Source organism: Dermacentor albipictus, chromosome 6 (assembly GCF_038994185.2).
Source record: "Dermacentor albipictus isolate Rhodes 1998 colony chromosome 6, USDA_Dalb.pri_finalv2, whole genome shotgun sequence".
In the NCBI taxonomy this organism is placed as follows: Eukaryota; Metazoa; Arthropoda; class Arachnida; order Ixodida; family Ixodidae; genus Dermacentor; species Dermacentor albipictus.
Genome location: NC_091826.1, coordinates 2,323,453 through 2,391,996, shown reverse-complemented (window position 1 = coordinate 2,391,996; position 68,544 = coordinate 2,323,453). Strand labels below are relative to the sequence as shown.

At 49.8% G+C, this 68,544-nt stretch overlaps 2 protein-coding genes across 3 annotated transcripts; one reads left to right on the top strand and one right to left on the bottom strand.

Annotated features, from left to right (window-relative positions):
• Positions 1–16,082: 16,082 nt before the first annotated feature.
• Positions 16,083–19,059, top strand: LOC135917033 (putative nuclease HARBI1). Its single transcript, XM_065450519.2, has 3 exons — positions 16,083–16,618; positions 17,063–17,621; positions 17,980–19,059. The coding sequence occupies exons 1-3, from the start codon at positions 16,291–16,293 to the stop codon at positions 18,335–18,337; spliced, it is 1,245 nt and encodes a 414-aa protein (XP_065306591.1). The 5' UTR covers positions 16,083–16,290; the 3' UTR covers positions 18,338–19,059.
• Positions 19,060–22,776: 3,717 nt separating this feature from the next.
• LOC135917024 (serine/threonine-protein kinase pim-3-like) lies at positions 22,777–27,116 on the bottom strand. Of its 2 annotated transcripts, XM_065450515.2 has the most exons (5): positions 26,864–27,116; positions 26,667–26,779; positions 26,357–26,404; positions 25,363–25,726; positions 22,777–24,197 (listed from the first exon to the last, which is right to left on the bottom strand). In XM_065450515.2, the coding sequence occupies exons 1-5, from the start codon at positions 26,913–26,915 to the stop codon at positions 23,818–23,820; spliced, it is 957 nt and encodes a 318-aa protein (XP_065306587.1). In that variant the 5' UTR covers positions 26,916–27,116; the 3' UTR covers positions 22,777–23,817. The 2 variants fall into 2 exon arrangements, with proteins under 2 accessions (XP_065306587.1, XP_065306586.1); XM_065450514.2 differs by having other exon boundaries at positions 26,667–27,116.
• Positions 27,117–68,544: the final 41,428 nt, after the last annotated feature.

Sequence of the window (68,544 nt, the reverse complement as noted above, 5' to 3'; positions counted from 1 at the left end):
TTGAATCACGCTACGTTTCACCATATCGTCGAGGTGGTCGCTGATAACGTGGCGTTCGGTCGGTGATACCCGGTAGGGACGCTGGCGCAGTCGAGCATGGTCAACACGGTGAACAACCCAAGACGTGCGCCCCAATGAAGGTTGGTCGAGGTTAAAAGACACACGAAAACGTTCAAGTATAGTTGAACGACTTGGCTGCGCTGGGCTTGAGTGAGGGTTTTATCTACGCTGCGCGACGTCTTGGTCACGTTCGGCGAGTGCGATGACAGAAGTGACTGCATAAAGAGGTGCCAAATCAGAAGATGCCAGGGATGGGAAAATGGCATGAAAAGTGTCCAGATGGCCGAGGCATTCGCCATGTAATAAAGTTGAAGGGCAGCGAAAGGGATTGCACGTGTAAACTGCGCCGCAACGATCAGCAAGTTCGACGACGGCCAACGGAAGTACGAGGTTCCGGCGACGGGCACAATCTCCAGACGGCGCAAAAAAAGCACTTGAATCAGTGATAGAGCCCCAGCGGATGGACACTATAAGGCGGCCGAGAACGGATAAATGACGACGTCGGCAGTGACAACCACTTTAGGAGACGAGCACGTAAGGTCTGCAATTATCGTACTGAACGGATGTTGTGCACGAGCGCAGTCGACTACAGCATGATGTTCGAAAAGAATGACCCAGCCTGGGATAACATCACGCGACGCACGCGAGAGGACGACAAGTTCAACGACACATGGCACGTCTTCAATCAAAACACAAGCGGTGCACGCGGCCAGACGCTTAACGCGCTGCGAGTTCGCTGTCCGCAGGTCAGGAACCGGTGTCGTCCCTTTTTTTTTTCAGTTTTCGGCACAGTTGTTCACTTGTCACAGTTCCTGTGTCGACAAGAGCTTTGGTCGTGACGCCATCTATAAACGCTGCGATTTCATTAGGGGGCAAAGTATGAGGCCTTGGAAATTTCGACGACAGCACAGTTCTTGCCTCAAGAACTGCGTCTGTTAGTTTTCCCTCGGCGGAGAATTGGGCCGCCTAAGCATAGGGGAAATGGAGCGGCGGCGAGGTGAAGGCGACCGACGTGAGCTGAAGGGGGCACGACGTGAATAAGAGTACGAAGCGTCAACGTGGCGTTCTGGTCGTCGAGGTGTGTGTTGAAAGCGGGGCGCGACGAATACCGTGCACGGCGGCGACGCGCAGCATGCCCAGCGATACCGCAGCAGACGGGGCGCTGGCGAGAGCGTGCCGGGCCCACGGGACGCGAGTAGAAGCTGGTGACTGGGCTCCTTAGCTACGCTGGCGGCGGTCGAGCAGCGAGTCACGGCTTCAGCGTACGCGAGAGGCGCTGTAAGGTAGGGGGTGGCAGTGCCTCAGCGACTTGCGTCTGAATGGCACGATGGAGCGGGTTGTTCAATGTGGTATGCCTCTCGGGAACAGATGCCACAAGGGACACCTGGCCGGCCATTTCCTTTCGGGTGTAAATTTGCGGCAGCATGCAGGGCGGAATATTTAGCTCCAGTACGTGTGGTTTCCAAGGCTAACATTTCCGCGGATTGCACAGTGGTACGTCGCGTGGAAAGGCGCTCCTTATTACGCAGCTCATCAAAGCTTTGCCACAGTTCCATTACTTGGGTGATCGTCCGAGGGCTCTTGGCTATCAGCATATGGAAGGCATCGTCGTCTGTGCCTTTCAGGATGTGCCTTCTTTCCTCGGTTTCCGCCATTGAAGCATTCACCCGCCTACAGAGGTCGCTAACTTCTTCAATATAGCTCGTGAAGGTCTCGCCATCTTGTTTAGCTCGGCCACGCAGGCGGTATGCAGCCCGTAGCTTGCGCACGGGTGGCCGACCGGAGAACGAAGTGAGGGTTTCCTTGAAAACCGAGCAGGTCGCAAAATCGGCTCCGTGATTGTGAAACCGTAAGCTGGCCATATAAGCCAGGTAAAAGATGACGTGAATTAGCTTGGCAGCGTCATCCCAGTTGTTATGAGCGCTACAACGTTCATATTCGGCCAGCCAGTCTTCGACATCGCGATCGTCAGCACCGCTGAATGTCGGAGGGCGACGCTGACGAGCCACAACAGCACACATGGCAGGCGCGGCGATGGGTACGGCTTGAGAGGTAGTCAGTCATTGCATCGGGAGATGCGGCTGCGAAGCCAGGCACGTATCCAGGATTTTTCTTGCGGGATTTATCCAGGAATTTTTTCCCAAATAACAACTCGTGTTGTTATTTGGGAAGTTGCGTAATGATACGTGGCCGCCAATCCCGTACAACCGCGTAGAGCGCAGTATGCTGCGCTTCTACACGTACTGCGCCAACCGCAGAACGCTAGAAAAACACCCAATAAGCACAGCAGAGAAGTGCCCACGCCAGACAGCTCGACTAATAACTGTACAAGTGTCATTCAAAATGCACAGAATTGTTCTCCACTTCCGGCAGCGTTTTCTCTACTTTCTTTGTAATAAATAGGTGTTGATGCATAAATGTTTTCATAAACAATGGTTAAATTTGCTAATTTTTGCTTTTCCTTCCTGTTTGACTGTTGCCTTGGCTTAATTTCTCAACTCCTTGGCGACTCTTGTTTCCAGTTGCGAATTTTGCACTAAAAGTGCTGTACAATTAGGAAAAAACCAGACGATGTAACAGGTGACAGTCATATTGTTTATGGGTTTAAGGATTATTGCAGGGTTTGATGATGGACGCTGTTTCGCATTATTTTAATTTGCACCTTATTTAACCCATATCGCGGGTATATGGTTCCGACGATCTGCCAGCGTCGCGGCGAGCCGCCACTCGGGGTAATAATGAAGCAAAAAGAAAAATTAAACTCCACTGGCCTTTTCTCCGGCTGCAAGTCGTTCCTCAAGAGAAATAAAACTTTATTATGTCCTTGATGGTGTCCAGGGGTGGCGGGTGTCGGTACACTAACCCCCAGTGCCCCACCCTTCCTCATACGGCAGCCAGTCCTTGCTTTCTGTCAGCGTCTTCGGAAAGCAAGGACTGGCCGCCGTATGAGGAAGAGGGCATGCATGCAGACCTAGCATACAGACCAACTGACTACGAACCGAATTCCTTTCCTGGTCTCTGGATCAGCCTAAACAAAGAAGGTTGAACTAACGAAGCAACAGCCATGCGCGTGACCGTTCAATAGATGGCGACAACTGAATTCTCGAGTTAATTGCGCGGGCACTGAATCGATGAGAAAACTGGCCTTCACACACCAGGAGATGCCGATAAATACCGTCATCCAAAAGGCGTGAAAGAGGCATCAAGATGTTGACCACCAAATAGCTGTCAAATCTCAACATTGATTTGACGGTGCTTTAGGAATGTGTGTAAGGATTGGTGGCGTGGGCGGGGAGGTGTATGTAGCTTAATTGGGGGGGGAAGGACCCCCCCCCTCCTGGGTACGTGCCTCTGCGGAGCTCCAGCACGAGGAAAGGGACTATCCAGCACGTCCACCAAATGTAACAGGCGTGTCCGTCTCAGCAACGTGGGAACGGCGTCTGGAAAAGGGCCACTAACACAATCCAGCCACAGTGGCCACAGCCCGAAAAAGTTGGAGGACGCTTAAGCTTCGCCTTCAATAGTGTAACGTGATAGCGTTATCGCACCCCGTTCGCACCGCCTACTCAAACGCGCTACGCCAGCCAAACGTCGCGATCGGCACAGATAGCCGGGCGCCGACGCGCCATGAAGGCGGACGCGATCATGGGGCGAGTGGCGCGCCACGTGTCGGGGCAGCGCCGTACATTGCGAGGAGGGGGTCTTCTGTGTTTGCCGCAAGATGGCTCTGCGTGTGCGCAGAGAGCAGAAGAAATTTAGCGCTAACGTACTTCGCTACTCGTGAAACTGCGACTTCTGTAAGTAACATGGTCATAATTACCGATATACACCGCAGTATAACTTTCTACTGCATGGTTCTAAGGCAGCACCGCATTCACTAGAGGCGATTTTGTCCCGTTTTGAAGGAACGAACTCGTGGCTGAGTGGTAGCGTCTCCGTCTCACACTCCGGAGACCCTGGTTCGATTCCCGCCAGCCGATCTTGCAAGATGTTTTTTATTGATGAAGTGCCTTCTGGGATTTATCACTCACGGCCAACGCCGCTGACGCCGACGACACCGGCTTTCTGCGACAGGAGCTCCTTAACGCTGTCCCGTTAAAAACCGACAGAGCGAGACACACACGAATGTCAACTTCTTTCTCTGTCGTGGCACAGAAGTGGCGCCAAAGTGCACCGATGCAATATGTATATGCGGGTATTACGCACTGTGGAAATCGATGTAAGCGAAGCCATCTATGCTGTTAGGTTTGATTGACCACAGGCAGCGGTGATGTTGACAGCGAATGTGTAATTTCTTCAGCGTTTAGTCCAATGCGAGTGTGGTGAATTGGCGTTAAACGTTACCTTGCGTGCTCCAGTGCTGTTTGTCTGTGCAGTGCGCAGAACACCCAGGGAGACCTGTTCGCTTGAGGCGTTGTTGTGCGCCATTGTTCATAATTTCAGGAATGGTTGAGCATTATTATTACCTCACATGGCACATCGCATCGTGGGAACCTTAATTTAATTCATCATCATCATCAGCCTGGTTACGCCCACTGCAGGGCAAAGGCCTCTCCCATATTTCTCCAACAACCCCGGTCATGTACTAATTGTGGCCACGCCGTCCCTGCAAACTTCTTAATCTCATCCGCCCACCTAACTTTCTGCCGCCCCCTGCTACGCTTCCCTTCCCTTGGGATCCAGTCCGTAACCCTTAATGACCATCGGTTATCCTGCCTCCTCATTACATGTCCTGCCCATGCCCATTTCTTTTTCTTGATTTCAACTAAGATGTCATTAACTCGCGTTTGTTCCCTGACCCAATCTGCCCTTTTCTTATCCCTTAACGTTAGAACTATCATTCTTCTTTCCATAGCTCGTTGCGTCGTCCTCAATTTGAGTAGAACTCTTTTCGTAAGCCTCCAGGTTTCTGCCCCGTAGGTGAGTACTGGTAAGACACAGCTATTATATACTTTTCTCTTGAGGGATAATGGCAACCTGCTGTTCATGATCTGAGAATGCCTGCCAAACGCACCCCAGCCCATTCTTATTCTCCTGATTATTTCCGTCTCATGATCCGGATCCGCCGTCACTACCTGCCCCAAGTAGGTGTATTCCCTTACGACTTCCAGTGCCTCGCTGCCTATTGTAAATTGCTGTTCTCTTCCGAGACTGTTAAACATTACTTTAGTTTTCTGCAGATTCATTTTTAGACCCACTCTTCTGCTTTGCCTCTCCAGGTCAGTGAGCATGCATTGCAATTGGTCCCCTGAGTTACTAAGCAAGGCAATATCATCAGCGAATTGCAAGTTACTAAGGTACTCTCCATTAACTTTTATCCCCAATTCTTCCCAATCCAGGTCTCTGAATACCTCCTGTAAACATGCTGTGAATAACATTGGAGAGATCGTATCTCCCTGCCTGACGCCTTTCTTTATTGGGATTTTGTTGCTTGCTTTATGAAGGACTACTGTGCCTGTGGAGCCGCTATAGATATCTTTCAGTATTTTTACATACGGCTCGTCTACACCCTGATTCCGTAATGCCTCCATGACTGCTGAGGTCTCGACAGAATCAAACGCTTTCTCGTAATCAATGAGAGAGAGAGAGAGAGAAAGGCAAAGGAAAGACAGGGAGGTTAACCAGAGATTATCTCCGGTTGGCTACCCTGTTCTGGGGGAAGGGAAAGGGGATGCAATAGGTGAGAAAGAAAGAAGGATAAAAAAAGGAAAAAAAAAGAACCTAAGCACACACACGCACGTACACACGAACTATTTCTGCGGGCACTGTCACGCAACCCGCAAAGGCATTCCTAGTCTTACGCATTGTCACCGTACAGTCCTGCGCCACACAGTGTGCTGTCACAATTTGTCAGAAAGTCCCGTGTCTTTCAAGTATCGCAGCAGCGCCTTCATAGCGGATCGCGCTGATGTTCGCGTAGGCCAGGTTCCAAGGATCTTGTCTTCTGTCATAGGGCGCTTGTCCAGTTTGTCTAAGGTGGCTGAGAGGACAGTTCTTTGTGGGTTAAAACGAGAGCACTGACAAAGAAGATGCTCGATCGTTTCGTTGCACCCGCAGAAGTCACACAGTGGGCTGTTGGCCATTCCGATAAGGAAAGAGTAGGCATTTGAAAATGCTACTCCAAGCCATAGACGAATAAGAAGGGTGCAGTCACGTCGTGGAAGCGCGGACGGAATATGGAGCTGTAAATTAGGGTCTAGAGTATGGAGGCGTGCACTTGTGAAATCGGATGAATTCCACTGGGCTAATGTCAGGTCACGCGCAAATGTGGCAAGTTTTTTCGCTGCGTCGGCTCTCGAAAGAGGAATGGCAAACGCAGTTGACGCCGTCATGGGCAGATCGGGCAGCTGCGTCTGCTCGATCATTGCCATGTACGCCACAGTGACTAGGCAACCACTGATATATTATATCGTGCCCTTCGTCAACTAGTCGATGGTGGACTTCTCTGATCTCTGCGGCGAGCTGCTCATGTGAACCATGGCGCAGTGCTGAGAGTACACTCTGTAGGGCTCCCTTGGAATCACAGAAGATTGACCATGCCTGGGACGGTTCCTCCTTAATAAAATGAAGAGCCGCACGCAGGGCTACGAGTTCAGCAGCTGTCGTTGATGATACATGTGACGTCTTTAGCTGTATCTTGACGGATCTTCTTGGTATCAGCACAGCGGCAGCTGCGCTTGCAGATGTAACTGAACCGTCGATGTAAACGTGTACGCGGCCACTGTGCACCTCATGTAAATGTTCTAACGTGGCCTGCTTAAGGGCAAACGAGGACATGTTGGCTTTCTTCATGATTCCTGGGATGGTGAGGCGTATGTCAGGTCTGTGCAGGCACCATAAAGGTAAGCATGGTCTTGCTGCAGGCATGTAGTTCGATGGCAATGAGGGGCGATTGGCATCAATTAAACGACTGAAAGTTGTGTGTGGCCTTTCTGTGGGTAGAGCGGCAAGATGGTGAGAAGGTAATCGGGCAACGTGCCGAATATGCGCCCTGAGAGCGTCGGTTGCCAAGTACGTTGATATTGGGTGATCTCGAGCTATGACGATCGTTGCCGCTGTAGACGCACACCTCGGAAGACCGAGACACGTCCTTAGGGCCTGAGCTTGTAGTCCCTGGAGTACACGCAGGTTTGTTTTGCAGGTGTTGCCAATCACAGGGAGGCTGTATCTTGCGAAGCCGAGGAACAAGGCGTTATACAGCTGCAGCATTGACCGCACCGAAGTGCCCCATGACTTTCCGCCGAGAAATTTGAGGAGATGTATTATTGTCAATAATCTCTTCTTCAGGTATGAAACATGCGGGCTCCATGATAGGTCTCGGTCAATAATTACCCCTAAAAAGCGGTGTTTTCGTGCATTCGCTACTGCTTGCCCATTGACCTTTACACTGTAACGCTTCATTTCCTTCCGAGTGAATGTAACAAGGCAGCATTTCTCTGAAGACAGCTCTAAGTTCTGTTTTCGCAAGTACAGAGATGTTATCGTAGCTGCCTTTTGCAGCCGTGCTCGTACCTGCAGCCGTGTTACTGCAGACGCCCAAATGCAGATATCGTCGGCATATATTGATACCTGAACTGTGTTGGGCAAGGATCGGACTAGGCCAACGAGCACTAGGTTGAAAAGCGTCGGGCTTAACACTCCGCCTTGTGGTACCCCACGGCACGTTTGGTGTTGAGTCGTGGCGCCATCCTCGGTCATCACGAAGAAATGCCTGTCGGTCAAATAACTGCACAGCCACTGAAAAGTGCGGCCACCGATTCCGGCTTCAGTAAGAGCATTTATAATGGCATAATGTGCTATATTATCATAGGTGCCTTTTATGTCTAGGAATAATGCAGCAGTGAGTCGTTTCCGGCGTTTTTGATGCTGAACGAATGTAACCAAATCGATGACATTATCTATGGATGAGCGCCCACGCCGGAAGCCAGCCATAGCATCTGGGTACACGTTGTAACTTTCCAGGTACCATTCCAGGCGAGTCAAAATCATTCGTTCCATTATTTTCCCTATGCAGCTGGCCAGAGCGATGGGGCGGTACGATGACAAGTTTAACGGTGATTTGCCAGGTTTGAGAAGTGGAACCAAGCGGCTGCATTTCCAGTCACGTGGAACCAAACCGTTGCGCCAAGACTCGTTGTAATGGTTTAGTAGCATGAGTCGTGCTGTCTGCCCAAGATTGGCGAGCGCCGCATAGGTAACCCCGTCCGGGCCAGGTGACGAAGAGCGCCTGCAAGTCGCCAGTGCCGCTTCAAGCTCCTCCAGCGAAAAAATTACATCCATGTGGGAATCCCGTGGCACAGGAGTAGCACATGGTGTAATTGCGCGTTGGAACTGCAAGCGGGAAAGTCTTGAGCAAAATTCTTCAGCAATGTCAATTTCGCTGCGACCTTGGTGCAAAGCGAGGGCTTTGAAAGGGACACGCTGTTGTGGTGATACGCGAAGCCCACGCACGGTTCTCCATATTTGAGATAATCGCTGACGTGGATCCAAGGACTCACAGAAACGTTTCCATCTTTGACATTGTAGTGCATCGATGCGACGTTGAATCTTCTTTTGCATCCGCCTTGCCTCTCGGAGATCATGGATGGATTTAGTTCTCCTGTATCTTCGTTCAGCCCGCCGGCAAATTGCTCGTAGTCGCTGCAGTTCTGCTTCAAATTCTGCATATTTCGGGAAAGGCTGGAAACTACGCGTAGCCTCTTGCATGGCTTTTTGAATTTCGTGTTCCGGACTTGAAGGGTTCCCTTGCTGACATACTCCCTCCATGTGCGACCGAAACGCCGACCAGTCAATTCGCCGGAGCGTCATGGAGGAGTATTTCGATAGTCCCTTGATCTTCAGGTACGTCGGAATATGGTCGCTTCCATGTGTTTCAATGTCTGTAAACCATTGCACGTTTCTTTCAAGAAGCCGAGAAACCAGGGTCAAGTCTAGGCAGCTGCTGTAGGTAGGCCCGCGTAAATATGTCGGACTACCATCGCTGAGGCAGTAAAGGTCGTGCTGTGTGGCAAAGGATGCTATTCGCCTTCCCCTGGAGTCCATCTTCAGGCTCCCCCAAAGCGGATGGTGAGCATTAAAATCTCCTGTGAGAATCGTAGGGCCGGGTGTCGCTGATAGCACGTCGTGTAGTCGTTTAGAGTCGAAGCCACTTGAAGGAGCAATGTACACAGCAACGAGTGTGAACGTAAGCTTATTCGATTTCACGATTAAACAAACGTACTGGTTGTCGTCGTGAGGCGGAACTGGGTGCAACACGTAAGTCAGATCACTTCTAATATATACAATTACCTTGCTTACATCACCACAGGTAGAGGACATGAATGCCTCATAGCCAGAAATACGTATAACATTCTGCACGTTCGGTTCGCAAATTACAAGGATGGGAAAACGGTTTTCGAAGACAAAATGTCTAAAATCTGAAATTCTTGATTTGAGACCACGGACATTCCACTGCAGTAAAGATGCTTTCTTGACTTCCTTGTGGAAGGGTAGCGAGGGGCGGGCCATGGTGCTATGCGATGCTTTCAAGTACTGGAGTCAGCGCGTCCAATACTTGCAGTGCGCTACGAGCAGCTGGAGTGTCCATGTTCGTCAGTAGCAGACGCATGACATTCGTGAGCGATTTGAGCATGGCAATCACTTGTGAGTCCTTGTCTTGCATTTGGTCAACTGTAGTGACATTTGATTGTAAATGGCGAGTCATTTGCTGTGGCTCTGGCGCGTGGCATGTTCTCGGCAGTGCCGGCCACGCATCACTTGATGAAGCATGGCCACTTCTTTCGTTGACATTCGTGCTCTTACTCGAGACAGATGGAACAGGAGGTGGCGTTGCCGGACGAGACATTTCCCTTGAACCGGAAGAGGGTTTCATGGACTTTCGTTTCCGGGACCGATGTCGCCTTATCGCTTCTGAAGCATCTCTGTGTGACGATCCGTCTCTGGCCATTTTTCTCAAGATTTTCTGCTCTTTCTTTAGGCGTGGACAGTCTTTTGAGGACGCAGCGTGCGATCCTTGACAATTTGGGCACTTGAGCTCTGTTGCACGGCAAGTGTCGGTGTCGTGGTGTTCGGAACATCGTGGGCATATCGTTGTATTTCGGCAGACAGCACTCACATGTCCAATTCTTTGACACCTTCTGCACTGAAGTGGTTTTGGTACAAAAGGTCGTACCACATGACGAAAGTGGCCGACCTTTACATGTGATGGTAGGCTGTCACCTTTGAACACGAGCCTTACACAGGTCGACATGCCAAGGCGCCGAGCTTGTAGTAAGGCAACACCATCTGTCGCAGGTTTGATTAAAATTGGCAGGTCGCTGTCGTTAATGGATGTGTCAATGTCATAAACAACACCGGCCGTTGTTTCGTTGTCTTGCGGAATGAGGTAGTGGACATTAATGTTGCCCAGGAGCTTTACTACCATCAAAGCATTGATTGCGCTTCGGTTGTGGACGTCAATAGCCAGGATGTTCTTTCGAGTATTAATTCTGATATCTTTGATTTCTCCTGGGACAAGAGCCTCCAGAGAAACGGAAATCGCTTGTCGATTAAGGCGGTTGAGGTTGTCGGCAGGTGCGTCCGGCACAAAAAGAATTGTGTGCGCCGATGGCCTGCGCTGTGGAATGACGGTAGACTTACTTGACGAAGACCGTCCGCTGATGTTTCTTCTCTTGGCCTTCCGGTGTACCACTCTTTCGAAGCCTTCGTCATCTGAGGCGTCATCGCTTGAGTAGGAGTACAGCGCAGTGTCCTCGCTGTCAGCTTGACTCGGTGGGCAATTTCTCTTCCTCGGGCCGGTACCTGACGAAGCAGTCACGTCGCGTCGGCATTCTGCCGACTCCACTTCCATTGCCGTGGCAATGAGAGCGGCGTCTCCCAGTAAAACACGGGAAAAGGCCGAAAATACTGCAGCACGAAGGAATAGTGGTCTCTACAAGAATCACTTCGTCTTCCTCTCGTAATCAATGAAAGCTATATATAAGGGTTGGTTATATTCCGCACATTTCTCTATCACCTGATTGATAGTGTGAATATGATCTATTGTTGAGTAGCCTTTATGGAATCCTGCCTGGTCCTTTGCTTGACAGAAGTCTAAGGTGTTCCTGATTCTATTTGCGATTACCTTAGTAAATAGTTTGTAGGCAACGGGCAGTAAGCTGATCGGTCTATAATTTTTCAAGTCTTTGGCGTCTCCTTTGTTATGAATTAGGATTATGTTAGCGTTCTTCCAAGATTCCGGTACGCTCGAGGTCATGAGGCATTGCGTATACAGGGTGGCCAGTTTCTCTAGAACAATCTGTCCACCATCCTTCAACAAATCTGCTGTTACCTGATCCTCCCCAGCTGCCTTCCCCCTTTGCATGTCTCCCAAGGCTTTCTTTACTTCTTCCGGCGTTACCTTTGGGATTTCGAATTCCTCTAGACTATTTTCCCTTCCATTATCGTCGTGGGTGCCACTGGTACTGTATGAATCTCTATAGAACTCCTCAGCCACTTGAACTATATCATCCTTATTCATAAAGATATTGCCGGCTTTGTCTCTTAACGCATACATCTTATTCTTTCCAATTCCTAGTTTCTTATTCACTGCTTTTAGGCTTCCTCCGTTCCTGACAGCATGTTCAATTCTATCCATATTATACTTCCTTATGTCAGCTGTCTTACGCTTGTTGATTAACTTCGAAAGTTCTGCCAGTTCTATTCTAGCTGTAGGGTTAGAGGCTTTCATACATTGGCGTTTCTTGATCAGATCTTTCGTCTCCTGCGATAGTTTGCTGGTATCCTGCCTAATGGAGTTACCACCGACTTCCATTGCACACTCCTTAATGATGCCCACAAGATTGTCGTTCATTGTTTCAACACTAAGGTCCTCTTCCTGAGTTAAAGCTGAATACCTGTTCTGTAGCTTGATCTGTAATTCTTCTATTTTCCCTCTTACCGCTAACTCATTAATCGGCTTCTTATGTACTAGTGTCTTCCGTTCCATCCTCAGGTCTAGGCTAATTCGAGTTCTTACCATGCTGTGGTCACTGCAGCGCACTTTGCCGAGCACGTCCACATCTTGTATGATGCCAGGGTTAGCGCAGAGTATGAAGTCTATTTCATTTCTAGTCTCACCGTTCGGGCTCCTCCACGTCCACTTTCGGCTATCCCGCTTGCGGAAGAAGGTATTCATTATCCTCATATTATTCTGTTCCGCAAACTCTACTAATAACTCTACCCTGCTATTCCTAGCGCCTATGCCATATTCCCCCACTGCCTTGTCTCCAGCCTGCTTCTTGCCTACCTTGGCATTAAAGTCGCCCATTAGTATAGTGCATTTGGTTTTTACTCTACCCATCGCCGATTCCACGTCTTCATAGAAGCTTTCGACTTCCTGGTCATCATGACTGGATGTAGGGGCGTAGACCTGTACAATCTTCATTTTGTACCTCTTATTAAGCTTCACAACAAGACCTGCCACCCTCTCGTTAATGCTATAGAATTCCTGTATGTCACCAGCTATATTCTTATTAATCAGGAATCCGACTCCTGTAGTCCTGTAGGCATGTAGTACGTGTCAAAACCACGATCAGATTATGAGGCATGCCGCAGTGGCGGACTCAGGATTTAGATACCCTGGTGTTTTTTATTGTGCACCTAAATATGCGTGCATTAGTGTTTTTGTATTTTTTCGAAATGCGGCTGCTATGGTCGGGATCGAAGTCGCGGCCACGCCGTCAAGCGGGCGCAGAAGCATCCGTTTGACGTCCGACCACTTTCGTAGTGTGGCCGTTTTAGTGCGGCTTTCCGTCTGCACGACCTGCATCAGTCGTCCGCTTCACAGGATAGCGTGGTGTTTATTTTTCAGAAGTCAGAAACGTACTATGCCGTACCTACCTTCAGTTTTCCCGCAACCGCTTACCTTCTCACGTAATCTTTTCTATCTCCCGCCCTCTCCCCCTGCATGAGAACTGTGAGAGTGGCAAGGCTGTCTGTTCTTTACTCGTTTCGCGAGTGCCGTCGGTTCTATACCCATGCTGTACAATTCTATCTGCTTGCCCTCTTGCACTTAGTAGAAAGGCAAGCGCTGCAGTTTCTGCAATGGTTTTGGGGGAGGTCCGGGATAATTACAGCTGTGAAGAGGCTAATGTGGCGATACCCGGGGATCTCTAGAGGGTATTGCGCACGTGCGACGCGATGCAAAGGTCCAAACGAGTTTCTCGTGTCGACTTTCCTCTCTGCCACGTTCCTTCCATGTGCACACATGCTCTGAACCACCTCCCGACGTGGCCTACAGACAGCAGCAGCAGCAGCAGAAAAGTCGACTTACCCACGGCGAGTGTCTTTTTGTTTACATCGCACACCCATGACTGCTTTTCCAGAAGCGGCCCTGTGTGGCTTTGGCAGGCTTGTTTTCCGTAGTGCTGTTTTGTGTTGTTGAAACTGTCATTATGTCGTGCAATTCTGGTTATTTCAATTACTCCGCATTCTTGAAATTTTGAAAACACTTAGTCGGCTCTTTGTATGGCCTCTCTCTAGCCCATAAGAACGATACGCGCAAAGTATGAGGCTACCTTTTTCATTTGCGTCTTCAAGTCCTCTGAAATGGGAAGCGGCCAGCGTCTGCTGCTCCCGCGTGTAGAGACGCAAAATGTAACGTCTCTATGGACTACCACACAAAAGGTCGCAGTCAAGGAATTACTGAGACAGACAGTGCGACGCCTCCCTGTCGCGTTCGTGTAAACACGGCCTGATGCATTCGTTGTGTCGATTCGGCGGTGCGCTCGTGTGAACACAACTCGAGCGGCTTGCGCAGTGCTGCAAGTGGAACAACGCACGGCTTCGCGCAAAGGAAACATCGTATCTGGCCCTCGGAAACGCGACCCTCACTTTCTGCCAGTGGAGCGGTTGGCATGCCTCCACAGGTATCCACGGAAATTACTTCGATGCGCGAGACCTACAAATAAGCTAGTCGCTGAACCACGCGTGAGTGCGCCTACCATGCATTGTCGCAAAGCATCGCCCACGCACTAATCAAACGAATTATGTGCCCTACTTAATTGATCACTTTGCGTGACGTCGTCCGGCTCGTCACCGAAGCGACGGCCGCCCGCTACTTTGACTCACGACAGTGGCGCATTACTTGGCTCTCCATTCGTGCAACAAAGAACATTGCATGCCTACCTGTTGAGCTATCTGCGGAGAGGCAATTTAAAGGGACACTAAAGTGAAAAGTGATTTCTTCTGCATCAGTAAATCACCGTTCTACAACACCAAAAACACCACTCTTACAACGATAAGACGTTTGGTAAGCCAGAAAAAGCGCAAGAACGAAATACGGGTGGCGACGCCTACTTAAGTTCACACACCTGGGGGCTGTGACGTCATGGATTTTGATGGCATCTTCTAGGGCCTACTAATTATATATAGCGGTACAGATTGACTGCATTGTGTTCTAAAGGAACCAAATATTAAACATGCCAAGGTTCGGGAACCTTTATTCAGCCAACGCGGCCCAAATGCGAAAACAAACTTTGGAATCCCTGACGTCACGCTGACGTACCGGCGCTGGCGTTTCGGCGCGAAATTCAAATACTGATACTTGGACCTTCATTTTCTCGTCTAATATTCAAACTAGTTTCTTGAAATGACTGCCTGCAGGGTTCTCAAACAATGCTCCATTAGTCTAAACTGATTTATTGTTTCCCTTTAGTGTCCCTTTAAACGCACAAAACTGGCATGACGGCATGTGTCTCGGTGCTGTTCCGTCTCATCGACCCAGAATGCGGCTGCAGTTCTGCAACCGCCGTCGAAAATCTATACGGTCCCTCTAGAAACACGGCTTGGTTTAAGCCGGATGACGAAACAGGCTTAACTGATGCGTCTGTACGTGAGCAGCGCTTTCTTTGTAATCACGGTCATAAATCATGCACGGTCTACACCGAATCTATGAATCTGTGTTAAATGACTTGTCAGTCCTAGAACTTATCTGCTGACGCAATATCAATGCTGACAACTGTTCTCCAACGTTACTATAGACTAGCTTCAGTTGTAAAACTCTCCGCCTGCGCGCTTACAGCCGCTGTCGCCACTTCTGTGACAGCCGCCAGATGGCAGCGCCGTTCCATCGAGCTCCACCGCAGACGCCTCGCCGCAGCCTTGAGCTCGTGTGGACGGGCAGTTCGCGCTTGTTTCACGCTCGCTGGCACTCACTTTGTCCGAATTGGTGATACCATAAGAAAGAGGTATCCACCTATAGCAAAAAGATTTATCGGGCCAGTTGGTTCATACTGAAAGAAGGGTAAACTGCACGAAAGGAAGAAACGCTTACAGCGAAGCGCAGAAGCTGCGTCTCTAAATGTCGTTTGTTTCTTCCTGTCGTCTTAATGTTTCGCGCAGTTTAGCTCAGGAACCTCAAGATCTGGCCAAAAGGCGTGATTGTAGGATGATCTTCATCCCCACCGAAACTTCTCACCACGCCAAAGAAGCGCTACAAAAAGAAAGATGATGTCAGTCTTTGAACACACACGCCACAATATATATATATATATATATATATATATTGTCGGCTGTTTCACTCCGTGAAGATGGTTAACCGGAGTAGCTGAAACGTGCGGCCCCTGTGTTTATCACTGGGTTAATCCCGAGGGTTCATTAAAGTATTTCTCAATTATGAGGTTACACACACAATCGGCTGCGATGGAAAGAACGACGTCACTGACGGTATGCCTGCAGTCCGCCGTTGGCGCTTACGTTCGATGTTTCAAGTTTGCTCGGCGGTGTGGTTAGCAGCCTTCGCCCGTCGTTTGCCGCTTGTGATTATTCGAAATTAAATTTCTTCAAAATTAAATCTGTGCGTTACGCAAGACAATGAGTAGCTCATGGTCCTCCTACGGGACATCCGCGCCAAGGTCACGGTCCGATCTATACCCAAAAACTTACACCCCGAAAACAACAGGGGCAGACGACAAGCGAGAGGACAATTCCTCCTTAATGGTGCATCCAGACGAAGGACCGAATCCGGATTTTAAGCGGACGCGGACGACTATGCCACGGACCGTCCGGATGCAAGCGCATCCACACGGCGGACGAGGCCCTCTCAGACGACAGCGCCACAGAGCCGGATTACTCTCGACCGCAGCCTCTGCGCTGGCTAGCAGCAGTCTGGTCTGAGAGTTTCTTCCGCGTATTGTTACAGTGCTCTAGAATATTCTAGAGCACTGTAGTATTGTGAGAGTATTCGACAAAATGGAGGCCGGCAGAAAGCGACGTTTGGCCGCGATGGCTGTTGTTGTGTCAGAAATTGACGAGGACTTTGATTTGCTTCCACGAAAACGGCGTTGTTGGCGGAAAGACTGGATAGGAAGGAAAGAATTGGGGATCCAGAACCTGCTCTACGAAGAGCTCCTGAAGACTGACCTCGACGAATACCGGAGGCTACTTCGTGTTAGCAGAGAGCAGTTTCTGCAACTGCTGTCACGCGTGGGGCCCCGCATACGAAGGGGGGATACCGTTATGCGCCGTTCTATATCGGCGGAAACACGGCTGCAGGTGACACTGCGGTACCTTGCTTCAGGTAAGTGTCACACATTTCCAAGTTATTACGGAGAGCGCCGTGGTAAATGTATACCGGTTGAAAAGTGAGCTTGGTGCTGATCGAAGGCCGCTTCGCTACACAAGTGTGTTCAAGCGCGCTCATGTGGTAGCGTACGAGCTCAATCGCACCCGAAATATCCAATGCAGATCCAGAGGGTTCGCGTGGAAGGGGTATCACGAGTAAACACAAGTTTTGTACGGCCGTGCTGTCCGCACCAACTTTTTGCATAAACATGCATGAGATAATATTGATGTGTTTACACTCAACTACACCAGCGAGCGCGATTGCTTTTCGCTGATACTGTATTCATTTACTGCTCTGAAACAGCCAGATATCAGATGTATTTGTTGTACACTTCCTACTTTTTTTGTGGTGTGCTCGCGAGCAGTTCACTGAGATTTCTTTTTTTTTTTTGAATTACAGGAGAGAGTCACTATTCCCTGAGCCGACAGTTTAGGCTCGGTCATTCAAGTGTGAATGACATTATACATGAAACATGTACTGCCATTTACGAGGAACTGGGAAGCAACTTTATAAGAACACCCCGCACAGAGGAGGAATGGAAATACGTGATGGAAGGCTTTGATAACAAGTGGAACTTCCCGAACTGCATTGGGGCCATGGATGGCAAGCACGTACTCATAAAGAAGCCACCAAATTCGGGAACTATTTACAGGAACTACAAGAAAAGCTTCAGTATAATTCTCTTCGCTGTCGTCGACGCAAATTACCGGTTTTTGTACACTGATGTCGGTGCACCAGGCTCAGAAGGAGACGCTGCGGTCTGGCAAACGACACCCCTACAGAGAGACGTAGGAAACAGAAGTGCAGGCCTGCCAGAACTTGTGAAGGTGTCCAGCTCACCTGATGTGCTCTTTCCACCTGTGTTCGTTGCAGACGACGCATTTCCTATGGGACGGAATTTAATGAAACCTTTTGGGGGCACAAATCTGACAGAAGATAAGAAGATCTTTAATTACAGGTAAGATGCATATTGCACATAACGCAGCAGATATCGCATGAAAGCTTGAACTTTAACAATGCATTTTCGCATCTACTAAAGTCTCCAAAGTTGATTAGTTCATACTGCGCATGCTACATTCTGCATTGGGATGTGCCAATGTTGGCATAAAGCAACTCCACTGTTTCATTTCATTACATGCAAGCGCTTACGATGTAAGCAACTTATTATTGTCTAAATTAGTGACTACTAATAATCAGTGAAGGCTTAATTTCTGGAGTCGTTGGTTGGGCTTTGTGTTAGGCAGGTGGTGTAGCATATTTACTATTCCTCTGCCATGCAATTCATGATCTGGATTAACATCTCCTTTACTTTTCAGGCTGTCAAGGGCTCGCCGTGTCGTCGAAAACGCTTTTGGGATACTGGCAAACCGCTTCGGGTGTTTCCACACAGTCATCAATGCATCTCCAGAGAGGGTGACTGCCATCGTGAATGCGGCATGTGTGCTGCACAATTTTTTAGGCAACGATGTCATCAGCGTGCCAGACTTAAAAGTCGAACCAAACCCTGCTGGGTCACTCCTGTCCGGCCAAGCAGCGTCGCGTGGTAGAATTGGTGCTGTTGGTGCTGCAGTGCGTGATAAGCTGTGTTCGTTCTTCAATGACACGGGCGCCGTGCCATGGCAGCGGCAGTTTGCCCACTTGGATGTGAGCATCTACAGAAAACCTCGAAATTGAATACAGATGTCAACACTGAAATGGAATGAACATTTTATTTTTTCTGCGTGTTATTAAGCTTCCATGTGCCTTTGCATCACCTGCAGCATTTCCACTTGGCATGACAGCTGCCTTGTTTTCGGTATCGCCCGCATAGTCGCAGCGACAAGCTTCCCGAAATGCTCACACGCATCGTCAGTGATCGCAGGTTGTGTTGGCTGCATGTTTACGGCTATTTTTTCGAGGACCTTTTGCCGCTGCGACCACATGTCTTCGCGCGGATTACAATTCCGCCGTCTTTTTCTGGTCGGTGCTGCACTTAAGGATGTACTTGGTGCTGCGGAGAGGTCGGTGTGCGGTTCAATCTCTCTCTCCGTGGTGCAGCCTTCACCGAGGACAGCGTCATCAGCTGTGGCAGCCTCATCCACCGAGGCAGCCTCGTCCACTGCGGCCGCGTCTGGTGTCTTATCAGTGTCCTGTGACACAGGAGGCTGCAACAAAGGGGTTCTGAATCAAATAAATCGTAAAAGAACGAAATTTCTTGCCTGCAGCAGAAACAAAGTAACAACGTTTTACTTCAATTACATTAACGCTTGGGAGGACCAAATTCGCTCTGATAACGCGTTATATTGGAGGCATCCGAATACGGCTACAAAACGTGCAGAACATTATTGAACACAACTGAATGTCCCTTCTGGGTACAAGATGCATCTTGAAATAAAATTTAATATTTCAAGAGATTAGTAACCGGTTGCCTTTTCAAACATACCATTTCTGGCTCAGCCACCTCTTGCAGAGCTTGGCCCATTACTGAGCGGCGTACTTTAACTTTCACCGCATCGAGAAATTTCAATGCCTTGAAAAATTTCCATCGGCCTGCGTAGACGTCGCTGGCGGGTTGGCCGCTCTTAGTGTCCTCCATTTTTTTTCGCTCCAACCGGTATGTTCTTCTCTTATTGTCGAAGAACCTCTTCAGCGCCTCTGCGAGAAATTCGGGTAATCAGTAACACTCACGTAGCAGCATGCATAAGTCACGGAGAGCAGTATTCGAAAAGCCTGACACTAGTGAAGATACCGTTCCAGGAGAGCAGACCTGGTCTCTACCGCGACCCCTACTGCTCCCCTGGGAAAATCAATGATGTTATATTAGAGGTAGAGGGCCGAAAAGCCCGAGAAAGGTACAATCCGGCATGACTAAATACGAGCGCCACAGGCGATAACGTCTGTCCGACGTACCTCTCCCTTAGAACGGCCTATAATAGACCAATAGCACCGCTGCAAAATAAGGCACCTGCATTGTTTACAATGTCAGTCACGCAAGATGCAACCTACTGTCTGATGTAATATCGCATCGCTTTTTCAGGCGCTGGAATATGTCAAAGCACTTACCGACACTGTACGGACCGTAGGTTGGCCAATTCTCCTTCATCTGTTCCACGATATGCTCCCAGATTGATTGTTTTTTTACCGTGTCCGCATAGTCTGCACGACTGAGGTCCCACAAAATGGGAAACTCTTCCACCATGTGGATGAAATAAAAGGCGGCGTCATCGCACAAGTTCATTGTTCAACGACACCAGGAGCTGCGAACCACTCAAACCAGGCGCCAGCAAATGGACTGTTTACTGCAATGCGGCTGTCCTCGAGCAGGAGAGAAGTGTACTGGTTGCCAGACACTTTTCTCCTGGCCCGTTAAAGCTGCAGCTTTACCCCGCCAGAATCTGGATGTGAAAAACGGTTTGGCGTTATCCGTCCGCGCGGCTCACGGAAGAGGCGCGGACGAAGCACATCGCCGATGTGAGGTCACGTGACGCGCCGTCCGGCCCTGCACATCCGGATTCGGTCCTTCGTCTGGATGCACCATAACCAACCCTTGGCGAACCGCGAACGCTTAGCTTTTGTGGACGCGGCGGCAGACGCGGGAAACAAAGCTTTTGCGGTGGCGGTTGTGGACGGCCGCGGATCCACAAGACATGCAGCCACGGTTAATCGCAAGGAAGCCTGAACAGGCCGAACAGGTTGCGATCGCTGTTGCGCTCACCGTCGACAATCTTTCTCACATCTACAGCGACTCCATAGCCGCCATCAGAGCTTTCCAAACGGGAACGGTCTGCGCAAAGGCTCTCAGAATTGTCGCAAAGAAATAGATTAAGAACCACGTCATATACTGGTTCCCGGCACACTTAGGACCAAAGATCGGCGGCGTTCGCAACCTTAACGAGGCGGCACACGAGGCTGCGTGCACGCTCACAGACCGCGCGGCTTCACCCGACCACTCGGAGGACAAGGACGCCCCCACTACATACAATAGAATCACTAAACACTACTACCTACAACGTAGAGAGTATAGCACGCCACATCGCACGCTCATTCGAGCTCAAGTGGTTACACTCGGAATGCTACAAACAGACACATACCCCACACAAAACCGACTACACCATTACATGCCTGAGCCCTACGACTAGTCTTATTGCACCAATTGCAATACATCCCTTAACGTCTACCATTTACTCTGGCCGTGCTCGCAAGCTCACATAAACTCCGAACCGGACAAGCGCAAGTTTGAAGAAGCAATGCGGAGCAATCGAAGAACTCGCTGCTCCCTAACTCTGGGCCGTCCAGCAGGTACACGAGGCCGCCAGGAAACTCAACCTCCCGGTTCCGTCGTGGGAGACGCCCACTCCATGAGAACCCAAAGCTCTCGTGGTCTGCAGGACCTTGAATAAATTTGATTTCCTTCCTTCATACTCCCTTAAGCAATGGCTCATACCCCCATAAACGCGGCCTGCCCATTACGACGACAGAATTGAAATTCTACGCTGGAACGACGACGAACGCGGGAGCAGTGGCACGAGCGCGTGCCGTGGATCTCTCAAGAGTTCCCGGTCGGCACGAGGAATCGCTCTGCTCCACGCCTAGCGAAGCGTCGCATTGCTGGGAGCACTTAAATACTTGCGCGCCGAACTGTCGACATCGTTCCTATAGCCGCCTATGCAGCCAGGTACGCAGCACGTCGGCATCGTCTGCTGATATTCTTAACTCGGCGAAGGCTAATTTCGCGTATGACATGCTTGCTGAAATGCGCCGTCAAGAATACACCACCGCTGCACCGCATGCATAGTCCGGCCCACCCGCGTAGCCGGCTATTGAGGAGGTGAAGCCGGGCGCGACTGCAGCGCCACGAAGGCGCGGGCGGGTGGCGGTTACGCGTAACGGCGTAGAGTTTGAAAACTGAAGCTAGTCTAGTAACGTTGCTGTTCTCAGGGTTGTGGTCAGAAAGTAACAAAGCATGTTCAGCGAATTGCTCTCGTGGGTTGTAGTAAAAAAGCGACGAGCTTGCTTCTGCAATTGTGCCATCAGTTTATGTGCTGCGACCCGACTTGAGCGTAGTGCTACTTGAAGACTGTGCGCTTGCTCGCCGCCCTTTCTTACCATGGGCTGTAACCGACCTCTCAAGTGTCGTTAAAGCAAGTGGTGCCTTCAGCCCAGAATAGAGGCAGCCATTCTTCAAAAGTGCCAGTCCAAGGCAAATGGCCCCATTTATGCCTGCAAGAACAAGCCCTGCTTCCACGGTGTGGCCTGGATCTCTTGCTTGAGGACGCAATGTATTGCTGTGTCACTGCTGCACCAGTGCAACGTCTAGAGTGAAGGCTTTGCAAGATAAAATTAAACCAAGCTTTATTTGGCAGGTAACCTCAGGAAACGTGCACGATTTCAATGGTGGCGTGGCCATCATCAGGAGGCTCACATGGGCTCGTTACCTAGGGAAGGTTGTTTCGCCACGTACTAAGCATGAGGCAATCAATATTACGGAAAGGCAGTGGTGTCAAGTTCAACGCCCCAAGTAGGTGCATTTAACCGAGAAGCTTTCTTTCCAATGAAACCATGCAGATTTACCCGAAATTTTGTGAATGACAACTTTTCCACCGATACGATCACTATTCTAATCAAGTTATTTGTGTCAAATATATTGCTGTGGTTGCCCAGCTTCTTGGTGCACTAATTTAATCAGAGATGTTTAGAGCGAGAAAGGCTACCGGAGGATTGAAAGCTGCTCCAACCATATTATCTGCAGACAGTCATAGCCTCATTCGTGCCGACCACACATAATGGCGCTGGTGGCTTACTTGTGAGCACAACGAAAGAAGTTGCCTGCTAGCAATGACAAGCATGTTCTACAGGGGCTAATCAAGTTCTTCTCAAGTGCAAGTAAGACAGCTGCACAAAAACAAGAGCTGCATTATTCACCATTACATTAGCTGTAGACCGAATGCAGCCAAATGGTGGCCGAGGTTAACCACAGCTGCCAAGCTGCCATACATTCCCGCATTCTGCAAAGTGTTAACTCCAGTGTTCGCTACCTTCTCCATGCAATAACAGAGAAAGAAATCGCCAATGCATGCCAGAGGTGGCCGAGCTTGTGCTCTCTCGGGCTACAGTGGAAACAGAAACATTGTGTGTCCTGCAGAACGTACATACAAGTTTATTTTCAGCATTTTTTTTATAAAAATACCCGGTTCGCAACTATTCTGTACAGACTATGTACACAATGCTTTCCGAAAGGACAGGGAAGGATGACACTTAACCAAGAACACATAAATAAGAGGAACAGGAGTGGAAGCGAGAGAGCACACCCGAGCAGACATCTGCTACAATGGTGCCCCCACAACTTTCTTCCACATGAGGAAACAAATAACTTAAAAACAAAACCACTAAGCATACTCGCATGTGACAATCTTGCATTAAAAGAAAAAAAAAATGTGACACGGGTGCCTTTTACACCCGCAAATCATTTGCGAAAGTGATGCTGCATGTATGTACATTTTTTTATGCTCATGAAACGTCTGGGATGGCAGATTACAATGCTGGTGATGATGGCGAAGGGCTTTGTTTACAGGGTGCGAGGAAGGTAGGCAAGGTTCATTCTGTACATTCTCAAAATAAATACAGGTGGACTGACAGAAACAAACTCACAACTGCGTGTAGTTGGGGAATGGAACACACCAGTGTGCAACAAGACTGGTCTGCTTGCGACACACAGGGACAGCGACGTCCTGTAAGGAGGGATTTGCCCATGCTTCTTTGTTTGTCATATCACAGCTACGCAGTAAGGAGGCAGTCCCTTAGCTTCTTCGCCCCTAGACGCACGGATGGGCACCTCTTCAGACGACTTTGCACTCGAGTCTGTCGCAAAGAAAAAACGCACACAGATATAGGATCCCCAGTCCTTCACACGCTAGGCAGTCGTAGACTTGGCAGAGGAGAGATTCTTGCTACGCAAAATGCGCGTGTTTGCACTGATTAAAAAAACAAAAAAAGCTGTATCCTCGTCTCCAATCAGCGGGAAGACTCGTTTAGCGGCACATTAGGGCTTCTCTTCCGTCTCACATGTCGCCAGCAGGGGCCTGTCCACAGTTCGCAACGCAATGTCCGTGATGATGATGATGAACAGCGGCTCTCTAAAAATGAGGAATTGGTGCTCTCTAAGGAGGGCGTGATCATCAAATGCAAATGCTGTCTTGACTTCCGGTGGAGTTCTGGTCCAGCGAGGACTGCTCGCCGCGCGCACAGCGCACGGGGATGTTCTCGGAGACGGTGCTGTTGAGGTCGTCGGCCACCATCCACTCGTGCTCGAGGATCTCCTCGAGGGTGGGCCGCTCCGCCGGCACCAGCGCCAAGCAGCGGCGGATCAGGTCCTCGCACATGGGCGACAGCTTCCGCCGGAAGTGGAGCTCGGCACGAAGGATCTGCTCGTCCTGCTCGAAGGGGATGTCCCCGCACACCATGTCGTACAGCAGGATGCCCAGCGACCACACGGTCGCGGCGCGCCCGTTGTACCGGCTGCGCTGGATCCACTCGGGAGGGCTGTACACCCGGGTGCCTGCACACACGCGGAAACCACAGCGGCGGTCAACCTTCCTTTCGGGTCGCCGACTACGCGGAATGGCCGGAGCCGAAAATACAAAACGCGCGACCGTCACGGCCTCGAAAGCCACCCGCAGGACGGCAAGAACACACACACGAGGCATGCAAGCGCCTTCGGCGTGTGACCTAGCGATCTGCCCGTGGCTTGCTTGATGGAGCGGGTAAAACGGCCTTTTCATTGCACATGCGCACAAAGTACATCACCGGTGTACATTTTTTCGATGATGGGAAGGCGAGCGGTGCAGCATTTTCACCAACAGGGTCTTGAAATGACAATGACGCTTACACACACACACACACATACACACACACACGCAGACTGGTTTTGCGCTTGAACTTGCGCCGGGCCGCGTAACAGCGGCGTGAGGACTACGGGCTCAAACAGAATGTGGTTCTGGAAAACTACTTCCGGACCGGTGAAAGGGCAACACCGTGTGCATTAAAATCTGAAGCTAAATTAAGTACGAGAATACCACCGCACTATCAACTGCTCAGGTCTATTGCCGAAAAACAGCCTATGTCTGCTGCAAGGCGAAGCACAAGAGAATCGCCACAACGGACATTTGAAAATGCCCGACCAATCAACCTTAGCGGGCGGCAGACGAGAAATGGGGGGGAGAGAGAAGAGGGCCCGAAGCGAGCGGTCACGTGGCCAAAACACAGCCCCCTTCCTCGCGGCGCTTCCGGCAACAGTGGCGGCAGCGAGACGTGGCTGCAATGGACGGCTTCCTGGTAACTAAACAAAGATGGATGCCGTCGCGCGGTTAGATCCGAATCGATCGACGCCGGCACGCGCGTGCCACCTATCTGCGCGCACTCGTCACACAACCGTAAGAACGCGCTTCAGGTCTAGGCACATAATCGCTGCTTGTGCAAGCGCGGCACACACTGACAGCAACGCGTTTAAACCGTTGAATCGCAGAATGCTCGAGACAACCTTCAAAAACGACATTTATGCACCGTGGATTTCTTTTTCAAGTGTCAATTCACTAGCACGCACCCTAAGGCTACGGCAGGTTCAACAAGACAGGTATGCCCACGTTCCACAGACATCCCCCAAGGCGCATTCAGCAAGGATCGCGCCCCAACCGTGCAAAGACAATTTAGTATGACAGGCTCACCGTCGAAGTCCGTGTAGAATCCGTCTCGAAGGAAGGCTCCGGAACCGAAGTCGATGAGGTTGACAGAGAGGGTCTTGAGGTTGACCAAAATGTTCTCGTCCTTGATGTCGCGGTGGATGACGCCCGCCTTGTGGCACGCCATCACACACTGGACTATCTGCTTGAAGAAGAGCCGCGAAAGAGTCTCCTCGAGCACGCCTTTTTCGGTGATGTAGTCGAAAAGGTCCTTCACCACTTCCGGCCGCTCCATGATGAGAATAAACGAGTCGGGGTGCTCGTACCATTCCAGCAGCCGGATCACGCCCGGAACGTGGTCCACACGCCGCAGGAGCACGATTTCCAATGGCACCCTCTGAGCATTGATCTGTTCCCAGGAAAAGAGACACGTTCGTCTTAGGGCTTTTCATAACCACGCTTCTAATGAACACGGCTATCCGAGGCCTACGGTCAGGCAAGTTCGCGCAAATATAAATCGCTCTCGCGCAATCTGTGCAACACGGCCACTGAGTGCTGCGGTGAGACACACAATTATAGCGATTTGGAAATTCTGATGGCACAATTACTGCGCACGCACTGTAATGGGCGCAAATATTTTCGACATGTGGCACACTGGTGGCATCGATCGACGCGCGTACCGAGCAGGAACACTGCTGCGCCAAAACAATCGAGGCGGCGGCGGCCGACGCCGCTCTGTCGCTCGCCGAACAATGCCCCGCCGCCGCGAAACTGCTCGCGCCGCCATTCCGCCGCTGCGAGCGACGAACTGCCGGGCAAGGGGAGAAGCGGCAAACATGGCGCCGTTGCTGCTGCATCTAGGTTGCGGGAGGAGAAGAACCTCCTCACCCGGCCGAAAGAATCGGCGGCTTTAACCGATCTAGGTTGGCTGCATTCCTGACCGAGGGAAACGGACGCTCGCGAACTCTGGCGTGCCCTGGGGGGGCGCATTCTTTTCCCCTCCACATTGCGATTCCCAACAACCAAGATCAGCACTCACCGTGCCCCATTCGGTCACTTTGTCCCGGGATACGTGCTTGATGGCCACCTGGAAAATGAATTTTAAAAATCAGTCAATATCGCTGGAGCGCGCAAACGGCAACTTTCGATACTGGCTGAATGACGCCAACTGCGGTATTCGAGCGGGCGGTTTCGTTTAATCCGAAGCGCTCAAGTACAATCGACTAAACGCTTTCGCATAACTTAGCCACCCACACACTTGGACGAACACGATTCACCGCGAAGGACGCATCCTTTACTCGGAAGAAACTTGGCGCAATTTCAACGGCCGAACATGGAGGTCCCCTTACCGCCAAGTTGTCGCGGTTCCGGGTGCCAGCGTAGACCGTGCCGAAGCCTCCCTTGCCGAGAAGCGCGCCGACGCGGTAGTTCTTTTCGAACGAGTTGTTCTTCTCGACTTGCGCTGGAAGGAGCGGAGCAACGCTGTGAGTATCCGTGGGACGACGCTTCGGAATAACGCCGCCGTGCATAGTGTTGTGGTTATTACCTGGGCGATCCCATAGCATAGAGCTGAAACCGGGTATGCGCCGTCCAACCATCGTTGTGTAATCCAGGGCGGAGCACAGAAACACAACACACAGATCAAACAACGGTGGATAATCCAAATGGCCAGATGCGACGGGCACAAGCAACGAGGCTGACGGTTTGGCGGGACTTTTTTTTTTCACCACGCACAGCACCAACCACCATCACGAGCGCCGCTGCCTTCTATGAATCGCGAACGCCCGCGCTCATGTGATAAATATCAAGAGAGAGAAGGCGCCTCGCGTCTCTTGTACCACTCCGCTAACTGACGCTGGCGTGGAATTTCCGCCACCTACAATTAATTATTCGCGTGCACAGCATAATATGTACAAACTTGGAAATTTTACAAACTATGTTGAAGTTAATTCGTTGCTTTTATAATTCTTACTTGAGAAGTAACTCTACAAATACGGACACGACACTGGCACTACTTTGGCCCGACCCGGCGGAAGGAACAAACGCGCCGAGGCCCTCCAGACAAGCACAGCAGAAAAAAAAACCCCGACGTCACGGCGCCTGGTGACGTCTTGAACTGACTCGGTCCAATGGCCGCACTCTCCACGTCCACCCAATGGGAGCGCGGGAAAGGGCACATAGACGCCGTGACGTAGGAGGAAAAGGGCGCGGAATGTACGCTATGCTTGTGTGTGTGCCTGCGCGCGTGAGGACCCTCTCCTTCTCTGGAGGTCTCTGGTTTGCGTTTTTCTTTTTCGTTTATCTCGCGCTTTTTTTTTTCTTCTCCTCTCTCTCTGAATCTGTCTGTGAGAGCGGAGCCGTTTTGTGGCCGCTGCCGGTAAGTTTCGTACGTACGCATCACGCTTTCCTGCCTTGTACGCGCGCGGGCGACGCTCTCGCGCCCAAGTCCGTGAGGGTTGATGCTGGCCGCCGCTAGCAGAGGGCGCGACAGGCGCGGCGTAAACCGGCGCCAACGGCCTGAGAAGGTCACCGCGCGCCCTCGGAAATGCCGAAGTCGCCAGCGGCAGGCAGACACACTCTATTTCGCTAGCGTTTTCTCGTGTTTTTGTTTTGGCGCTTCGAGAAACAGGGCCGGTTAATTTCCCTAGAGACTTGTGCTCTAAAATCAGCCGGCCAAGCTGATGTCACCAGGGTTCCCCTCAGGGGAGGGTTCACAGGGCGGCAACCAGTATAGAGCGCGCACACTCACACATGCTCATTGTATCTACATACCAGTATATGCTAACATATAGTTACGACGCAACAAAGATTGGCGCTAAAGTCAGAAGACGGTTTGACGTGTCAAAGTAAAATCGGTCTCCACAGTCATCTTGTTTGTGTATCGCTGTCTTTCTTGTAGATATTCTAAATACATCTTTACATGTGACTTCCGAAAGGTAACAAATCGGCGAGAGGTGCGGGCTACCCACGAGAAACAACGAAGCTCCGCAGTGGTCGTCACCTCAGACGGACGGACGGACCCCACATCGACGCCTGCAACCCCGGCGGTTGCGCTCGCTCTACCGCGAGATCCAGCAACCTTCGGCGGCACGGACCACCTGGATGTGGAAAACTGGATCGCCACGCACAGCGTGTAATTATGCTAGCTAACTTGGTCTTCTACCTATAAGGCACGGCGAAGGTGTGGTAGCTTAACGACTGGGACACGTGCAAGCAGAAGCTGAGGGACCTGTTCGGCCGCGCGGAATAGCGCCGCTAAGGAAGAACTAGCGACCTGTGCCCAGACGGAATCGCATGTCTCTTACATGCAGGACGTCCTGGCTTTGTGCTGTAAGGCCGACACTGATATGGCTGAGTCACACAAGGCTGGGCATGTACTAAAGGAGATCGCTGACGATGCTTTCAACCTGCTCATGTGCAAAAATTGCGAAACAGCAGAGGACATCATAAAAGAGTGTCAACGCTTTGAGCAGGCCAAGCTCCGCCGCATTGCAACGCCGTTCGCACGTCTGCCGAACACAGCCGCGACATCCTCTTGTGACGACAGGCTATAGGAGCGCAGCGACCATCATCATCAGACGACCTGACGCGGATAGAGCGGCGAGAACTCGAAGCCCTGGCTCCTGGAGCCCATTTTTCCCGCCCCAGTGAACCGAACAACTTGCCTACAACACTGTCTGCGCGGGCAATAGTCCGCGAAGAACTCGCTAACCTTGGAGTTTGTTCTGCACGTGCCGTTGCCGCCGCACAGCTGTCTCGTGCTCCATCGAATGGTGCGCGCCATCCTGCACGCTACCGAAATCCAGCCCGAGTGGCAAACCACCGCAGGCGATCGGCCAGTCTACTTTGCCTGCCGGCGTGGCTCGCCCGTGTCTGCTCCCCTCGGCGCGCCACGCGTTATCGCCCCGAGCCGGCGTCGGTGCCCCGCTACCTCCATCGATTTGTTGCGTTGCGCAAGTCGTGTACATAGATGTACTAACAATATTTACCAGAAAGGCAACGATATATAAGGTGGCTCACGAACCGATTTCACTTCAACACGTTAAGACGTCTTCCGCAGACATTATAGTGCCATCACCGCTACGTAATGTACAAGGTGTTTCACGTAACTTCAACCAATAATTTTTTTTTTAAGGAATTGGATTGAATTATGGGGCTTTACATGCCAAAACCACTTCCTGATTGTGAGGCACGCCGCAGTGGGGGACTCCGGAAATTTAGAGCACCCGGGGTTCTTTAACGTGCACCTAAATCTAAGTACACGGGTGTTTTCGCATTTCGCCCTCATCGAAATGCGGCTGCTGTGGCCGGGATTCGATTCCGCGACCTCGTGCTCAGCAGCCCAACACCACAGTTTTTTTAAGGAAGAAGGTGGTTAACGGCAGATGGGTGAAACCAACGACATGTGGTTTGCGGACATGCGTGGCTTCTTAAAATATTTCTTTATATTCCGTTTAATTGAATACGTATCCGAGATAAATTATTCAAAAAAAAATTACTATTCACTTTAGGTGCGTTACGACGTCGATGGGGCTCAGACACGCGCGAAACCCCGTCGTCACCTTTGTCCGGGCTTGCTTGCACCGTCCACAGTGACGCCGCCGACGCGTGTACAGCCCCTCCATTCCGCGCGCACGGGTCTTTTTCGTTTCGTTACCAGCCGAACACGCAATAATTAACATCCGATATGAAAACACACATATGCAATGGACAGAGAGGTAAACAGGGAGGGATCAGGCCGGCAACTTCATGCGCAACGCCTGCTTAATCTTTAGGAAGGGGGATATAGAAAAACAAGTTCAAAATTGTGTTATTAGACTATTAGTTGCGGCTAAAAAAAACACACCTTTGATCACCATTCTCATGCTTTAACGTGTGATGTCAATGACCACACTGCACTTCCTAAATAATTGTGCGGCGATATATACAGCGAAGGCAAGGGTGAAGAGTTCTGACATGTCCATTTCATGTCACTTTCAGATCTCGTATAATCATTACGATGTACGATGATGGAACTCGAGCCAATAAGCTTGGCACAAATGTAAATTTGAATAGGCTAGTATACTGGCTTTCAGAAATACCGTAACACACAACCACTACAAATTTTTGTTTTATTAAACAGAAATTTGTGACCCGCCAGGGTAACGCCCATGTACAATCATAGGGAACATGCCATTGTTATTGTCGGCTTCATTATAATCTAGTCAATCTTCCCATCGGAAATTTACGCGTCCTTGTTTCGCAGTATGAGTACATTTGGACTGTCTACTGTTGTGTCAGTAGGACAGCGTGGGCAGCGTAGTTTTTTACCGTCCGTTTGGGATACGGTGTGCTTGTTCACGTAAACTCGCAGAAGTCCACCTAATGCAAGAAAAACGTGTCTAAGGCTGCGAACACGAGCCGCTTAAAGTGTGAAAAGAGCTTTCAAAAGAAAAAATTAACTGACATAACAAGATTTTCTGCATTCTGTTTTTTTTTATTTCGACATCTATCTTACCAACGTCGCAAAGTTTTGCAACATCTACGTAGGCTTCAAGTATTCATGCGAGAAGTATGAACACTTAAAACATTATTGTAATCATTAGGACTAATTGCGCGATAAACCACAGAAGAACATTCAACCCGCTTGAACAATGAACAAAAATAATGGCAACCAATGTCAAGTTGCACAATGCCTCAACACGAATTTGTGAATCATATTCCAGAATTTATTGGCTGTCACTGTGTTTCAATACTCCACGAACTTTTTCAAAGTTTATATAATTTTTGGTTTTGCCATGAAAACGATCACGCAAAAAAAAAAAGAAATCAGAAGAGTAAGAATGGGCTGGGGTGCGTTTGGCAGGCATTCTCAGATCATGAACAGCAGATTGCCATTATCCCTCAAGAAAAAAGTTTATAACAGCTGTGTTTTACCAGTACTCACGTACGGGGCAGAAACCTGGAGGCTTACGAAAAGGGTTCTACTTAAATTGAGGACGACACAATGAGCTATGGAAAGAAGAATGATGGGTGTAACGTTAAGAGATAAGAAAAGGGCAGATTGGGTGAGGGAACAAACGCGAGTTAATGACATCTTAGTTGAAATCAAGAAAAAGAAATGGGCATGGGTAGGACACGTAATGAGGAGGGAAGATAACGGATGGTCATTAAGGGTTACGGAATGGATTTCAAGGGAAGAGAAGCGTAGCAGAGGGCGGCAGAAAGTTAGGTGGGCGGATGAGATTAAGAAGTTTGCAGGGACAACATGGCCATAATTAGTACACGACCGGGGTAGTTGGAGAAGTATGGGAGAGGCCTTTGCCCTGCAGTGGGCGTAACCAGGCTGATGATGATGATGATGATGATGATGATGATGATGCCGAAAATATTTTTGCTAGCAGCAAAATATTGCAAACGACTCTGCCTCTAAGCACGTCTTCTGCTCTTGAAAAATGTGACCACGTGCAGTGAATCTCCTTTCATTGATTCCCCTTGTGGCTGCATGCTGCGCGACGGGCGCCTGGCACAACTCGTGACAGCTATGCTGCAGTCCTGGGAACGCCGACAAAGGTGGTGTAACGGCATCGGGCCGGCAATTCTGAAGTGACGACGATGACAGGTGGCATGATCGTGGTGGCATAACGATAGCCCGCAACGGAATGAAGAACAAATGACGTTGGTGGACGAAGGCGGTGCACGGCGACCGAACGAGCGCGACTTCACCGTGCGTCGACGACACAATGGTGGCACTGCGGCATAATCTCGATGGAGTGATGACAGCATGGTTACGATGGAACTGCGGAGGCGGTATAACAATCACCACAATTTCGTGACGTTTGTGAAACGATGACAGCGTTACGAGAATGGCTACGACGGGATGACCACGAGTGTATGACGATGATGGGACGAGATCAAGATCGTCGGCAACATGGGGCAAGCAGATCGAAGGATGCCGCACTTGCGGAATCGAAAAGCCGTGGGTGAGCGCACGTTCCCGACGCGGCGCGTCGCCTGCCTGCCGGGACTTTCCCACATTGAACTACAACTTACATACACGGCTGCAGTTTTGATAGTGGTCAGTGTTGTGGATGGCCGGACCTAATCCGGGCCTCAAGTGCCGCCAGCGAGCCGTCTGCCAGACGGATCCCTCCGAGCGCCGGCTGCTGAGTGGCTTTCTTTTGTCAACGAAAGCATATCGTCACGTCGGCTCGTCTTAATGCTGTGACATGGGGCGGAGATGGCGCATTCTGTAAAATGCTGGCCGACCTCGAAGGCCATTCACCAGAGCGTCTCAGATCGCCGGCTGACACGAGGGGAGACTGCAAGGGCGATGCGTGCACTCGCGGGCGACCTATGGCGTCACACTTGGCGACTCGCTTGGGAAGCACAGCATGTGTTTGGCGAGCGCGTCACAGTTTGCACGAAATCTCAAGTTTGTGAGCATCGTTACTTGGTTGAACAAGAGCGTGCAGGAACGCATGCTGCTGTCGACTCGCGACTATAGTTTCTTTTTTATCAAGGCGATCAATCGTTTCGAGCGCCGAGAAATGCCGAAATTTCCCAGGAATGAAACTGTCATATTAGATCCCAATTGCACGTGTAGTTAGGCGGAACGAGATTGTTTTCCATGTGAAGCTGCAGTCTGCTTTGTTTACCAGTTTGCAGGTAAAGGAAACGTAATATTTGCTTCATTTTTACATTGCTTTATTTATATGACCACAATGCCATAGAAGCCATGGCAGCACTGCTGAACCCCAAGCGATGCCGCGTGGTTCGCCAAGTAGCAGCGCTTGCGGCATTGGCCTCCACGCTTGGTTCGCGTTGGCATCGCTTCTGAGACGCGCTCGCTTCAGCTCACCGGGCTCGTCTGTGCCGGTCTGCAACTGCTCGCTACGAGCTCGGCTAGCCGTGTCCTGCGCTTTGCTGCTCGGGAGAGCGCCAAACGGCGCCGATTCAATCTCCGAGGCCATGGGTTGGCCCATAGCCTCCGAGAAGAAACAACGTCATGACAACCAAGGAGTAATAACAGAATGCAAGTGATCAAGTGTGATGGAGGTCACATCCGCTCTTACCTGCCACCTCGGTTCGCGCAACATACTACACGCTGTTCCGGTTTGCTACATATTTGCGGTGTACCAGCCAGAAGACAGCACCGTGAGTCTATCCGCACAAATGCCGAGCACCAGCCGCCACGTCACGCAACTCGGGCCGATAGGCTAAGAAGCCTTGATATAATCAAGAGCCTAAACCCACAGCAGAAAATTTATCGATGAGTAGCGTTAAATGCTAAAAACAGGTCAGGCACGCCCCTCCCCCCCCTCCCCCCCACCCGAGATTAAGCGGCATACCGTACCCCCTCCCCGCCCACGCCGCCACTCCTCACACACATTCCTAAAGCGCCGACAAATACTCTCTTCGGCGTTCAACATTTTGCTACCTTCTACAGCGAGAGCTAACTTCCTAACTAACGTTCAGATATTTCGGCGTCCGTCAACAGAAAAAAAATCATCGTGTGAGCCCATACTGTTGATATAGTGCAGAATCGGTCCGCCTCAATCGCACATATCCCTGTGGGCTCGGGAACCTGTAACGCGCCCTTAGGCATCTTTGTGATCGGCCCCCCTATGGAGAGAGCCTAACGCCTGCTTCACCTCTGCCGGGGTTCGGCCCGTGTTGAACTGTCTTCGGGATCGGTCCACGTATGGGGTGTTCTTAACGCCTGCTTTACATTTGCCGCAGTCCAGCCCGACATTGAACTACCTTCGGGCCGACCCGCGGCGCAGCACGTTACTTTTCGTTTGAAAAGTTTTGACTGTCATTAGCTATCGTTGCCATTTCATCTTCACAGAGTGGATTGGTTGCAATTTTTTCATTCCTTTTGCATGGTGTAGTGTAATAACCAGCGTCTCCTGGGGTGTGAAGGCCCGTTTTCTCATCGATTTGGTGCCCGCGCGATTAAACCGAGATGAGCTCAGTTGCCATCATCTATTCAACTATCACGCGCATCATTGCTGCTTAACCTTCTTTGTTTAGACTGATCCAGCGACCATGAAAGGTATTCGGTTTGTGGTCAGCTGCTCTGTATGCTCGTGGAACGAGTTGCGGCCGGAGAAAACGCCAGTTCTCTCCTTCTCCTTTTGCTTCATTATTTGCTCGAGTGACGGCTCGCCGCGATGCTGGCAAATCCTCGGTGCCACATACCCGCGATATGGGTTACATACGGTGGAAAATAAAATAATGCGATACAGCGTCCATCATCAGACCCTGCAATAACCGTTAAACCCACAAGCAACGTGACTGTCACCCGTCTGGCCTTTCCCTAATTGCACAGCACTTTTCGTGCAGAATTGGCAAATGGAAACAAGAGTTGCAAGGAGTTGAGAAATTAAGCGATCTACTAAGGAAGAGAGCCGAGGCAACAGCTAAACACGAAATAAAAACGTTAATCACAAATTTAACTGTTGTTTATGAAAATATTTATCGATCAACATCTTTTTATTTGAAAAGGAAGTAGAGAAAAAGTCGCCTGAAGTGGAGGAGAATTCCGTGTGTTTTGAATGGCGCTTGTACACTTATCAGTCGAGCTGCCTGGCGTAGCGACTTCTCTGCTGTGCTGTTTTTCTCGCCTTCTGCGGTGGGCGCAGTACGTTTAGCGTCCTGCGCTCTACGCGGTTGTACGGGACTCGCGGCCACGCATCGTTGCTTCCCAAACAACAAAACGAGTCAGTTTTGGCACTTAACTTGGTAAAGCAGCATTCGAGGGATAAAAAAAAATTGTTACTTCCTCAAATATACATTTCTGTATAATTTATCCAGAGCTAATTTAAAAAATGCTACTAGAAGTCTTTATTTTATACTTTCTCTTGTTTACTGTTCTTGGCAGACGTACCTCGAGATACAGCTTATTTCACTTCTATTTTGTGGGTTTATGCGTCTTTATGGCGAATGGAGGGCATTATTCACATTTGTACTAGCAAAGGTACCCCCACCCCCTCATTTGCATATAAAAATTACCTTAGGTTGTCCCCGCCCCCCTCTCCCGAAAAAGAAGAATCCTGGGCACATGCCTTCAGCAGGTGTTACATATCCATTGGCTCAGTTGGTATGCTGGAGCTACGGTCAGTCTAACAATAAATTCCCAAGGATAGCAATGACGCGCGTACTCGGGGCTGCCTTCCACAACAGTCTCGAGTGCGCGTTAGAGCTGCTTTATGCCGTTGTAATCATTCTAACCACGCAATAAAATGCGCCTATTCTCCGAGATCATGTGTTAAGTAGTATCATTAGCCATGCCCTGAAGTGAAAATTCTCCCGGGGTCAATGCGCGCATGGGCACTTTTCGAAGCCACCTGTTGTGTGTCGCTGGCACATACAGGGGCGTCAAAGCATGATGGTATGCAAACTGGCTACCCATTATCAAGCGAACAGCGCCGGAGAAGGCATTGCAATCCCTGCTGTCGCCTTTCACGCTACAATGCACGCCGTGCGGTCATGCTTGCGTTGTGAAAAAGAAAAACGTGCGCAGCTTGCACTAGTGGTGCAAGACTGGAGTCAGCAGCGGAGCTAGTGATCACCTGTCTTTTACGGGGCTTGCCTAAGTTGCGTTTTGCGAGGTTATACTAGGTTTTTGGTAGGCTTGGCTAAGTCGTTGTCTACGAGAGGTTCATTTGAGGGATCGCCAGCCGTTTGTGCGCGCGTAAAAGCGGGCGTGAGAGAAAATTTCGGGGATTTTGCCCTTTGAATTATTACTCTGCCTAGGCACTATGGCGGATGTTTCCTAGCGCGTGTTGTAGGCGGTTGTCAATAGGCGTGCCGGCGTTGGTGCTGGCAGCGTGTCCCTAGGCACGCTGGCTGCCGGCGCTGTCAAGCAGCGGGAACTGACGCTGGATGTGGCGACCGCTGTGTCGGACAGACTGTCTCGCACCTGCGGCGCTCGTGCTAAGTCAGTCGTGGCGGATCATAGCTTTCTCGCACCTTACGGCGATGTACCTCTTAAATAACATCACAGATGTTTCTGTGGGAGCCGTAGCGACCGTAGTAGAGCCCGGGCCGCATATATTGAAAAAAGTCGCGGGGCGCGGTAGTGCTGAACTTAGCGTCACAAGTTGGCGGCTGGACGTAATTATATTTATTCATTCGTGGTTTTTACTTATTGTGACAACGTGTCACCAAAGCTAGAACCCGGACTGGTCCGCGGTTTGGAGCTCGCCGAGGCCTGCGCGTGCCAGAGGTGTATAAAGATAGGCTGTCCGCGATAGCGGACAGCCAATTTTTTTTAAAATGCGAATACCTCCTGGCACGCTTCGGCCTCCGCGGCCCCAACCAACGGGGCCGCCCTGCTTCCAGCTTTGATCCCCCCCCCTACTTCTTGGGTGCCCTGGAGATCCTGCACCGCCTCCTTTATTATAACCTCAGGTGCTCTCCTGAGGCCTCCGTTTGCCGGTTACATGTGCCCTCCTGGAGCACTGCTTCTAAAATATTCCATCTATCGTCGCGACGAAAAAAGCGACCCGCGACTTATACAACGCCAGTCATAACCTTGCCTCTTCAGGCACAGCGATCATCAAATGGGCCTCACCGCGCAGGCAGCCGGCGGCTGAGCGTATACAAACTCGACCGCACTCCGCGATGCCGGCACGTCTGGGGACAAACTTATACAACGCGCGCTAAAAACCTCCTCCGTAGTGCCTATGCAGAGTCATATATTCAAGGAGCAAAAGCCCCCAAATTTTCACTCTCATGCCCGCTTTCACTCGCGCCTGCGCACAAACGGCTGGCGGTCCTTCAAATGAACGTCTGGTGTCGTTTCTAGGTTTTGCGAGGTTGTTGTAGACTTGGCTAAGTTGTTTCTAGACTTCCCGAGGTTATGGTAGGTTTTGCTAAGTTGTTGTCTCGGCGGGCTTGACCCTGGAAGTTTTCGAGCAGTCGCAGGCCGGGATCGCTTTCTCGGCGACTGAAGCTCGGGATGGTCGACGCGGCGTCGCCTCTTCTTAGCCGCAGCTTCGGCTCGGTGTTACGGATCAACTCGGCGGCGACGCATCGCTTCTCGCTTGGCAGTACGGCGACCTTTCTGGTGAGCCGCTTCTCCTTCGGGCGTCCGGACTTTCTTCGTTCTTCCCATGGCGCCGTTGTGAGATGGGAAGAGGATGTGGCATCCGGAGGTACCGCGTCCCAGAGCTTACATGTAGTCATCAACTTAAGATCATTCGGTACATTGACCCCGGCGTTCTCCCTCTACCCTGGTTGACTGGGCGGGGGGGTTTGGTTCGAGCCAATGGTCCTTCGCGGACAAGGGGGCTGCTGTGGTGCTGCACAACTGTGCTACTGCACTCAACACACAAACAGCCATGTCGGTCTTAAAGCACGCGAGCATGGCGGATCCTGGGATTGCCTTAACACAATGGTTAAGGCACACAACCATGGAAATCAGCAAAACCATCCGCGGAGCAGCGCGACCACACGAGGGTGCGCCACGACCGGTTCTGGTTTCCACCAAGCCAAACGAAACCCCGTGGATCGACTGGCTCACACGGCCAAGTCGAGGGACCTTAGGAGCATGCATCATAACTTAATGGAGAGGTTTCCACCTGACTCATCAAAAATCGGGCGACCCCACACTTCGAGAAACGTCTTGTCGCCCAAGTGATGCCGCTCTCGGGTGAGGTGGAACGAGACCTCCTTCCGGGCTTTCGCAAGCAGTTCGTGAAGGCCCGGCGTCCGTCCCCCGAAAACCACTTCACAGCGTGCCAACCAAACTTGGTACGAGCCCTCGACGAACTGCTCGATCGCTTGATTAGACAAAGGGTGCAAAAATCGAACACTCTGATATGGAACATGGCAGCAGCACGTACGCATGGAGGAGGGGAAAGGCTTGTGGCCGCACCGGCTGTTCTGAGCTTTCAGTCGACTGTGACGTCACGACTCCGCCCTACGCCAACACCCTCTAGAGAACTTGTCTAGGAGGTGTTGCCTACGCGCGTGGGTTGCGAGGAGGTTACGTGGCTCGGTGCTGTCGCAGGTGGTTGCTAGGCAACACGAGGTGGCGCACAGCTGGGCTGAGTTCTCTGGTAACGCTCCACGGCGGAACTGAAAGCTTAAACAGCCGTCAAAAGTGCAAGGGCGTATGCACCTCTCGGCGCCTGACTGGGCGACTCGTCCCCGGTCGCGAGGGTGTTTCGGCGCAGACGCGCGCCTGGTCCGAACGGCTGCCCTTTCTGGAATCTCGACCACGGCCTATCCTGTCCACTCACTGACTCATGCACGCAAGCCGAAATGTCCCGACTAAATAGCGCTGATATCACAGTATATACCAAGAAATGTACCCCAAAACATGAATGCCAGCCAACTAAGCGTTACTGTTAGAATAAGGAAGCTCAACTAATAAGGAAGCAGCATCATCATTTCGAGATTTCCGTTCTCGGTAATATGGTTTTACGGTTACTTCTTCCAGCACCTTCGTATAGTCGCCAGAGTGCTCTCAAACGACGGGCCGAATATGTAAAGAAAAATAAACTCTGTTACAGCGCTGTGAGTAGGAATTCCCTTCACGCTCAGGTCAAATCAATGGCCTACAAAACTGCGCTCTGCTGTCAGACGCTGTTTCACCACTGTAGAGGAAGAACCCAAGTTGACGCGGTCCAGAATCCATGCAAGAGAGCAGTCACTCATCGATGTTGCCGGCAGCCCTCCTCTGTTCACCGCGCTCGTCATTGCGGGGTCGGCCATCGATGGCTCTTCTCAAATCAGCGTCCCGATCGTCTACTGCGGTCACATGGGGCAAAGAGCGATTCCGATGGCACACGCTGATTATTGCACGGGACTGCTATACCACGCAGCGCCTCCAATGCGGTAGATTTTGCCAGCTTTGGATTGCAGGCAAGTTCCTTGAAGCAAACTTTTCTATGCCATCGATTTCACGGGCACTGGTTGATGCCACAAAGCGCATAAGTAATCTGGCTCGCTGCGCAATTACAAACCACAGTCCTGCTAAAATTCAGGTTCGAGTCATGCTCCCTTGTGTACGAGGGAATTTCGTGGAGACGTCTTCCTCTAGGAAGGACATTTAAAAACACCCCTGCGCAAAGGCATAGGACGGCTCACTCGTTGTCGCGAATTCTCAGTGGTTTCCCAGATGGTTTCGATGACTGCGAAGTGTCCGCGCGCGGGCGTTGGGTCGCCGGCAGCGTGGCCGCGCGCTACTTTGCGGGGTGTCGAACGATGTCCTGTCGTTTCGCGCCTGGCAACAAAGAGCCGCGCAGCCCCACCTTTCTTGGCGAGACAGGTTCGAATAGGACTAGGGCCATGTGGCGTTCGGCAGTGAACTGGAGCTGTGTCACGTCGCCGGCTTCGAATACTCTACGCAAGCTCGGAAGCGCAACGTTTAATCGTACCGACACAGTTTGCTGCTCGAGATGCACGCCCTCGCAGCAGAGTTGGGATGACGCATTGACTACTGATGATCGCGAGACGCCCGACGGTTCATCAACATCCTACACGATATCTAATGCAGTCCAAAATAGTCATGCTTTGAGATGAATCTAGAACACGGAGTGACGTGCTTTATATGTAGCAACGGAGGGCGTGTTAACCCGGTGAGTTTATAAGCACGACGCTGTGGGCTCAATTGTATTTGTCACGACCGAAATTATGGTTTTCACTGCTTAGAAGGCGTGGTACATTTTTTTATATGCGTCAAGCGCAAGTGCTGATAGCCTTGCCTCCTTATTTTATACATCGCAGATGCGCTCTCGTGGTGCAAAGAACAATGGTATGCAAAGTATTTTGCAAAGAACAATAAACTCGGCTACAGTGCGTTCAGCAGAAATTCCCTTCACGTTCAAGTCAACTCAATGACTTACAAGACTTGCTGCCGCACGTCGTTTAGCCGCCCCTGTTGAGGAGTGACCCGAGTTGGTACGGTCCTTGAAATACAGGCGCGCTGTGTGATATTTCTGAAAATATCAGCTCATCTGCACTGCTTATCTGTACAAAATTAGCTCCATTCCATGCATTTAACTTGCTGCGTGTGAGCAAAGCAAGTTGCACACACTAATATGGATTAGTTTCGTGCACAACAGAATGTCTTGGTTGCATGAGTTGTGCTGCTCATGTGACACACAGGAACGCCCTTCTTATGTTCCATCCCATCTGAAAGATCTGTTCTGTTGGCCAGCTAAGAGATTCAAGGAATTAAATTACAGTCGTCAGGATTGCTCAAGAAAATGATCATATTTGGTTACAGTTTACACACAGTAAAAGCTCAATCCGATTTCTAGAACCTGCTACCATTCTTATTAGTAGTGGTAGCAAGCGGCATGTTATTCAGTTACCTTATTGCTTAAAAGACTAGCCATAAAATGATATCGCTTTCATATGGGCATGAGCGCGATTGGCGATTTAAACAAGCGATTACACAAGTCAGCACAGAAGCCTTCTCCTTAGGGTGGGCGAATACTTAAAGTTTTAAGCACTATGCACTAACTATAAATATTTGAAAAATAAACTATACAGTGTTATTGAATAGCGAATGTTAACCAAATTTTTTGCAACGACCGAATGTTTAAAGTCTGCTTACTGTTCCTCGTCCGCTAAACAAAATATCACACCTTATCAGAAATAAGGAACAGCAGAAACAAAATGAGTAATCCAAGCCCTGTCTTCGGTGTCGCAGTGGAAGCCTGCATAACAACCTGTGATTTTTGCTTGTAGTCTGTCATTTAGACTTCTTCCCGCGACCATGTTTGGTTTCCGTCCCAACATAGTTGCGCAGAATGTTTTCGTAGCTTTACAGCAGGATCGAGGTACTACACCCACATATTGGGGCAGAGGACCACGTGGTGCTGGCATTGGACTTGCGGAAAACCTTCGATACGATATCTCATGAGGCCATTCTGGAGGGCCTAGAGACAGTGGGGAGCGAATATATCGATACGCAAAGAGTTTCCTGGGTAATCGTAAGGCAACCATGGGAATTGGATCCAACGTCAGAACCTTTCACGCTGCCCCCCTCCCCCCGCCCCCAGGACTCTATACTTTAGGTTAGCACCAGAGTCGGAAAGGGAAGCTCGATTAGGAAGCGCCATATACGGGAATGACATTGCCACGTAGTGGTGACGGTTAGGAAGGCCGCAAAACTGCGACTGACGAAACTAGCCTTCTATTGGGAGAACTTGTGCCCTCAAAGACCGGCTACGCTCAAAGAACGACGATAGTGGAGAACGCAGTCGGCGATCGCCGAAAGTTTTCTCTGCCGGTCAAGCGCGTCGGCTTTTATACTTGTGCCATCGAATGTTCCGGAGTAATCGCTGGAGCCCACGTGTCTTCCAGAAAATTCTACACAATTCGTGCCGCACATACAATCAGATTACAAAGCTTCGGTGACGACAGACAGCAGCTAGAACAATCGAGAGCATTCTAGAAACTTCCGATACATGCGGGTGCGTCCCGCGCTGAGGGATAACATTTCTTAGACGGTGAAGAGCGGTAACCCGAAAAAGATAAACAGCCACAACGTGTCAATATTACTCTATCGGTGACCCTATGGTGAATAGGACTTTTTGCAATGGCCAGTCGACAGGGCATCTTGCAGGGGCATGGCATGCGCCCCCGAAAAGTTTGTGCGGGTGCGCGCAAGATACTCCGGACGCACAAACCGGCCAAGTATAGAGCTCATTATGAACAAACAGGATGTCCGCGAAAGCGAAAGCCAACGCGGAGCATGCGATACGGCAGGTTCACGCACAGTCAGAAAAGTTTTCTTGGAGGGCGAGAGAGGCTAGTCATTTATACGGGTTCCATTATGAAAGCAATGCACATTTTCTGGGAAAAATAAGTTTATTGACCGGACCTGTAGAAATGGGCAAAATTCTTCAAAATACTCTCCTCCTGCATCAACACGTACACTTGCGAACACATGTCTGCCACGCCTGGAAGGCACCCTGAGAGTCCTCGACGGGAATGTCTCTCAGGAATGCTGTAACACGCTTCTGGATGTTTTCCACGGTTTCCCAATGCTTTCCTTTCAGCGCTGTCTTCAGTCGTGGAAACCAAAAAAAGAAAGACGCACGGAGCCAAGTCGGGACTGTAAGGCGGATGGGGGACCACCGGGGTGTTGCTCCGGGCCAGGAAATTGTTAACGATGAAGGACGTGTGGCTGAGGGCCGGTATTGTCATGGTTGAGCTTGACTGTGTCTTTGATGTCAGCCCTTACGCGCACGACCCGGTGTTTCAATCTCTTCAGCACCTCCAGGCAAAAGGCTGAGTTGAAAGTTTCTGCCTGCGGTACAAATTCAAAATGGACGATTCCTCGGGCGTCAAAAAGACAATGGGCATCGTTTTGATGCGAGACTTGCTCACAGGAGGTGTCTTGGGGCGGGGGGATGATTTTGTGTGCCACTCGCTGCTCTGATTTTTCGATTCTGGGTCGAACTCGAACATCCAGGATTCGTCTCTGGTTACGACAGAGTTGAAAAAGTCCGGCTCATATTGAATCAAATCTAATAATTCTTGACAGCGCAAAACTCCAAGTTCTTTCTGATCTTCCGTCAACACTTTCGGCGCAAGCTTCGTGTAAACCTTGTGCATTTGCATATCCTCGGTCACTATCCCGTGTACACGAAATTTTTACATGTGTAGGGTAGAACCCTCGCCACATTTCTCCACCGGTTTCACCACGCTGCCATGGATAGTCGCGTCATACTAAAATCATGTGCAGTACTTTCATAATAGACCCCGTAGCATTGCCGTACTTGAACACCTCTGCACAAGAGATTGCGCAGTGGTGCCGGACAGGCCGCCTTTGGAATTTGAACCTATCGACGTTTAACGCGAGAACGTTATCTTGTGAGGCAAGTCTAGCAGTACTATTGGTGGAATTAGGGGGCAGTAAATTGCATATAATAGGGCTCATGGAAGTTAGGAGGACAAATGAAGCATATACAGTGCTAGAAAGTAGGCACGTCCTGTGCTACCGGGGTTTAGCGGAGAAACGAGAACTAGGAGTCGGAATCCTGATTAATAAGAATAAATGTGTAACATAGAGGAATTCTATAGCATTACCGAGAGGGTGGCAGGTCTTGCTGTGAACCTTAATAAGAGGTACAAATGAAAGGTCGTATAGGTGTACGCCCCTACATCCAGTCATGATGACGAGGAAGTCGAAAGCTTCTATGAAGACGTGGAATCGGCGATGGGTAAAGTCAATACAAAATACACTATACTGATGGGCGACTTCAATGCCAGGGTAGGCAAGAAGCAGGCTGCAGAAAAGTCAGTGGGGTAATATGGCATAGGTTCTAGGAATAGCAGGGAAGAGTTATTAGTAGAGTTTGCAGAACAGAATAATATGCGGATAATGAATACCTTCTTCCACAAGCGGGATAGCCGAAAGTGGACGTGGAGGAGCCCGAATGCCGAGACTAGAAATGAAATAGGCTTCATACTCTGTGCTAACCCTGGCATCCTAGAAGATGTGGATGTGCCTGGCAAGCTGCGCTGCATTGACCATAGAAGAAGTGACGATAGAGAACGTCTGTGTTTTCGGCTGTTCCACTTTTCTGTAGCTTTTTAATATTGTCTGCACACAGTGATCGCGTCATCCTTCGGGATGGTGGGCACACGTCCCGTGCACCTTCCCATCGACGCCGTTGACCCAGCTGCTGCTAGGCCGGTTGATGCCTTCTGTGCTACGGCCGTCACCGACGTGGAGCTTCCAGATTCGGCGGATGACTCCACGGTGACTGAGATGGATTCCGACAGTAGCAGCTTCACGCCTGTTGAATCGCGCCGCCTGAAAAGGAAGTTGCGCCGGACATCAACAGCTGGTGAGTCGACTACAAAGACTATTGATAAACTTGGCGCGTTACGCCGGACATCAGCAGCGAGGGAGTTGCCTACAGAGAATGCTGACGCACCTGACGGGTTCTCTGTGGCTTTCGTAGCCACAACGGAGACGGCTAGCTTGAATACCATCAACAGACAGTGGCTGTCCCAATTCTTCGACCAACTGATTCCGGGACAAGTCCAAGAGGTCAGAATCAACGCTTGGAAGAATGTCCTTACGGTAGATGTGAAATCTCGGACGTCCGTGGACAAACTGAAAGAAATTAGAGTGTCAGGCGGTATGCCGGTCCGCCCCTATCTCTCTCACGGAAAACGGACTTCCGCTGGAGTTATTGCAGATGTAGACCCTGAAATAACGGACAGCGACCTGCGGACACTCATCAATTCTACGGCCAGGATAGTCGACATTCATCGTTTCGGCCAATCACAGTGTGTTAAAGTAGTTTTTGAAGCCGACTCTATCCCATCCCACGTCAAGGTGGGCTATGTGCGGCATCCTGTCCGTCTGTATGTTCCCAAGCCTATTCAATGCCACAAATGCTACAGGATTGGCCATGTGATTGCCGTTTGCAGAAATGAAATATCCTGCCGTCGATACGGCGCATCACACCAACATGACACTTGCAAGACGGAGACAGTCAAGTGCACCAACTGCTTCGGCGCTCATGAGGTGACGGCTAAAGACTGTCCTAGGATGAAGAACGAGAGGCTTATCCTGAAGAAGATGGTAAAAGACAACTCAAGTCACCAAGAAGCGGCCGCGTCTATTCGTCGCCGCAAACGTCGTTCCCGACGCCGACGCCCAGAGTCACACGTCACTAGTCTGTCTCAGCCGCCATCACAGCAACTCTCAGCTCCGTTGCCTCAACGTCTTGAGCGGCAGAATGATAAGAAGCCGCCTGCTGCAGCGCCCCATATTACCACGGTGGTTCAGAATGATGCGGGTGCATTATCCGCCTCCTCTGATGTGGAATGGCCTGCTCTGTCATCCAAAGTCGTCGAACCAACGCGTCCATCATTCCGTGCCGTTCCAGCGAACAATAAGGACAAGCCGGAAGGCCAGCAGGTGAACGTTCTTCTGAAACAACTTTTACATTCCACGCGCATGCTGCTTCCAGGCCTCAATACGCCAGCAGCAAGGGTTGTTGTTCAGTTTTTGGATGCAATTGAGCCGCTCTTGGCGGCACTACAGTAATTCATTATGGCGCTACCACACAACCCCTCCTCTGTGCCGATGCACATACGTCGCAGTGTAGTGATGCAGTGGAATGCCCGAGGCCTGCGTGGTCGCCTAAGTGACTTCCGATAGCGCGTCCAGAAATACCGCTTCCCCGTGATTGTAATATGTGAGCCCAACATGCCTTCTGCTTTCCGCCTTTTTGGATATGTATTGCTGTGGTCTCGAGAAGCTGATGAAACCAGCAAGGTATTAGTGTGCATACGCCGAGATATTCCGCACTACCGCCATGCCCTCCAGCCCCAAAACACGAACCACTACATTTGCTTGACGTTAACGCTTAAAGGACGGGTCTTCTCGATACTCGGCGGCTACATTCCACCCAGATATCACATTGATGTTTCGTACCTGTCCTCAGCAATCCAGAGTTGCACAGCTCCCCATATTATTGTGGGCGACTTCAATGCTAATCACCCCCAATGGGGAAGTGCAGTAATGAATAACCGAGGCAAAGCCTTGTCCGACTTTATGCACTCACAGGATTTCGTCAATATTAACGATGGCTCTCCTACGTTTCTGCGTGGCACTTCGTATAGTAGCTGCTTGGACCTGACGTTTGTTTCCTCACGACTATAGTCTTCTATTAGCTGGTTCAGTGATGTGGAAACACATGGCAGTGATCACATACCAATGTATATCGCGTAAAGTGGTTCACACCTACCACTTCATCTCATGTGCGGTGCACAGACTGGCCCACTTTTAAGACATTCGTGGAGAATTCCTGTGCGAATCTCGAGTCACCAACCCAAATAGAAGACTTGATCACGTCCGTCCTCGGTGAGGCCATGCGGAACATATGTGCACCTACACCGGGGTCTCCTATCGACGTGGAATTCGAGAGGTTGCGCGCAGTCCGACGGCGCGCTGAAAGGAAATATAGAAGGACGAAATCCACGTACGATCTCGCCCTTTGTCGCCGAGCTCAACGACAAATAAAGCGCCATCTCGAGAAATTAGGAAAGAAGCGCTGGAGAAAGTTCTGCTCATCACTGGATCCTCGCAAGCCGCTGTCACGTATTTGGCATGTAGTCAGGAGCCTACGTTTTCCCCCACAAGAAAGGTACCCTTTCAGTGCTCTGGCCCTTTGCCAACGCCGCAATGATGTAGATGTAGCGGACGACTTCTGCAAAATGATTGTGGGCACAACTCAACCAGCTTCAATCCAATTCGAAGTTTTTGCGCCACCTTCCTCAAGTGATCACTACGACTTGCTCTTTACGATTCCCGAATTAGAGGCTGCTCTTGCGTCGTGTCGGCATTCACCTGCTCCTGGCCCTGACGGGATCTCGTATTCGTCTCTCTCTCACCTTGGCAGAGCTGGTCGTACTGCGCTGCTCAATTGTTACAACGACACATGGGTCTCCGGTATTGTTCCGCAGCAGTGGAAGATCAGCCGCCTGGTTGCTCTCTTGAAGCCTGGAAAGACTCCTTATGAGCTTACCTCATACCGCCCAGTTCCATTAGCCAGCTGCGTTGGAAAAGTTATGGAACGAATGGTCCTGGCGAGGCTCGAATGGTTTCTGGCAAGAAATGATCTTTATCCGAACATAATGATCGGTTTTCGGTGGGGTCGTTCTTCAAATGACAGCGTCATTGACCTCGTTACGACAGTGGAACATGAAAAACGTCAACGCCGACTCGTCGCCGCTGTTTTAGATATCAAAGGGGCCTACGACAACATCCTTCATGAAGCCATTCTCGATGGCCTAGATGACTTGGGTATTAGAGGCCGGCTCTACCTGTGGATTGTGAGCTACCTCAGCTGCCGTTTCGTTTACATGTCCACGCCTGACGGAGAGACTAACCGTCATCAGGTATGCCGTGGAGTTCCTCAGGGAGGAGTTCTCAGCCCAACATTATTTAATGTGGCACTGATCGGCCTGGTGAGCGAACTCCCACCTCACATCCACAACAGTGCATATGCAGATGACATCTGCATCTGGGCTTCTGGTACAACACGCCCACAACTACGTGCGAAATTACAACGGACTGTGTCATCTACTTTTGCCTTGGCACCAAGACAAACCGCTCTTGAGCGTTGTTTTGTCAATAAACAAATAAACAAACAAAACATGCGGCGTCAGGGTTTGCGCTTCGCTGCCGAAAAATGTGCTGTGGTTGCATTCACTCGCAAATCCGTCTGCCGCTACCGGATCTCCATTAACGGTGTCATAATACCTTATGTCTCCCCCCACAGATTCTTGGGCATTATCATCGACCGCGGTTTGTCATGGACGAGGCATGTTAATATGTTAAAGCATAAACTTAATCTGTTTTGCCATGTTCTTCGCTTCGCAACAGGCATGGAATGGGGCCCCACGGAAGGCTCATTACTAAGACTTTATCAGTCTCTTTTCGTAGGCTACATTCGATACAGCCTTCCGATACTCTCAAACTTGAGCATTTCCTGCTTACGGACATTAGAGAGCGTCCAAGCGCAGGCACTCAAAATATGCCTCGGGTTGCCACGGCGTGCCTCCAAGAAAAGCACAATTGAGGGTGCCCACGTATGCCCATTATCGATATACCTGTCCCACGAACCACTTCGTGTGTATTTACGCTGTATTTACTGACACGACACCATTGCCATCCATTGACATCGGTTCTACATGAGCGGCCGGACAGCAGTTTCACAAGTGCACTCCGCTGCCATCTACCCCACATAACATCAGGCTATGCCCTTCCATATCACCCCGTCAAACCACCATGGGTGATGGTTAAACCTTCCGTATACGCACATGTCCCCGGCATACTAAAGAAATCATTGGTTCCCGTCAGTGGACTACAACAACTTGCTCATGCGTACATCTGGTCAGAATACCAGACATATGCTCATGTTTACACAGACGGCTCCGCGTCACCAAAGGCACCAACAGCAGCTGTGGTGATACCAGCCCAACAGATGACTCGAGGATTCATACTAGACCATAATTCTACATCAACCGCGGCAGAGCTTGTGGCTATTCGGGAAGCGGTTCGCCACATCTGCGGGGAAAGACCGCAAGAGTGGTGCATTTTCACGGACTCAAAATCCGCGCTGCAAATTTTGGGATGCTTCCTGCGCCACACCGCATATCAGGTTCAGGCACTTGCAGATCACCTAGCTACTTTCATACGCTCAAGAAAAACACCACCGCATAGTGTTCCAATGGATCCTGGGACACTGTGGGCTCAACGGTAATGAGATGGCCCATGCTGCAGCAAGGCGCGCCCTCAGCAATGGCCTGCGAACTGTAGTGCCATTCTCCAGACCGGACATCACATGCCTCCTGTCGGAATTAATGAGGAGTGCGACGAGAAGATACTGGGCCCAGCCAGACGCTCGTCACGTCCGCCTTAAAAGGCTGGATCCCGATATGAAATTTCCTATTCTGCGTGGAATTCCACGTCCTCATACATGCCTGATACACAGACTGCGATTAGGCGTCGCCTTCACGCGCAAATATTTGCAAATTATTGGACGGACAGACTCCCCGGACTGTTCAGAGGGTGGCGCTGTAGAGACTATAGAATATGTGCTCGTGGTATGCCCCGAGTATGCGCGCGAAAGACTGACAATGGCAGACACATGGAGACATTTACACAATGCACCACTGTCGGAGGACCTCTTGCTAGGCGCATGACCACATAGTTGGCAGACGACAGAGACAATGCCTGCACTTTCACGTTTCCTAGGTGACACGGGCCTGGACTCAGGCCTGTGATACCAGTTGTGTAATGTGTCCTTCACCTCGTTCCTCCCATTATCATCCCCCATTGTGACCCTTTTCTTCCCCTCTTCCCCTTCCCTTACGTAGAGTAGCAGGCCAGATGCTCCATTATGCGGCCGACCTCTCTGCATTTTCGAATAATTAAAATACTTCTTCTTGACCATAGGATGGTAAGAACTCGAATTAGCATAGACTTGAATTAGCGTAGAAACTGGTACATAAGAAGCCGATCAATGAGTTAGCGGTAAGAGGGAAAATAGAGGAATTCCTGATCAAGCTACAGAACAGGCATTCGGCTTTAACTCAGGAAGAGGACCTTAGTGTTGAAACAATGAACGACAATCTTATGAGCATCATTAAGGAGTGTGCAGTAGAAGTCGGTGGTTACTCTGTTAGACAGGATACCAGTAAGCTATCACAGGAGACGAAGGATGTGATCAAGAAACGCCAATGTATGAAAGACTCTAACCCTACAGCTAGAATAGAACTTGCAGAACTTTCGAAGTTAATCAACAAACGTAAGACAGCTGACATAAGGAATTATAATATGGATAGAATTGAACATGCTATCATGAACGGAGTAAGCCTAAAAGCAGTGAAAAATAAACTAGGAATTGGCAAAAAATCAGATGTATGCGTTAAGAGACAAAGCCGGCAATATCATTACTAATATGGATGAGATAGTTCAAGTGGCTTTGGAGTTCTATAGAGATGTATATAGTACCAGTGGCACCCACGACGATAATGGAAGAGAGAATAGTCTAGAGGAATTTGAAATCCCACAAGTAACGCAGGAAGAAGAAAGCTTTGAGAGCTATGCAAAGGGGGAAGGCAGCTGGGGAGGATCTGGTAACAGCAGATCTGTTGAAGGATGGTGTGCAGATTGTTCTAGAAAAAGTGGCCACCTGGTATACGCAATGCCTCGGGACCTCGAGCGTACCGGAATCTTCGAAGAACGCTAACATAATTCTAATCCATAAGAAAGGGGACGCCAAAGACTTGAAAAATTATAAACTGATCAGCTTACTGTCCGTTCTGTCAACCAAAGGACCAGGCAGGATTCCTTAAAGGCTACTCAACAATAGACCATATTCCCACTATCAATCAAGTGATAGAGAAATGTGCGGAATATAACCAATCCTTATATATAGCTTTCATTGGTTACGAGAAAGCGTTTGATTCAGTCGAAACCTCAGCAGTGATAGAGGCATTACGGAATTAGGGTGTAGACGAGCCGTATGTAAAAATACTGAAAGATATCTATAGCGGCTCCACAGCCACCGTAGTCCTCCATAAAGAAAGCAACAAAATCCCAATAAAGAAAGGTGTCAGGCAAGGAGGTACGACCTCTCGAATGCTATTCACAGCGTGTTTACAGGAGGTATTCAGATACCTGGATTGGGAAGAATCGGGGATAAGAGTTAATGGAGAATACCTTAGTAATTTTAGATTCGCTGATGATATTGCCTTGCTTAGTAACTCAGGGGACCAACTGCTATGCGTGCTCACTGACCTGGAGAGGGAAAGCCGAAGGGTGGATCTAAAAATTAATCTGCAGAAAACTAAATTAATGTTTAACAGTCTCGGAAGAGAACAGCAGTTTACGATAGGTAGCGAGGCACTGGAAGTGGTAAGGGAATACATCTACTTAGGGCAGGTAGTGACCACGGATCCGGATCATGAGACTGAAATAACCAGAAGAATAAGAATGGGCTGGGCTGCGTTGGCAGGCATTCTCAGATCATGAACAGCAGGTTGCCACTATCCCTCAAGAGAAAAGTGTGTAACAGCTGTGTGTTACCAGTACTCACGCACGGGGCAGAAAGCTGGAGGCTTACGTAAAGGGTTTTACTTATATTGAAGACGACGCAACGAGCTATGGAAAGAAGAATGATGGGTGTAACGTTAAGGGATAAGAAAAGAGGAGATTGGGTGAGGGAACAAACGGGAGTTAATGACATCTTTGTTGAAATCAAGAAAAAGAAATGGGCATGGGCAGGACATGTAATGAGGAGGCAGGATAACCGATGGTCACTAAGGGTTACGGACTGGATTCCAAGGGAAGTCAAGCGTAGCAGGGGGCGGCAGAAAGTTAGGCGGCCGGATGAGATTAATAAGTTTGCAGGGACGACATGGCCACAATTTGTACATGACCGGGGTAGTTGGAGAAGTATGGGAGAGGACTTTGCCCTGCAGTGGGCTTAACCAGGCTGATGATGATGATAATGATGATGATGATGATGATGATGATGGTTATGCACAGGAGATTAAACCGTTGGACATTATAATACGACGAGCATATGAGGCTGCCCTTGGGCTCCCTCCAAGCACGAAACGGACGGAGAAGCTAAAACACTTCCGAAAAGCAGCCGTTATCGTGTCTCAGAGAGAAAGGTCATCCCGCCAAGGGAGGATTGTTCTAAACAGGCGCCGTGTCTGCTTTGCAGCGCAGACGACACGCCACTACCACGGCCACAGCATATGAACAAAGCGCGGGTGCGAGGAGCATTCCGAAAGAGTGGACGCCTATACTGTACAGGGACGCAGGTTACTCTGGATGTGGCCTACACCTCGCAGTCGCCACGCGTTAGGAACGGGTAGTCATTGAAAACTGCATGCATGGCTGAGGCATTTAAGGACGCCGAACGCGTATCCACTCACCGACTCACAGGCGGCGGGCCTTTTCCTGTCGGGGGTGGTACGCCGGGCAGCGTGACTAGGATCATAGGCAATCAGTTCACTAATGTTCACGTGGTGCCCGGCACCCAAAGGCGTGGGAGAAACTATACGGACCCACTAGGTCGTGCCCTCCGGGCGTCCGCCGAGCTACGCATGGGCCTTCAAACGACTGCGAGAAATATTTGGGAACAGCAGGGAAAGACGGGAACCATCCGAAATTGACCCGGCTGCCGGCGACAGACTGGCGCTGACTCCAAGCAGACACTTTTCGAAAGTACACAAGCCAAGACAAATACATGGTGAAGCGTACCCAGAGAAATGTCCGTGGTGTGGCGAAAAGCCTACATCGTCACACACCGCGCTCATATGCTCCAGAAGACCTTCACAAGCGAACACACGCAAATTTACAGCACAAGACTTTCCAAGGCGCTGGGAGGCACGGCTCGTGGACGAGGAACAGGACAGCCAGCTGGCTTTCCTGGACCAACGAGCTGCTTTCTTTTTGCTTGGCCTTTTCTAAGTAAAGCTTTACTTTCTTTTTGTGTCATTTGGTGTTTTTGGCGGTGTATTCATCTGGCCGCTTTACCTTATATGCTAAAGGACTGTGCTGTCTTCCGTGCAACGAGTCTTTTTACAAGTGTCTACGACCCGCATGTCCTCCGGCAGTTATTGTTTTCTTTTTTTTCTACAACGTTCATGTTCTTTCGCAACCATTTATTGGGGGTTCTGGAAAACTAGTCATACAGCAGCCATTCTTTCTTGGAAAGCTTGTTTGGAACCAGGCTCTAAGATTGTTGGTAGATTATTCATGCAGTTATTTTTAAGCAGTTAGTGGTCTGGCATGTGAGACTTATCGTTCGTCCCCGATAATTAGCGCTATTTTTGCACTAGTGAGTTAATGTGTGGGGCCTCGCTATAGGGAAATAATTACTTCTAGTGGAAGCACGTACATCGTCGTTTGACAATTCGACACGTACTATTTTTATTCAATACGTATTCGAAGAAAATTATATTGCCCACTCTAATTCTTATATAATGCACAAAGATGCACCCAAGGTTGTGCTTTATGAAGTCTCACTGTGCTGCATATAATAGCGTCAAAAACACCTTTTCAGACGGAACTCGATTGTTCTTTTTTGTGCTATGCTCTTCTGTCATATATATTGTCAACTGATAATTATATGGGACAGATATGGAACAGATTTATTTCATACGCATTGTCTCGCACCTTGTTTAGCTGACTTTGAACGTTATACTGATTGCAGCCAGCCTGTAGCAGGTGAAGAGGCATGTCGTCTGCAATGTGGCATGAGGGTGCAGTGCTACTGGGAAGTCTATCATTCTCACAGAAATGCACTGAGCAAGGTTATAGCTTAGTTAATATAAAAAAAGAAAGCAGAGCCGAGGTTATAAGGGTGATAAAAATTATTTGCGCCATTCACATTGCCTCTATTTCTCTCCTTTCGAAGGAGATTGCCTTCCTATCGCATTAATTGCAATTTTCGCCCCTGCGCATGCTGAATGCTGTTGATTCTGCGCTTTGAGATAGCGTCGGAGTATATGTATGGTGACTGAAAGAATAAAGATACTTGGTTGTCAGCCAGCGCTGTTGTCTGTGTCCCGCTCTTCGTGCTGTTGTTTAGCGCTGCTTGCTGCTCGTAATCATGAACCAGCCAGCCCAAATGCGTACTCTTCAACAAGCCTTGAAGATTCACACACGCGTACTCGGTGATAACGGTATAGCTGTATTCGGTGGTAGCGGAACCATCTGTAAAGGAGTACGTTATAGATAACGCACTACGGCGTGCCGCATTGCTGCTGCGCATTGTTCATCGGCTCAGAAACGCGTGTGCATTCTTGCAAGCGTTCTCTAGCACACCTGCAAAAATGAATGAATGTATTTTGTTTATTGGCGCAAGGGCCTAGTATGGCGAAAGTGCGCCAGGTGCGTGTTGATGAGTTCGCAGTGTAGTTATGAGTTCTATGAATTTCATGTGACGTGGCTGTCAAGGGGCCTTAAGAATAGTCGCTCGAAAGTACCTAAGATCTATCTGTAATAAGATTATGTCGATGACAATGACATGTTCTATGAGCATTAAAATCCATCGCGAAAGAATGATACAATGTACAAAATATGTCAGATGCTTAAATTGGCTTGAGCACTACCGCCTCCTTAAGGCCCTTGAAACACAAGGGCCTGGAGGCATGTGCTATGCAAAACAATTATCGCAGTGTTATCCTTCGGAACGAGGATGCTCTACGAATTTAATGGACCTATAACATGTAGGATTACATCGTTTAAGAAACCGAGGACTGCTTTCGTGTTAAATAGTGGTTCTTGGCCAAGAAACATAGCCGGATGAAGGGGATGTAAGAACGGTACGCCTGAGAAAAATATTTTTTTCTCACCTTCGGCCTCCCGACACTCCAGAAGGACGTGAAGGACGCTCAGCCTCTCACCACATCTGCCACAGGTTGGAGGTTCATTTCCAGTAAGTAGATAATTATGAGTGCCAAATGTGTGTCCTATTCTGAGACGACAGAATAGGACATCTGTTCGCCGTGATTTTGTTACGGAGGGCCAAAAACCTCTGTCTTTATGCAGTGCAGTTTGTTGTTCATTTCTGCGTCCCCCATGCGTTGCCAGTAGTTTCGCAGTTTCTTATGTAAGAAAGGCTTCAGATCTGTAACAGGGACCGTAGTCGTAGGATTAATAGCTATAGTCGGATACAACTTTAGAAAAAAGGGGAGGCCCCGCCCAGATGACCGAAGCGCGACAGCCGATAGCCTCCGCGACTAAAATAGTCCCGCTCAAAACATCGTGCTCCTGAAACGCTTAATTCTCGGTATAAATAAAGACTTTTGCATTTTGATGACTGGTTTATTAAAGCTCTCATGTGCTACAGCACATGCCAGATAGCGGCAGAAAAATAACCCCGCGCCTTCTACAACGCTGCCCGTCGTCTGCTCTTCAGCTTCATTGCAAGTGACAAAAGTAGAAAGAGCATCTTTGCAAAGCTTTTCCGCTTGTTCACTTGCACATGGCGTATACTCGTTTCTCATGCTTAAAATGAATCAGTTGCTATTGAAAAAGTACTTATGCATTTATCGCAACCATTACAAACCTTGGGCGAGAATACGGTAGGGGCAGGGAGGTGCAAAAATGCTTTATTCATTGTTTTAAATAAATATTCTTGGTTTTAAATAGCATAAAATTTAGATTTTTTGGTTTTGTGTTTTCACAATTTCACAGCACGTATTCTACAGCTTGCGCGTGCCGTGAGAACTGGTGCACAGCAATCAATCGACGGTGCTACACAACGCTCGAACACCGTCGCTAGACGCTCGTCTATCTCACTGCTGACAATGGAGAGGTTTAGCTTGTCCGGTATTCCAGTAAAACGCAGGCGGACAGGTCGGAGCGTTGGGGCAGCAACACGATCATGCCAGTGCCGAAAATTTACACCAGCAGCGAAGAAGAATACGCTCGGTTACATTAAGTGTTTCTGTCTGTTTGAGCACTGCGTCACCAGGTGGCGTCACTATGTAGACCACTCTAGAGTTACTGTATATGCTACCGCAGGTAGCAGAGTTGCGCGTCTGTTTTATCCCGCCGCTAGCGCCCCTATTGGCAGAGCGTCATCACGTGGTAGTCAAGCAACCGTGCATTGCGGAGAAGCAGATGCCCGGGCCAATTTTTGTATTTCCCGACGCCGCCGCTGCAGCGAACTGGATTGACACAAGTCAAATTCAAAGCGAATCCGGCCGATCTTGGCGTTCGCTGTTCGCGTGCGCGCTAGCTGCGGAGCAACAACACAACGTGCGCAGCGCATCTCACAGTTGGTTCATCGCAGTGTCCGCGCAGTCCCATCGGAATGATATAATGACCGGGTGCTCTGCTCCCGTCTGCACGAATCGCTTTGAAAGCGGAAAAGCTTTTTATTCGATCCCATTCAAAACCATGCACCACACTGCTTTCACAGAACTGTCATAAAAAAGTCAGCTCACATTTTCAGGATAATGCACAGCTTTGGTTGCTGTTTCTGAACATAAAAGACGTTACACAACTAAGTAAAGATATTTCATCTACTACTGCTTATGTGAAGCAGGATGCAAGAGGAATTAATGTCGTTATTTACAATACGGTAAGGGCCTTTACTGTGTTTTGCAATATTACCCATATTGTAGCTATGTCAATCCTGTGAGAGAAAAACTTTCACTACACTCCCACAGAAGGTTACTTTTCGAATCCCTGCAGTGAAAAGGCACATAATGAAATGGCACTTGAAGGTGTGGCTGATATCCAGTGCCTGCTAGTAGGTGGGTACGTTTCTACAGCAAATTTAATGGGGTACCAGAGTCGAAATACTAATGGTTGGTCATTGATTCACCAGTAATATTTAAGACTACCTACACGTTGAGAGCTTTCGCACATAAGCAGGTATGCCAATTGCAAAACCCAGTATCCAGTGCAGCGCCGGATTATGGGCCCAGTGCCGCGCGCTGAATGCTGGGCAGGTGCGGCGTACTGGGAGGCACTGGGTACGTGCGAAAAACAGCTCTAGCACGTTAAATACGCGGTGCCTGGACACCGTATATATATTTTAGAGCGCAGCTCTTTGGCGTCCGTTCCTGGGTTTCGCGTCAGCGTTGTCGTCGGCCTCGTAACCAGCTCCGCCCCCCTTTCATCCCCCCAGCGCTAGCAGCGACCGACTGATACCGCTGGATGCCGCTGACGCCGCTAGAGAGTCAAGATAACGTGACTGCATAGAACACCGTCGCCGCCATGCAGAAAGAGGAGGAAAGGGTCCCCCCCCCCTGGTTCTTAGCGCTGCGGAAGCGAGGGTATCATATTGTTTGTGTCGGCATCGGCGGCGTTGTCCCTGAAACCAACTCCGCAGCTGGGGTTGACTCACTATCGGCGTCAGCGGCATCAGTCAGTCGCTGCTATCTCTTCCCTCCTCCCTTTATCGTGTTGTCCGCTTGCTGCACGCGCTTCTGCCCCCATCGTTTGCCGCTGGGTGTACACGCCGCCCCCCTCCCACCCCTTCCTGCGAGTCTCCGGTTGTCAAAGCGCCGGCTCGAACTTTGAAGTTGGCGAACTGTGCGCCGCAAAGTTGCCCAACGGCTTGCTGGTAGTAGCTGCCTACTTCGCCCCTACCGCACTCACGAAAGACGTCGTGCACTTCCTGCAACTCGCATTAACCGTCCATCGATCCACACCGATGTTAGTAGTGGGGGACTTTAATGTTGACATAAAGACAAACAGCAATTTCCTAACACTTATGCGGGAGAACATCCCGTTCCTCTCGCTCGTATTTGAGAACAGAAAGAAACAAAGCATTTTGGCGCAATAAAAAAAAAACGAAAAAAGAAAGCAAGCTCCGACGAGGATTCGAACGCCGGACCTGCAAATCCCAAGCCCGATACTTTACCACTACGCCACGCCAGAAGCAGAACGTCCGCGCATGATTTTCTACATCAAGTACTAAGAAGCAGTTTTAGTTTCACAGAGATAAGTCTCGCTCAGCCATGGTAGATGCGCTATCGCCCAGCAACTAAAGCTCACGCCTGTACCACAAGGAAAATTTTGCTGTTCATATTCAGTAGCTTGCTCGGAAGTGCCACAACACCGATTTTCACTTGCGATTGGCATTTTAAAGTCCTAAATGAACCGCCGACCCGGGACGCTGTATGGGCTGTTACTACCGATTTGGATAGCCGTTTGTTGTTCTTCACGCGAAGGATCTGCAACGTTTTCTTAGTTCAGTGATGCCTTTCAGTCGACACGTCTGTCTATTCATATATCTTCGTCAGAGAAGCGCAGGCTAGGACTGTGATCCTTCGGCGACAGCACATATATACCTGTGTTCATGACGCGTCACATCGGCGCTCATCGCTACTTGTGCTGTTTGTGCGCTCATGCTACTTGTGTTTATTTAAGGACACTGATGCGAAAGCTGAAATATGGTGATTTATCCTTGTTAGACTTCTTGATTCCTGAGCCTAAACGCGCCGAGAGCGTGCAGACGGACTCGGCGGATACGCTTAGCATAAGCTTCGGTGGGGACCGATCTCGGCGCCTTTTCTTGACGATCTTATTCAGTCAGCTGTTTCGATGCACTTTGTTTGCGATTAGGCGGAAAATCAGTCCACAAGCGATGCAAAAGCGTCCACGGTCGATCGACGATACGGTAGGCATGTCGCCTGCAAAAACAGAGTGCGGCTTCGCCGCATAGATATGGTTGCTTGCCAGGCAAGATGGCGGACCTACGCGCAACTCTGCTACCTGTGGTAGCATATACAGTAACTCTAGACCACTCTAGAGTCACTGGAAAAAATTTCAGAGTACCGCAAAGGTCGGGATTTGACTGGCAACACTGAGCGGCCGTCGCCATATACCTTCCAAGCCGACTGCGTCGCGGAAAGGCCGCCGTGTTGGAAGAGCTTGATTTTCGGTGATACATCGGGTTGAGTGTTTACTAAAGTACAAATACTTTGTGCCCGGAAATAATGGTTGCTAAGAACGAAAATAAAATGTTATTTTGTGCGAAGTAATGCAGCCGGTGGTTATTTTGCACGCCGATCGAGTTTACTGCTGGAACTGTGCTACGATTGTGGGCAGCAGCTTAGCGCTGCTATCGGGAGCTTATGCACGCGTTCTTTTTTTTTCCGCTTCCGTGGACCGAGCTACGAAGGGAACATTTAGTCACTTCGAGCCGGAATGAGGCAAGCTTGTGCTTTTGGGCATGAACATCGTGGACCGCCGTCGGCTTCTGTTGAATGTTTCCAAGCAGGACGAAACTGACACCTGACAGTGTCACAGGCACGTACGTTCATTGTATAATTTCACAAGCTAAATCGGATACATCTAATTTAGTTTGTTAACGGATACCACGCGTTCTCGATTCTGCAGGGCGACTTTGTCCGCCGTATACGCACGACACACTGCGACTGCCATGTGCACACCGGTGTTTGGTCGTGATCGTATAAGACGATCTGTGCACAGCAGGCGTAAAAGCCAGCTTCGATGACCATTTTGCGCACTAAATCTTATGGAAGGCCAATATGAGCCATTTGCGTGATTGCGTACTGCGTATATGTTCTTCTGCACACTGCTAATGAGCGAGAGTTTGCTACGTTGCGATTTATGAACGCGGCTGTCTAGTGCGTTCATGAGCGGTATACTCTTCTCAACTTATTTATGACTGTTTTCGTAGACTGCCAAGATTTGCTGCCTGTGTAAAAAAAAAAAAAAAGCAGGAACGCCCGCTGGTGACGCAGCACTTTCTTTTTCTAAGTTATATAGGCGATGTATGAAATTCTTGTGCTTTTGGAGCGGCTTATGTAACATGCATAGTGACAGAGTGAAACTAAAGCTACTGGGCGTTCTGTTGTTTTGTATTTCTTGTTATGCATCAAGCACAACATTATTTGGGCATGCACCGTAGCATTTCAACATAAAACATAATATGTATGCTGGCTTCAGTTCGTTCATATGTGCTCGGCTTACGAGCTCAAAATTTGAAGTATCAGTTGTGAATATCACCTGGCCATTGGTTTCAAGCTCGAAATGCGTATGTATAAATGAGCAAAGGATAAGTGGAAGAAAGGAAGTATCATGGGCCTCGTATTGACCATGTTTTTATTGACTACGATCGTCACGATCTGCGAAAAACAAGTGTCATATGGGTCGAGTGACTCGAGGCGAAGCGCTCACGTGCGCGGAGAAATCATGCGAGTACCTGATGCTCGTGAGGACGCGGAATTCTCGCGCGACAAGTGTGCCTTCGCGTGCCGTGAGCACGGAATAACTGCATGTGTTGAGCAACAAACGCATACACTTGTACCCGCGTCAATCGTCCAAGATGCGAACGATCCCTGCAATGAACTCCTATTTTCGTACCATGGCTAACACCGCGGGCACTTCGCTTAAGTACCTTCTAAAACAGTGCCGAAAAGCACAAGCAAGGTGTACTTATACCTCGCACACGTGGGTGTTTTTTGTAGGCTTGAAGTTCTCCCGGCCGATTCTGTGTAACCACGCAGAACGACGCTCTCGGTCATTTTCCCCGTCGGAATCTAGAAAAAGGTCTTTCCAGACTCAGTTCGGTTGCTGCATCCGAAGACGACAATCGGAACACACACACAAACACACACGCACACACACACACACAAAAAAAAGAAAACGTAGGGAACCTGCGCCACCTGCGCTCTAATTCAGCCGGCCCGCCCGGCGCTTGGAAGGTATATGGCACCCCAGAGGTCACATGGTAAGATTGGGCCAATGAACGCGTCAGCGGCGCGGGGAAAACGAATGCGGTACTCTGAAATTTTTTCCAGTGACTCTAGACCACTCGACCGCTCACGTTTACGCCTCCGCCCCAACGCCCCATCCGCCTGCGTTTTACCGGAATACCGGAAAAGCTAAATTATAGTTCACGCAAGTTAACGGCGACAAATATTTGCGTTGAAGACTTCTTCTGCAAATAGTTTCTGTTGCGCGCACTTTTCTGATTTCTCCTGAGCATGGTTTTGCTCCATCGCTTCACCCCGTCCGACGAAAAACGCAGCGAGACATTATACGAAGACAGTCGCCGCTACCGTAGGCTCCAGCCTTTGGAAAACTTTCTCGCCGTAACTTCACTCGGAAGCGAAATAAAACAACATGGAACAAGCACGCAGCACGCGTGTTCGCAGCGGTCGCCACGGGATCCTGTTTACAGGCAAAGCGTAGCACAGCGCCAGCGATGCTCGCTGCAATGTTCCTTCGCCGGATCACGGCTCAGAATAAATGCACGTGGCACAAATGGCGCATCGCAAGCTCGCAGTAATATTTCCGGCATGTTAGACCTTCACAAACAGTTCTGGAATCCACTCTGACGAGGGGCTGAAGCGCACAACTGACGCGACCTCGCCCAGTTCGAAGCGCGGGCGGCCATCTTCTCCGTCGGCGGGGTCACCGGCCGTCTGGCTCATGACGTTTGTCCAGAGCGCGCGCCTATTGGTGGATGCTCGTGTGCCTCCGCCTCGGAGGAGTAAACGCCCCCTCTTTTCTAAAGTTGTATCCGACTATATTGATGTAAGTGATGTGGTCATTTTGTCAGCTAGTACGTTACCCTTGATACCTCTATATGTCCAGGTACCCAGCATATTATTACATGTCTATATGATAAACAAATACTGCATAAAAGGGAGTAAAGTTCCACGAAAACATGATTTGTAAACTTTTGTACGGAAATCAGTGCTTTCACAAAACTTAACGAGTCTGTGAATATTGTTGCTCGGCCAAGTTTTAATTTCTTTATATGTTTTACTGCAGACAGTACAGCATAGGCTTCTGCAGTGTGGATAGTTGCTAACGGGTTCTATACGTGAGATTCAGAAAATGAGGGACCAACAGCAGCAAAAGATACTCCAGAATGTGATTTTGACGCGTCTGTTTAGAATTCGGAGCAGCAGTAGTTCGATTGAAGTTCACGGAAGTGCACAACGATGTTGAGGTCAAAAGCTTGCTTTATGACTTCTACAAAGGATACATCACAGTCTATCACCTGCCACTCCCAGGGCGGTAGTGGCTTAGCTGGAGGCATTAAGCGATGTTCGAGAATTGAGACATCCATTTCTTCGCTAAGCTCTCTTACACGCAGTGACAAAGATGCTTTCATGGAGGGTATATTACGAAAAAGTGTTTCAAATTGTTAAAAGTGTCAAGTTGTTAGCGGTTGTGCAACATGGATGTTCCTTATTTGAGCGAACTTTAAGAAAATAGGTAAAGCTGATGTACGTTCTCTGAAAATGGAGCGACCACTCATCTGACTAGACGTATAGACTTTCAACAGGGCTTGTCCTAAATGCGCCAGTGGCCAGGCAGATACCTAGATGGTGAACGGGGTCTAAGATCTTTAGCGCGCTCGGGGCGGCAGAGTGATATACTACGGCACCATAGTTCAGTCGTGATGGAACTAGGCTCCTCTAAAGATTCAATAAACACTTTCTGTCGCTGCCCCAGGTTGATTGGGATAGGATCTTAAGTAAGTTCATTGTTTTTAGACATATTGCTTAAAGATATTTTATATGTGGAATAAAAGTAAGCGTGGAGTCAAGCATAACACCTAAGAATTTGTGTTTTTTGTTCACAGGTATTTGTTGCCCACGCAGTTCTAAGCAAGGATCCGGAACCAGGTCCCTCTTTCTTGCAAAAAAAACACAAGAACTCTTGTGAGGATTGATTTTAAATCAATTTTTCTCTGCCCACTTTGACACTTTGTTCAAGCCATGCTGTACCTGTCTCTCGCACACTGCGAGGTTACAGGATTTGAAACCTATTTGAATATCATCCACGTAGACGGAATAAAAAATGGCTGGTGGTAATGAAGCACGAAGTGTTGTCACCTTTACAATAAAGAGTGTTCAGCTGAGCACGCCTCCCTGGGGTACACCAGTTTCCTGTATAAAAGGACGTGACAGTACATTGCCGACTTTTACCCGGAAGGTACGTTTGGACAAATAGCTTTCTATTAGATTTGGCATATTGCCACGAATGCCCATTTCTGACAAGTCTGTCAAGATTTAGTAGCGCCATGTTGCGTCGTACGACTTCTCCATGTCGAGGAATATGGATAAGAAAAACTGTTTGTGTACAAATGCGTCACGGATATATCCTTCAATACGTACAAAATGATCGGTTGTCGACCGCCCTTCTCTGAAGCCACACTGAGAGGGATCAAGCATTTGGCTCAGTTCAAGGAAATGGATGTGTCACCGATTAATCTTTTTTTTTTCAAATGCCTTACAAATGCAACTTGTGAGGGCTATCGGGCGGTAACTTGTCACAGAGGAAGGGTCTTTACCTTGTTTCAAAACCGAGATCACAATGGCTTCTTTCCATGGGGTTGGAAGGTATCCGATAGCCCAAATTGTGTTTGAAAGTGCGAGTAGTGTAACTTGCATGTCATTGCGTAAGCTTTTGATCATTTCATACATGATTCTGTGAGATCCCGATGCAGAGCTCTTGCATGCGCTCAAGGCAGCTCTCAATTCGGCAATACTAAAAGGACAGTTGTAAGGTTCATTCTGTCGACATTTTCTTACGAATGGCTTACATTATTCTATTTGTTTATATTTGAGAGAGGATTGTGAATAATTGGTTGAACTTGACACGCTCTCAAAATGCTCCCCAACTGCTTCTACCTGGTCTTGCAGGGTATCACCTTCTGTGTTTAGCAAAGGGAGTGAATATGTTTGTCGCCCTCTTATCCTATTAACCCTGTTCCAGACTTTGGCCTCATCTGTATACGAGTTGATGCCCGATAAAAACTTCCGCCAACTCACTCTTCTGGCCAGTCGGCGCGTTCTCCTGCCTTGGGACTTAACTTTCTTAAGTCAATAAGATTCTCCGCAGTGGGAGAGGTGCGTAGCAACCCCCACGCTTTGCTCTGTTTCTTACGAGCGATCCTACGTTCGTCGTTCCACCACGGGACATGCCGTTTGCATGCCAAGCCATTTACTTCTGATATGCATTTAGATGCGGCATCTATAATGAAGGCAGTAAAATACTCCACAGCAGCATCAATTCCGAACGAGGACATGTCATCCCATGAGATACTAGTGAGAGTTCGGAATTTCTCCCACTCAGCTGTATCAATCTTCCACCTAGGAGCCTGTGGTGGATATTCGTTTTCTTTAAGTGTTCTTAGCAGTATGGTGAAGTGGTCGCTTCCGTAAGGATTGTTGGTAACTTCCCATTCAAGTTCAGGCAGTGTAGAAGGGGAACTAGGCTAAGATCAATTGAAGAAAAGGTTCTGTTTGCACGACAGTAATATGTGGGTTCCTTCTTACTCAGCAGACACGCACCGGAATAAAAAAGGAACGGTTCAACGAGACGACCTCGCGCATCTATACGAGAGTCGCCCCAGAGGCAGCTGTGCGCATTGAAATCGCCAAGAAAAACATAAGGTTCTGGCAATTGATCTATAAAGGGCTGAAATTCATGTTTGTTTAATTGGTAATGTGGGGGTATGTAAAGCGAGCAAATGGTGATGAGTTTGTTTAGGAGAACAACTTTAACCGCCACTGCTTCAAGGGGCGTGTGTAGCTAGCTGCAAGCGTCGACAGGTCATGCTTTTATCAATAACAATGCCAACACCACCCGATGATGCGACAGCATCATCGCGATCTTTGCGAAACGTAACATACTGTAGGAGGAAGTTTGTGTGTTTAGATTTTAAGTGTGTTTCCTGTAAACACAGCACTTTTGGATTGTGTTCGTGGATAAGTACTTGCACATCATCACGGTTTCTAAGAAGACCTCTGACCTCAGGCACAGTCTAGTAGCACTGGCAGTAGACAAACGCTGATCACGCGCACAGCCGACACAAGAGCGCCTTCTTCGTCTTCCTCTTCACCACACATTGAATAATTTGTGTATCCTTATTGGAAGTAAATTGGCGCTGTGTGTACAGAAACAGAAGCAGTGATTACAGAGGAAACAGAGATTAGATTACAGAGCTCTTTCGAGGCCCTATAACGGGGGTTCTGTCCTTTCTGGAGCGTTCGAGGGAGCCTTGCCGCTCCTTAGGCGCTTGGTGTGCCTTGAGGATAGCTGTCGTGTCCATTGCCTCTTGTGAGGCGCCGGACGCGCGCTCAGCGAGAAGATTTCCGAGAGAGTCCCGCCTCGGAAGGCAAGACCCCTGTGACCACCAGCCCAGAAGTCTATGGGGCTCCCTGTGGGATTGAGCTGCGCCAGCTGTTGTCAGCGTTGGAAGGGGCCGGGGAGGATGAGGCAGCCTTGGCTGCGCCTACCTTCAGGGTCGATGGCAGCTGCGCCTACCAGGCGGTTGCAGCTGCGCCTGCCTTCAGCAGCAATAGCTGCAACCGCCGCGGGGGCAGATGGCGTAACTGCCGACTCACTGCTTGGGATTCGGACAGCCGCCGGAAGCCGTTGTGTCGCTGCCCCCTGACGCGTCACATCGGCAAAGGTTTTCTTGGGCAGTTATGAAGCCCGCCTGCGTGCCTCCTTGAATGATATATTCTCTCGTACCTTGATTTGATTTGAATTTCTTTTTCTTTTTTGCAGGATGGGCACGACTGCGAGTACGCGGCGTGCTTCCCATCACAGTTTGCACAGTGGAGAGCGTTCTCACAAGCTTCAGAGGTGTGTTCATGGGCACTGCATTTCGCACAAGTTTGGCGGCCTCGGCAGCTCTGGGAACTGTGGCCGAAGCGCTGGCATTTGAAACATCGCAGTGGATTTGGCATGTACGGCCTAACACGGAGCCTAATGCACCCGGCCTCGACTGACTCGGGCAAGATACTTGACCACAGGTAATTATTAGGTGCTTCGTCTGAGTCTCTTTGCCATACCACCTCATCTTAATTCGTCTGACATTGATCACATTTTGCTCACTGAAACCCTCCAGGAGTTCCGCTTCAGTCAGCTCAAGCAAATCATCATCCGACACAACACCGCGGGCGGTGTTCGTTGTACGGTGCTGGGTTACTGTACGGTGCTGGTTACTGTCTCCCCAAATGAGATTAGCTTCGGTATAGTTTCTCGTATTGTTTCTGATCGCGGAGCTCCAAGAGGAGGTCACCAGTTGCCATCCTCGACGCCTTGTAACCTGGACCAAAAACATCAGCCAAGGATTTTGAAACAAGGAACGGTGAAATGGTTCGCCCGGGTTTGTCTGACTTCTCAGAGTGAATAACGTGGAAGCGGGGGAAATTGTGGACTTGGCGTCCGAAATACTGGAAGGCATCTTTGGTGCGCCCTCGTATCTGAGGGCGATCAGGAAGGGGGGGGGGGAGTTTCCATGAAGATATATAAACATTCGGCAACAGCGCCGACCGCCCACCACGGAGCCCAACGAGGGGACGCGGCAGAGCGTGCATACAAGTCTGCACGACGCCATTCGTACACCATCACTGTAACCGAATATGGTGTACCCAAGGTTGGATACCCACACAGGGTTAACCCTTGCCGCCAAGGAGAAAGGAAGTAAATGGAAGAGAGAAGGAGACAGGAAAGGAGAAAAAGTGGGAGAGAAAGACGAAGATTTGAGGATAGAGAGAGAAAAAGACGACTGCCGATTTCCTCCAGGTGGGTCATTCTGGAGGTGCCGTCTATGTGAAGCAGAAGCCAAAGAGGTGTGTTGCCTCCGCCGGGGGGCCTTAAAGGTCCAAACACCCGGCATCGGCTCAAACCCCAGGATCCCCTTTTCCCCAGACACGGCTAAGCCGCGCACGGCTACACGCGGGAGGGTCCGAACCTCGTTTGCTCAGGTACGTCGTGTCGCAACACACCAAAGGCCTGCTGACGCAGACGCCGCACACAACCGAGTACATGTATCACTAGGGCTGAGGATCGGGTGAGTTGGTATTGCATTCTAGAACTGGTACAGTGCAACATAGAAAAGAAGAAATAAGCCGAGCCGGTCAGATGAAAGAACAGAGCCCTGCACAGAGCAACGCTCTGTTCTTTTCATCTGGCCGGCTCGGCTTGTTTCTTGCTTTCTATGTTGCGCTGTGCCAGTTTTAGTTTTCGAGTACGTAGCGATATATGTTGCTGCAACATGATGCGGTTGCTATAAATAAAGATATGTGGCGCGGGTAAGATGACTGCGTAGTGTTTCAAATGTGGGTCACCACGCCAACACAACACATGCAGTTGCATAACAGAATGTGACGAAAGTGAATGCCTTCACGCAGGACCCACTTCGACGACAAAATATGCCGTCCGGCGTCAACAGGCGTCCGGATGCCAGGCCGGCGCATGCGGCGTAAATCGAAATTTGTGACCGGTTGCCCGTCCATGCGTGCAGCCTGCGACGCTGAGCAGCTGGAGCGTGTAACGACGCGCTTTAGCGCACTACGCACGACTAAGCGAACAAGCTGTTCGCAAATGTCGTGATGAACGTGTGACACGTGGTACGCACGGGATGACGTCGAGCAAGAAGGTCACTGCTCCAGGCATGGTTTACGTCAGCAGTGACGACGTGACCTCTGTGATCGAGCGCTGACGTCATTCGCTGACGTCCTCAGACTTCGCATACGGCAGCGCCGAAAGACCAACACTGCACAGCGGCGATGCTTCCCACGAAGCTGCCGCGCGACCAGCGCGAAACGAAGCCGCGATAAGAACGCAGTCAGAAACAAGGGACAAGATTTCCATATATTTCGTCCTTCTATATGCAGCTGTAAACTGCTTTATGAATTTGCAAGTTGTTCATGTTCAACCAAATATAGGCAGTGTCGTGGCGGTTAAGGCGGATTTCCGGCTCCTGCAATAGCTTCTGGCGCCCCCATATATTACAGAAAAGCGTGGACTTGGAGAGTAGCTCTTCCGGTTCCGAGATGACCTGCGCTTTGATTGGCCGACACCAGCTGTTGCTTTATAAATGCCAGAGCCGGCAACGGTTGTGCGCAGAGGCCTTCGTACGTATAAGACTGCCTGGAAATTTAGGAGAGCAAGCCTAACTATCATGCGGACGCCACTCACTGCAGGCATAGACGTTATAATGCAATAGTATCTTGTAGGCAGCGGGCAATCTGCAGCGTTGATTGTTACGGGTTCTGAAAAGCGTTAAGCCCGAGACACATGGTGCGATTTTGGGTGCGATCGGACGTACGACCATTCCCATCGGCAGACGCACTCAACAGATTCTCAACCAAATCCGCCGCACGCGGCGCCGAATCGCACGCCGCTCATGCGACCAACTTGCTGAACATTGTCGCGCGACTGCCGCATCGGTCGGACGACCGCAGCCAATGACAGCGCCGGTAGCGCGAACGTCACGGCCACATGGTAGACCCGACGGGGCGGGGCCGGTGAGCGAGGGCCTCCATAGAGAAATGAATTTCAAGAAGAGCGGACACTCCCATAGAACCCAGCGGCCGAATTGACTGTAGCACACCAAGCGGATGTTGTTGACTCCTTCCGGTTTCGGTTTTGGCGCGCGCGTTTTGAGCTCCAGTTGGTACACGCCGCGCCGGCTCCGCTGCTCGGCGCGGCATTCATTTTTTTTTCGCTTCTGCTGAATCTTGCGTGGCCTTGGCGTGGAATCGTTTTATTATTAAGTAGAAATGATTGCGATAGACCTTTACAACACTGCGCCGAATCTGTCAGGTGCAATTTCATAAAGAAAACGAAAGACGTCTTCTGAAATGATGAAATGTTTATTTTGCTCTATATAAATGCTCGTTCCGGGCTTCTTCTGCATTCGTCCATAGTTGTGGCACCAGGTAAGCAGCAGTCGTTGCCGTACGATGCTCCACCGGATGCCATCAGCTGAAAGAAAGTAGATTACAAGCATGTATCATTTCGGTATATTGACCTAACAGGAGTATTGCGTGTAGAGGCGAAACGTGCGCAAGTGGTGAATGAGCGGCATTACAGATAAATTCACTTTTACGTACATTTCGTAGCAAAGACGCCTCCCAAACAATGCCATAAAATCTGAACATCCGATTTTCAAGCACCTCTCCTTTCCCGGGCAATATTTCCTGCACTTTAGATGCACAAATACACGGGTGACTGCGCGTTTCCAAAACAACTTGGCCTCAGTCGACACGATGGTACACCAAGTACACAAAAGTGGCTACAACACAGGCTCAGCCAGACCATGTTACACGCTCGCAGAATGCCTTCTAATCACACCTAAGTCAGACTCGTGGGTGCAAGGCCTGTTTTCAGTCGCTCAGAATACATAAATGTCATGTTCTTGAGCTCCTCCGTGTTATCTTTTACGCGTCCTGCCGGCGCACGCAACCCTCCCATGT

Bases quoted from the DNA above. Each gene is read 5' to 3' on its own strand.
- LOC135917033 (XM_065450519.2), top strand. From the start codon at position 16,291: ATGGAGGCCGGCAGAAAGCGACGTTTGGCCGCGATGGCTGTTGTTGTG. The intron at 16,619-17,062 runs GTAAGTGTCACA...TTTGAATTACAG, and splicing joins ACTGCGGTACCTTGCTTCAG to GAGAGAGTCACTATTCCCTG. The intron at 17,622-17,979 runs GTAAGATGCATA...TTTACTTTTCAG, and splicing joins AAGAAGATCTTTAATTACAG to GCTGTCAAGGGCTCGCCGTG.
- LOC135917024 (XM_065450514.2), bottom strand. From the start codon at position 26,915: ATGGTTGGACGGCGCATACCCGGTTTCAGCTCTATGCTATGGGATCGC. The intron at 26,405-26,666 runs GTAAGGGGACCT...TTCATTTTCCAG, and splicing joins GGAACCGCGACAACTTGGCG to GTGGCCATCAAGCACGTATC. The intron at 25,727-26,356 runs GTGAGTGCTGAT...TCCTGGGAACAG, and splicing joins AAGTGACCGAATGGGGCACG to ATCAATGCTCAGAGGGTGCC.